Source organism: Mytilus californianus, unplaced genomic scaffold (genome assembly GCF_021869535.1).
Source record: "Mytilus californianus isolate M0D057914Y unplaced genomic scaffold, xbMytCali1.0.p SCAF_4, whole genome shotgun sequence".
Classification (NCBI taxonomy): Eukaryota; Metazoa; Mollusca; class Bivalvia; order Mytilida; family Mytilidae; genus Mytilus; species Mytilus californianus.
Window position 1 is genome coordinate 29,757,086 of NW_026262690.1, and position 72,089 is coordinate 29,829,174.

The 72,089-nt window shown below is 32.6% G+C and overlaps 4 protein-coding genes across 5 annotated transcripts; 3 read left to right on the forward strand and 1 right to left on the reverse strand.

Moving 5' to 3' along the window:
- The first annotated feature begins 451 nt into the window (after window positions 1–451).
- On the forward strand, window positions 452–13,319 carry LOC127698193 (breast cancer metastasis-suppressor 1-like protein-A). Its single transcript, XM_052201549.1, has 9 exons — window positions 452–683; window positions 1,575–1,665; window positions 2,130–2,257; window positions 3,659–3,738; window positions 7,277–7,373; window positions 8,381–8,473; window positions 9,598–9,662; window positions 11,415–11,466; window positions 11,891–13,319. Exons 1-8 carry the CDS (start codon window positions 557–559, stop codon window positions 11,457–11,459), a joined length of 726 nt encoding a protein of 241 aa, XP_052057509.1. The 5' UTR covers window positions 452–556; the 3' UTR covers window positions 11,460–11,466; window positions 11,891–13,319.
- A 14,550-nt stretch (window positions 13,320–27,869) lies between these two features.
- Window positions 27,870–37,913, reverse strand: LOC127698204 (cytochrome c oxidase assembly factor 6 homolog). Its single transcript, XM_052201560.1, has 3 exons — window positions 37,847–37,913; window positions 30,000–30,192; window positions 27,870–28,078 (listed from the first exon to the last, which is right to left on the reverse strand). The coding sequence occupies exons 2-3, from the start codon at window positions 30,174–30,176 to the stop codon at window positions 27,956–27,958; spliced, it is 300 nt and encodes a 99-aa protein (XP_052057520.1). The 5' UTR covers window positions 30,177–30,192; window positions 37,847–37,913; the 3' UTR covers window positions 27,870–27,955.
- Window positions 37,914–38,099: 186 nt separating this feature from the next.
- LOC127698191 (N-alpha-acetyltransferase 30-like) lies at window positions 38,100–49,670 on the forward strand. Its single transcript, XM_052201546.1, has 4 exons — window positions 38,100–38,761; window positions 42,279–42,402; window positions 43,062–43,117; window positions 46,186–49,670. Exons 1-4 carry the CDS (start codon window positions 38,246–38,248, stop codon window positions 46,321–46,323), a joined length of 834 nt encoding a protein of 277 aa, XP_052057506.1. The 5' UTR covers window positions 38,100–38,245; the 3' UTR covers window positions 46,324–49,670.
- A 9,352-nt stretch (window positions 49,671–59,022) lies between these two features.
- On the forward strand, window positions 59,023–64,567 carry LOC127698192 (keratin-associated protein 6-2-like). 2 transcript variants are annotated; one of them, XM_052201547.1, is made up of 4 exons: window positions 59,023–59,096; window positions 59,834–60,199; window positions 63,630–64,020; window positions 64,469–64,567. In XM_052201547.1, the coding sequence occupies exons 2-3, from the start codon at window positions 59,848–59,850 to the stop codon at window positions 64,007–64,009; spliced, it is 732 nt and encodes a 243-aa protein (XP_052057507.1). In that variant the 5' UTR covers window positions 59,023–59,096; window positions 59,834–59,847; the 3' UTR covers window positions 64,010–64,020; window positions 64,469–64,567. The 2 variants fall into 2 exon arrangements, with proteins under 2 accessions (XP_052057507.1, XP_052057508.1); XM_052201548.1 differs by having other exon boundaries at window positions 59,039–59,096; window positions 59,846–60,199.
- The last annotated feature ends 7,522 nt before the right edge of the window (window positions 64,568–72,089 follow it).

A 72,089-nucleotide genomic window follows, 5' to 3' on the forward strand; every position in this document is an offset into this window, starting at 1 on the left:
ACCGGCTTACAGTTTACAGTTTAGTGTTTAAATGAATGAATCTAAAATAATGTAATAAAATAATTTTTACAAAAATTACAAGACTACTTACTGTATGTAGTGCTACTAAATATAACAAAATTTGAAACTTAATAAAACAGCAAATAATTAATCAACTGTAATTAATTGACTTTTCTATAAATTTATTGTTTTAAAAGTATATAGGTCTCGGGTGAAGAGTTATCTCATTTGGGAATCTTACCACATCTTCTTTTTTATATTACATGATATGTGTCGTTTTCTGAGTGAATTAGAAGACGATAAAATCGTCTCATAAATTTTTTCCTAGTTGTCGCTCCTTGACGCTCCTTGTCGCTTCTTGTCGCTAAAGTTCTTCTTGTCGCTAATTAGTGAGACCGTGTATTGTTAAAATAAAGAACATCCGAACGTAGGTATTTTCCGAAACGCATGCGTATATGAAATGTTTTCTCCTCTCGAACTACAACTTCCGTTTACCGCATTTATATTATTTTAAAGTAAAGTCTGTCTTATTCTGTTATATCTAATATTTAAAAAAATGCCGACCATTGAAAGTGAGAAGAATGAAACAGAAGAAGAGGAGATGGATCATGAACCAGCTGATAGCGATAAAAGCTCAGACGAAGAATCAGAATCTGGCTCTGTTGACGACGACGAAATATCTGGTAAATAATAATTTTCAATTTTCCAATTAGTGTGGTAATTTTTTCTTAAATTATGATTGCTACTTAACTATTACATTATTTAAGTTAATTACAGGTTTATATGAAGCAATATCACGTCCCTTTTCTCCCATTGACGAGAAATCGAGTTTTTTTTTTTCATTTTTAAGGGCTTATAAGTTATACATCATTATGCTTGTAATCCATATATATTGCCACTGAAGTTATGTAGAATATAGTAATGTCTCATCGTACGCGTTTTGTAGCTTGACCATATGGATGGCTTATTATGTATGCCTGTAACTAAAATATGAGCTACCTTCAAGGATGCCATGCCATGTGCACATGCAGAACACTTCTAGACAAGATAAGACAAGACAAGACAATTTATTAACAACTTAGGCACACGTAAGGTGCTACAAGAGGATAACAATTATACATTAACAATTACATATATACTTATACATTTACAAGATGACAGACCACCCACGTCACTGGCACGTGTATGCAATGTGGTATCACATATACAGTAAAAACAACTTGCATGCAATTTGGTGTAGATTAAATTTTTTTTTAACTTTTATTCTATAGCAAAAGTATCAGTTCATTGATTTTGTAATAGATTTATTTTTCAAAATGACTCCAGATAAATGTATAGATAAAAGACCATGAAGCTAACTCAGTCAGGTGAACTTCTAAAAGGATGATATGTTTATCAGAAAAGCATCCATGAAAACAATTGAGTGCCACTTTCGGCAAAGATCAGGAAGTATAAATTTTTATGGCATTTTAGATAAAAGTAGGGAAGGGTGTGTACATGTAGAGTCCTGCTGAAAGCACTTGTAAAAATAAATGAATTTGGATATTGAGAATTTTCTTTTTTGTGTTCTGCAGAACTAGATGAGGAAGAATGTGACCAAAGAAGAACTCATTGTTTAGATGAAATGGCAGATCTGGAAAGACAGTTTTCTGATATAAAAGAGCAGTATGTTAGAATTTGTTACTGTAAAATTAGATTGATTGGTGTTTAACACCACTTTCAGCACTGTTGGCTATTTTGTGGCCGTCAGTTCGTATAGGTGAAGGTATCAGGAGTGTCGGAGAGAACCACTGGTATTATTGCTAACCCCTACTGTATGTCAAAAATTTATGAAAGACTTCAGTGGGGTTTCTACTGAATTACCTTGTGTATATTTACTATTAGATTATCTTGGATCCCAATGTACATATTGATGCATACAGAGGTGTTTAATTAACAACTGATTTCTACATGTAAATAAAATTCTGATTGAATGTAGTATTAAACAATCAATATTTAATTACTAGAGTTCTAGAAGCAAAACATTATTTTTAGGACAAATTGAAGTATTATGAAATAAGCAAAGACCACTGCCAATTAAAAATGTAATATTATTAAAATAATTGACAAATACATTTTTGTGCCATCAGACTATACAAGGAAAGAATGAGTCAGATAGAACAGAAACTGATTGAGATGAAGGCAGGAAAAGCAATAGAGTATTTAAATCCTTTGGCAGAATTACAGGAAAATATGAGGATAAACATAGAAGTAGCAGGTTTGTCTTGTCAGTTGTCTCCCCTTGTTTATGGTGTTACAAATTATACATATGCAGTAAAAAATTTAAAACTTTAATTGCCAGTTCTTACTGGCAAGGATTTAATTTTATTGCAGTTATATATCTAGTACAATAAAAAATGTCTAAACTTACAGTGAAGCTTGCTGTTTGAAAAGTTAAAACTATCAATGGAGTGGAACACAAATTGAAATGGAACTGCAGTGTGAATACAAATAATCAGCCATACAATTATAAGTGCAGGGATAGGGCTGACTCAATAGTCAATACAACCTCTTGAGTTTGAGTTCTGTTGCCAATTTTTGTCTGCCATTAGATGATAGTCCCTATAGTGAAACATAGCAATCATATAATCTGTCCTTTCTTTTGTACTTGTATTTTAAAGTACCCTGATGATAAAGTTGTTGACAACCTGAATTCTGGGCTTTTTTTAAACTATTTTTAGTTACAAAGAAATTTTATTGACTATGTAATAATATTTATTATCTTGGTATAATCAGGGGTGTACAGAATTTTACACTGGTGTTGAAAATTCATACAACCTGAGGCACAGCCAAAGACTATACATTTTGAACACCTGTGTAAAATTCCGTTCACCCCCTGATTGCACCAAGATAAGTTTATTTCTTATGAATCGTTCTTTTACTTATTTTATACTGGGGAATAAAATTGAAAAATTCTTATGAAGAACTTCCACTGCACATTTTTTCAACACCTATGTTGTTGTGCATTGTCAAATATTACCTTTTTTCGTTTTTATACGCCTGTCTTAGACAAGAAAACAGTATATGGTATACTGTTGTCCATTGTCAACACTTCGGACAATTACTCAAAACTCTTTCACTAATTTTTATGAAACTTTGGTGAATTGTTTATTTCTATTGATGTAAGCTCCCTTTCGATTTTTATATATTTTAGATTTTATGTTTGAGTTAGGAAATTTGATTCATTAAAAAGGGGGATTTTCCAGTTTTCAGACAATAACTCGAAAACTCTTTGAGCAGTTTTCATGAAACTATGATGAATTGTTTATATCTATTGACCTAAGCTCCCATTTGATTTTTATAAATTTTAGAATTTACGTTTCCAAGTTCATGAAGTTATGGGATTTTACTCATAAAAAGGGGGAATTTTCAAGTTTTCGGACAATAACTCGAAAATGCTTTGAGCAGTTTTCCTGAAACTTTGGTGACTGATTTTTATCTATTAGAATAACCTCCTTGTAGTGTTTTTCTAAATTTCTGATATGACATTGAGGAGTTATGGAACTTTTTTCATTGAAAAAGCAACGGGCGTATCATGCACTCATGGCACAGCTCTTTATTGGTCTATGTAGTTATAATCTTGATTCTGTTATAGTGCTGATGTATTGATTTATTTCAGGAATTTTGAGAGAGTACATGATACAAAATATTCAAAGAAAAGTTGAAAGTGAAGAAATTGGTTCAAAACAAAATATGGAGGTATTTTTTTAATCATATTTTATTCAATATTATTTAGAATAAATATTTTCACTGTGTGTAATATAATACATATGATGTAAAGATAAAACCAACATCTAAACCATCTTATTAAAGTCCAAGGACTGCAACAATTAACTTCTTTCTAAGTTATGTAATCTTGTACGTTTCCAGTTTTTCCATTCTGTGTAAGTTTGTGATTAGGTCAGTTTAAGAGGAACTGCCAGTGGTAGGTCAATGATATGTGGTATGGGGTTGTAATAGAATGGGTTCATTGACTTTTGAAATTTTTGCATAGTTTGCATGTAAAAGGTTGTGTTTGTGGTTAAGGTCCGTTCAAAGAGAACCACTTATGATAAATCAATGGTATTTTGTATTCTGTTGTACTAGAATTTACAGGACCTCGTTTCCACAGAGATTATTTGGCTTGCACCGTCAGTCATGGTTCATTTACATTAGTGTTTTGAATACAGTGTTTTCCCTAGGCTATTCAAGCATTGCGGTACCGCTACGCATAAATTTCGACCGCCATGCTTTCGTTGTTGCCGCAATGCATCCCGCTATGTGTGAAAATTATAACTGTGTAAAATATTTATTATCGATATTTTGAAAGTGAAGTGACAAGTGACAACTTCACACAGATATTTTAAACTCATCTGACTGATAATTGGATGCATCATGTCGCGCATGCCGGGATTTTACAACCTTCTTGATTAGTTGGTTATACATCGAGACTTCGGTTACATAATAAAAGTTGCCAGTTAGCTGGTAAATAAATAGTCAGATTAATCTCCAATGCATATCTTTCTGTGCTAAATAAAAAGTTTAACCTTTTCCAGTATAAATTTCACCTTTAAAACGAGTGTTCGACATCGTTATTTTACTGTGATCTTTAAAAAGTAGAAATTTAAAATTTGGTATAGTCTCTTGTATTTTAAAATAAAACTAACGAAAATTTCACCGAGAATGGACAAAACATTTTTTTTTAATAAAGTTTCGCAGTTATTTCCTCAGCTATATTCACATCCATGAATTATTTTTTGATTGGTCAGTCACAACAATCAGTTATTTTTAGATTAGTCACGGTTGATTGATTATATCAAAGAATACGCATCACCGCCACCGGGCCGAGAAAAAGACGTGTCTTATGAAATATTTAAAAAATTTGATGGAAAAACTTTCAAAACATATAGTTATTTATGGAAATATTGTTTTTAATAAACTGGTGTTGTTTGTTTTTATTTCAATGGGTCACAAGCTGAAGTTTCTTTCACTTCGGCAAGATAGGATTTTTACAATTAAGAGCGTTATATATAAGGGATGTATTTAAAAGAAAATGTTAATTGTCATGAAATAAAATGTCAGCTTAGCTTCCAAACAGGTAATTGCCAAATATGTCATCCGTATATTCGTATGTCAGGTATTCTTCATTGACGACTTCTGTAATTAGTGCAAATAAACTTTTTTTCATTGTTTCCTGTAAAATCTCTGTGAAGCAATGATGATATTCAAAGTTTTATTTAACAACTTGCTGTTGATGCTGAAACCATTCTATCAGCAAAATTTGAAGAACAATCATCATTTTAACAACCATGTCCAAGCAACCATCAAAGAAACGTCGCCTTACTGGCCAGTTGGTCAGAGAAGTCTACTCTTTCATCAAATTGTAGTCGGACAGATGAAAATCATCACCATGAGCAAAACCCTGAAGTTGAAATTCAACCTTCACCAGAATGGACTGAAAGTCAACATGTACATGTACCAACAGACACAAGAAACCCTACCAGTACCATTGTATCACTGAAAGAAAATACGAGAATCACAAAAGATTTAAAGAAACGAAAAACAGTATCTTTGTCTAAGTATGCAGCAATTGGTCTTGTTTTGCCAGTTTCAACAGCTGATTGTGAAAGGTGTTTTTCATGTTTAAACAAAACAGAATTAAAACACCTTTGAGAAACAGACTATGCCAAAAAGTGCTGAATTGCTTAATGCATATATCAATTGAAGGACCAAAGGAGGAAGATTTTGATTTTGAAAAATGTGTGGTGACCTTTGGAAAGTTGAAACAGAGGAAGATATCAACAAAATAATGTGTACATGACATTAATTTGTAAATTACTATTGCAGACTGGATTATTTTTATTATTGTTTATAAGGTCTTTCATTAATTCCTCTCATCTTTGATAAATACTTTAAAGTTCCATGACTTATATGAATTGCTGTACCTATAATAAAACAATAAGATTGGTATATGGCTTTAAACATATAAATTATGTAAGTGTAACTAATTCTGAAAAAGAAGCGTCACGCACTGCGTTGCAAATTCACCATGGGCCCACCATGCATGAAAAATTTTCTAGGGAAGACACTGGAATAATTTAAAGTATTGCCATTTTGATTTCAACATTTTCATTATACAATCAAAATAACATACATGCCAGGTGTGGTTCATATGTGTTTCTCGTTTCTCGTTTTTTATATAGATTAGACGGTTGGTTTTCCTGTTTGAATTGTTTTACACTAGTCATCTTGGGGCCCTTTATAGCTTGCTGTTCGGTGTGAGCCAAAGCTCTGTGTTGATGGCTGTACTTTGACCTATAATTGTTAACTTTTTATACATTGTGACTTGGATGGAGAGTTGTCTCATTGGCACTCATACCACATCTCCTTATTTATACAGATTTGTCTCTGTGTCAACAGTTTATTTATTTATATGTGGTAAAACTTCAGACAACTTACAATTTTACTTAAATGATTTTATTTCTTCAGTTTAAAAGAATAGCTTATTATTTGGTGAGGGAGATCATTGGTGTGATCCCTAACCAGTTAACCCAAAGACGTTGATATTTGCTGCTTCTCCACTAAGCATGCTGCATTAAGAAGTAAGAGCAAAGACTGGTCAGCTCAAGTCATATTAATGTGTAAGGGTAGGGTGGCAAGTCTTTCTGTGGACTGTTACCTTGTGAACTAGCATGTTGAAAATCTGGTTCTAGTACAATGCAGGGCTCATATTCATATTGTGTTAAAATGTTCTCATCCTTAATATGCATTTAATTTTGCCACTGGACATTAAATAGCCATTCATCATCATCTTATTATTCTTTATATGTATATCATCACATTGATGTTTTGCCACTGGACATTAAATAGCCATTCATCATCATCTTATTATTCTTTATATGTATATCATCACATTGATGTTTTGCCACTGGACATTAAATAGCCATTCATCATCATCTTATTATTCTTTATATGTATATCATCACAATGATGTTTTGCCACTGGACATTTAATAGCCATTCATCATCATCTTATTATTCTTTATATGTATATCATCACAATGATGTATACTGTTTTGAACTTTAAAAAAAAAAGAACTGTTCAGTTCATAAGTATGGGAATAATTTCATGAAGTAAACTTGACACTTAGAAATACTTCTAAACATGCTATAGAATTCTGTAATTTCTCTTGTTACACATTGTTTCTATTTGTTTATCCCTAAACTAATGTTATAATCCGGATTTGTTATATTTTTAGAGTGAAAAAGCACTGTTGTATGACTCTATTAAAGCTGATTTAGAAGATAAAATCAGAAGACTGGAGGAAGATCGACATAATATAGACATATCTTCAGGTTTGTTGTAATCTCCCATTGGAATGCATGTTTTTGTGAAATAAAGTCACTAATGGTAGACATCAGGTTATTGATTCTTAGGACAATCTTCATAAAAAAAAATCAATATCTAAGGTCTTAGAAAAATACCCTCATACATTATACTGTTATATGATTCAAAGACAAAAGTCTTGAGTTGAAAAATTGTTGTGTTGCATACATAAGCTATTACTGCTTGTATTATCAGCAGAATTTTATATAGATGTCTTTAAAGAAACCATAGCTCTTTATTAAATATCTTATGTTTTTTCTTTAAAATAAGTGTTACATGGTATTAAACACAAGTTTTGCATAAAAACCATTAGTATGAGATATTTACAAAAGGACTTAGTACATGTATTTACTTGACTTTTATCAAAATAATTTAACCTGATAGATGAAAAAATTCAGTCATTTTAGGATGGTTGTTTTGAAACTAAAATAATTTTTATACTCAAGTTGACATCCACTGAAGATTAACTATATTTACATAAAAGTGTAATACAGAAACACATTTTAGTAATTCCTTTATAATTTTATAAATTTACATTTAATAACTGTACGCCAAATCTGTTTTAACCAAAGTCATAATTGTGTTTTATGTCAACTTTTAAAAAAAATATAGAATTAGATGCATGTAAAACAAAAAATTATTTATAATAGACAACGAATTCTGAATATTTTGTGTCAGTTTTGTTTTTGTCATTTTTGCGACTTCTGTCGCAGAAAGCTCTTCATAGGGATAGTGATCCAGTGGTGGCAGCAGCGGCGTTAAGGTGTACATGTATTTCTGGTTTGGTTTATCTGACCTTGACCTCATTTTCTTGGATCATATTAAGTTTATGTGATACTTGTAGGAAAGCTTTATATTTAAGACTATCAACATAAAACCAATGGTCAGTAAAGCAGGCGAGTCATTTCAGCGTGTGCACTCTTGTTGCTAATGTACTTTAATACTGTTTAAATGGTCACTTATATTGTTTTTACAGATTTATGGCATGAATCTCATATTTCAAAGAAAAACAAAAAGAAAAATGATTCCTTTTCTACAGATCGAAGGAAAAAGCCAGTTACAATTACAGGTTTGCAACTTATACATAAAACATTTTTTATTCTAGTTACTTAAATGTCATTTTAAGTGTAAATATTACTGTGATTTATAATACAAATACAACCTGCTTAATCTGTGGGATATTTTGGATTTATACTTACAAAGTTGATAAAATTTATGCATTCTTTTTAGCTCACTCTTGGCATCTGGTGTCATCCTCCTTTGTCATTGTAAACTTTTTGAGAGAGAAAATCTTCCCTCTGAAATTACTTGGCCAAATATTATCAAACCACCTAAATGTTCCATAGGGTAGTTTAAAAACTATTTAGAGATTTGATCAATCACAAAACATGGCTTCTTGGGTAAAATGCAGTTTTTGGCTTATATTTTTAAAACTAAAGCAGTATTGGAAAAACTGACAGGGTAATAATTATCAAAAGGTCAAGGACAATCTCAGATTGAATATTCAGTAAAGTCAGACAGCTCATTTTGGAGTTATTCCCCTCTAAAATGCAAATTTTGAAATGTTTTCCCTATCTTGAAAACTATATATAACAGATAGAGAGAAATTCAATAAGTTAAAATGATCAGATCAAACAGATCTAGAAATAAGTCAACATTGTAGAAATAGTCCTTTTTCCTTACAGGAGTTATTGCCTTTATATGACGATTTCTCACTTATTTTTTGGAGAAACTTTTGTAGGTAGAGGAATCTTTAAAAGTGTTCAGCAAAGTAAGATCTACAAATACATAAAATACAATACTGTATTTCCCCATGAAATTCATTGATCATGTCTAAAATATTAAAACCACTTAAGCCATATTTTCACCAAAATTACATATTTCCAATTTTGAGATTCATATTTACAAAATGACTAAAGAAGGTAGCCTTTGTTTCATTTTAAGATCGTATCTTTCCTACAACATACCTCAAAATAAAAAAAAAATACAATACCATGCAAAACCATACACTAACCTGAAGCAGGTCAACAAAAAGGCACTATTAGGATATTACAAAGAAAATTAAGGATAGATTTTGCTGTAAAATGGATAAAATTCTCTGGTTTCATAAATTTTAGAAATCGTGCAATACATAAGTAATACTGCCTTTCATAGGATTATAAAAAATGTTACAGAAAAAACTTTATTTTTTAGGACCATATATTGTGTATCTGTTGAGAGATGTAGATATTATTGAAGATTGGACAGAAATTAAAAAGGTAAGCATTTTCAATTTTATTAGTCCCCTACTGATGAAGTCTGGTCCATCTGTCTGTCTGTCCGGCAAATCAGTTTGAAGAAATTGATATGATATTTGATGTATCGTATAATCATGACAAGTTACAGATCATGTTCAAATTTTGTTCCGGTCTGACGATTTTTGTGCAGAGTTATGGTCCTTGAACTTAGAAAATTCACTCAAATAATCAGTTTTCCTCATTTTTTTTGTCATGCTTGAAGATATTGATTTGATAATTGGTATATAGTTTTATTATGACAAGTTAGATCAAGTCCGATTTTGTTCCGGTCTAATGATTTTGTGCAGAGTTATGGTCCTTGAACTTAGAAAATTCACTCAAATAATCAGTTTTCCTCACTTTTTTTCGTCATGCTTGAAGATATGGATTTGATAATTGGTATATAGTTTTATCATGACAAGTTACAGATCAAGTTCAAATTTTGTTCCGGTCTGATGATTTTGTGCAGAGTTATGGTCCTTGGACTTAGAAAATTCACTCAAATAATCTATTTTCCACAATTTTTTTCGTCATGCTTGAAGATATTGACTTGATATTTGTTATATAGTTTACACTATGACAAATTATAGATCAAGTTAGCATTTTGTTCCAGTACAATGAATTTTTAACCGGTAGGGGACTTTGTATTGCCAGGCAATACTCACAGAAAGCTTGTTGAATTTGGTTATCAGGCAGGTTAACATTTCTGTTTATTATTATTATATCATATCTGTGTTATTAATAAATATTGTGGTCATTTACTTAGTGTGTAAAAAGAGGAATTGGAATCAGTGGATAAGGTTTTCAGTACCCATTAAGGCTATCAGGTATGAAGGTTTGCAATCATATAGTTGGTAGATGTTATGGTCATATAAGAAACACTACAAGTAACAAAATATATTAGTAAATGCACACAATATCATTATTTCCTATCAAATAAACATCCCAGGATTGAAGATGCATAACATGTAGGTTTTATTTTATTCATTTAAAAATATTATTTTCCATTATTACTAATAATTGTTCCGTCCATAAATATATTAAAAAGCTTTAGATCTTTGAAAAAAGGAAAAACTCTTTATATTCATATCCAAACTCTCAGAGGGAACACAGTAATGCATTCACCTTATTTGTCTGTCCATCCGTCTGTTTGTCCAACACATTTTCTGTCACAATTTTCTCAAGAACAACTGAATTGAATGACTTCTTATTTAGTCAGCAGCTTGACAGTGATGAGTTGTAAAGTGTGAGCACTTTTTGGTCTATAAGACACCTACTTCTTGTTTGCCAATTCTTGGAATTTTTCAATTTGTGGAATGAACTTATTTTTTTATGAAAATTTTCAATGTGTTGATTATTTTTTCATTTTCATTTCTCTAGTACTACTTATAAAATGATTTATAATTTGGTCTGCAGCTTGACAGTGAAGAGTTGTAATGTGAGAGCATTTTTTGAGATCTGTCAAGACACCTTCCTGTTTTTGGATACTTTAAATTTCTAGTGGGGTAGGCATAGCCCAACAATGTGTGTCTTCTTATTTAACAGTATAGCTGTCATGTTAATCTTGGAAGGCTTTTTGAAAATTAGATAAGCAACAATATGTTTTATGTTCTCATTAGATAGATATATTCAGTAAGTTATTTAATTAGTTTGTTCCCTATACACATACACTTTATTTGTTTTACAATATTCCTGTTGAGAATTAATCCATTTCATAATCATTGTAAATTTCAGGCATTAAAACATAGTCAGAAGAGGAAATTAGAGTGTGAATTCTGAATTCATTGTAAGTACATGTATGTCCTAGATCTTAAACCAATAGAATATATAAATGGAAAAGCTTATAGGGTATACATATAACTATTGAGAAGATACATTTTGAAATCCTTGTTTCACTTTTCAGTGTTGATATTCTCTCTTTTTAATAACTCAACATGTTGAGCAATGTGCATCCCATCTCTAGCTAAGGGTATTATTAAAGGTTGCATGAATACAGATCAAATGAGGTTAAATTATTGACTTGCAAGCCAATATCAGCTATATTTATTATTTTGACAAAATTTAACCAAATTTAACTGACTGCTAATAGTGAAATATTATTTCAATATCCCAGTTTTTGAAATGTTTCAAACAAACAAAAAAATCAAATTTTAAGTTTTTGTTTAAATTGTAGCTAATGCCCCTTAAGATATAATATTTGAATGTTGCAGAGGTAAAGAAGGAATTCCAAGCAGTCTGTGATAGTTCACCCCAGAACTTATGGAACCAGTAGTGACAGTACAGAGGCATTTATCTGGTACCTGGTTTATTGGTGAATCTGTTGGGCACCAGTGCTGTGATGTACAACATTTAACAGACAGAACGTTACATATCAAAGTTGTACTGAAATGTTAAATGAAATGATAGTACATTGTTTTTCTTGGACCAACAAAATGGCATTTTTGTTTATGTTTGAATGATAGATGGTGTACCAAAGTATGAATGAGTGTTTTACATTCCATTTAATTATTTCATCTATTTTAGGTATTCATTTTTCTAAAAAATACATTCAGAAACCCTGAGTAAATCAAAGAAAAGAGGATTTTTTTTTTATTAGAAAAAGGGTTTATAGTAGTAATTGTAACTGGATATCTAAACAAAAAATGATAGGTTTTTATAAACTGTGCCAAATTATAGTTTTTATCAATTATTATGAAAGAGTTTATGTCACCAAGCTTGTTTTCAAGCTACATATTGTGTATGTGATGCAAAACTCCAATAAATTGTAAGGATTATTTATGAAGAAACACAATGTTCTGAAAGAAAGACATATCCTCTAGGATTTAGAGATAGGAGATTTTATTGAATAGTTATGGGAAAGAGGAAAAAGAGGGTTAATATTCTAGTTTTCTAGCCTCATAACATTACAGTACAATTTATTAAATTGAATCATTGGAGTTACATCCCCAATTATATTAATAAAATGTTTTGATCAAACAAAAACTTTTTCTGGTTGGGTATTTAAGAATATTACCAAAAGGACATTTTCAAAAGATGTTTATTTCTATGATAACAGCTTTGTGTTGTAAGATATTTGTTACATTTTTCATGGGTTGTAGTAGAAATTAATATCTTTGATCTCTGACGAAACGTGTTATACAGGACACGCGTTCTTGTTTGAATTTATTCCAAATTAAGATTTTGTCACAGATTTTATGGTTTCAAACATGGAAATGTGAAATCGTGAGCGTGGCATATCTTATGGACGCATATTCTTCTTTCTTCCAAGTTTACTTTAATTTTGATTAAATACTGAAATTTTAAACATTTTATAACTTTTTAAAATAATTTTGTTATACGTTGTGAATGTTTAAAAACTTTTAAAATAAACATGCTTATTATTAATCATTGCATTGTCAATTAATTTCCCTCTCAGTGAGCAGCAGAATTAGGCTTGGTTCTATTTTGTGTGCTGGTACATAACCATTTTTGGTTAACAAGTTATTCAACATATTTTGAAAAAACAAATCTGAAATCATGCGTCTTGGTTGTATGTTGTTTCTAGGTCTTACATATTTTAATTTTGTCTGTGCAGTTAAGTTTTAGTGTAAAGCAAAGAATTATATTGTGATCATTGTCAAATAAAATATTGAAAAAGTCTTTTACGATTATTAGCATATACTTGATGGACTTTACAAAACTGTATCTTTTTTTCAGTAGAATATTTTTCTGCTTAAACTACCAAGTACCTTTTCACAATTATTGCCATCACTTGGTATCTATCATCTGTTAATCTTAACATAAAATCTTCTCCTTTGAAACAGCTAGACTAATTGCAACCAAACTTGGCCACAATAGATCTTAGACTAGAGTATCTTGTTTAAAAATTGTGTCTGATGAACCTAGCCTTCCAAACAACATAGTTGCCATGGCTAAATTCGGTCGATGCCTCTGCTGGTGGACTGTTAGTTCCTGAGGGTATCACCAGCCCAGTAGTACTGAAAATACGGATTTTTTGTTATTAAAATTTGCTGTTACAAAATGTTAGAAATTATTTTAAATTAAATGAATATATCTCCCTCATGCAAAGCTGATTCCTTGACCGGCTTTGGCTATACTTTTTTTTTTACATTACCTTTTTGGATTATAGCTCTTCATCTCTTTAATAAGCTTTGGATTTTCAAATATTTTGGCCTCGAGCATTACTGAAGAGATTTATTGTCAAAATGCACATCTGGTGCAGAAAAATTGGTACCTTTAATGTTATTAGAACAGAGAACGTAAATTCAAGTATTGTCAGTTATCATCAAAATGTTAAAAGAGAAAATATGAACTACTGTCTTTTTACCAAAACTGTCATACAACTGCCCTGAAATGAGAATTTAACCAATTTTTATGCCCCACCTACGATAGTAGTAGGGGCATTATGTTTTCTGGTTTGTGTGTCCGTTCGTCCGTCCGTCTTTCCCGCTTCAGGTTAAAGTTTTTGGTCAAGGTAGTTTTTATATGTATTATGGTATACCATTGTCTGTCCGTCTGTCCGTCCGTCGTCAACATGTCAGACAAAAACAAAACTCAAAACAAAAACGCTTAAACCAATTTGGATAAAACTGTGGTGATCTATTAACTTGAGCTCCCTTTCGTTTTTTATAAATTTTAGATTTTACGTTTCCGAGTTATGAGGTTTTATACATCAAAAAAAGGGGGATTTTCCAGTTTTTGGACAATAACTCAAAAAAGCTTTCAGCAGTTCTCATAAAACTTTGGTTAATTGTGTTTTATCTATTGACATAAGCTCCCTTTCGATTTTTATAAATTTTGGATTTTACATTTCCAAGTTAAGGGATTTTATTCATATAAAAGGGGTGATTTTCCAGTTTTCTGACAATACATTTAAAGTGTTTTGAGCACTTTTCATATAACTTTGGTGCTTGTTTTATATCTATTAAGATAACCTCTCTTTAGTTTTTCATAAATTACTAATATGACATTGAGAAGTTATTAAACTTTATTCTTAGAAAACATGACGGGCGTATCATTTGCTCATGGCGCAGCTGTTTATTGATGAAGTTGAAGTCCAATCAACTTGAAACTTAGTACACATGTTCCCTATGATATGATCTTTCTAATTTTTATGCCAAATTAGAGTTTTGACCCCAATTTCACGGTCCACTAAACAGAAAATGGTAGTGCAAGTGGGGCATACGTGTACTTTGGACACATTCTGTTTGGAAATAAAATAGGATCAGCAAGAAGAGATCCACAAAAATGATTTAATGTGTGAAATGGTCAGTTGACTCCTTATAGATTGTTCCCTTGAAAGACTTGTTTTTATACGACTGCAAAAAATTTTTGCGGTCGTATATTGGTATGACGTTGGCATCTTCGTCCGGCGTCGTCGTCCGAAGACACATTGGTTTTCGCACTCTAACTTTAGTTTAAGTGAATGGATCTCTTTGAAATTTTACCATAAGGTTCAATACCACAAAAGGAAGGTGGGGATTGATTTTGGGGGTTATGGTACCAACAGTTAAGGAATTAGGGGCAAAAAATAAGCATTTTCTAGTTTCCAGACAATAACTGTGGAACGGTGTATGGATCTCTCTGAAATTATACTACAAGTTTCCATACCACAAAGGGATGGTTAGGATTTGCTTTGGGGGGTTATGGCTCAAACCGTTTAGGAATTAGGGGCAAAAAAGGGGGAAAAACAAGGTTGTCCTTGTTAATGGACATATACTTTAGTACAAAACATAATTTAAAGCAGTGTAAGGGAGATAAATCAAATACATCATTGAAATTATCTCCCTTACACTGCTTTTAAATTATGTATAAAGTAATGGTTAATGAACAATTAAGATGATTTAAAACAGTGTAAGGGAGGTAATCCAAATACAACGTTTTTGGTTACTTCCCTTACACTGCTTTTAAATTATGTTTAAAGAAATGCTTATTTATAAAGAAAGACCAGTAAAAATATCTGCAAATGTTGCATCTTTTTTTTTTACAAAAAATCCATATGAAAGGTTTGACATTATATTTTAAATTCTATTATAAAAAAGATTAAGTTAGCACTATGGTAAATTTAAATGGGTAATTATGGTTGCAGAAACTCCATTAGAAATTTGATTGAGATTATGACCATATCTTGAGGGAAAGAATTTTTTGGGGGAAAAAGGGGGGGGGGTAAACAGAAATTGTGGGGAGTCAATTTTTTTTCATTTCAGATTTCAGAAATTAAAAAGAATTATTCTTCAAATATTTTTTTTTTTTCAAATTTCAAATATTGAAAAATTTCAAGAAGTAATCTTTAATTGCACAGTATGGCGTATTAGATTTGTAAAATCTTTTGACCACGTTTATTTATTTGTTATGCCGAATCTAACCGTATATTTAGATTTTTAATTTTGGGTCCAGTTTTCAAATTGGTCTACATTAAAGTCCAAAGGGTCCAAAATTAAACTTTGTTTGATTTTAACAAAAATTGAATATATGGGGTTCTTTGATATGCTGAATCTAAACATGTATTTAGATTTTTGATTTTTGGCCCAGTTTTCAAGTTGGTCAAAATTTGGGTCCAAAATTAAACTTTGTTTGATTTCAACAAAAATTGAATATATGGGGTTCTTTGATATGCTGAATCTAACCATGTATTTAGATTTTTTATTTGTGGACCCGCTATCAAATTGGTTCATATTGAGGTCAAAAGGGTCCAAAATTAAACTTCGTTTGATTTCATCAAAAATTGAATTAATGGGGTTCTTTGATATTCCAAATCTAACCGTGTATTTAGATTTTTAATTTTGGGTCCTGTTTTTTAAATTTGTCTACATTAAGGTCCAAAGGGTCAAAAATTAAACTTAGTTTGATTTTAACAAAAATTGAATTCTTGGGGTTCTTTGATATGCTGAATCTAAACATGTGTTTAGATTTTTGAGTATGGGCCCAGTTTTCAATTTGGTCCAAGTTGGGGTCCAAAATGAAACTTTGTTTGATTTCAACAAAAATTGAATAAATGGGGTTCTTTGATATGCTGAATCTAAACATGTATTTAGATTTTTGATTTTTTGCCCAGTTTTCAAGTTGGTCCAAATTTGGGTCCAAAATTAAACTTTGTTTGATTTCAACAAAAATTGAATATATGGGGTTCTTTGATATGCTGAATCTAACCATGTATTTAGATTTTTTATTTGTGGACCCGCTATCAAATTGGTTCATATTGAGGTCAAAAGGGTCCAAAATTAAACTTCGTTTGATTTCATCAAAAATTGAATTATTGGGGTTCTTTGATATTCCAAATCTAACCGTGTATTTAGATTTTTAATTTTGGGTCCTGTTTTTTAAATTTGTCTACATTAAGGTCCAAAGGGTCAAAAATTAAACTTAGTTTGATTTTAACAAAAATTGAATTCTTGGGGTTCTTTGATATGCTGAATCTAAACATGTGTTTAGATTTTTGAGTATGGGCCCAGTTTTCAAGTTGGTCCAAGCTGGGGTCCAAAATTAAACTTTGTTTGATTTCAACAAAAATTGAATATATGGGGTTCTTTGATATGCTGAATCTAACCATGTATTTAGATTTTTTATTTGTGGGCCCCCTATCAAATTGGTTCATATTGAGGTCAAAAAGGTAAAAAATTAAACTGTTTGATTTTAACAAAAATTGAATTCTTGGGGTTCTTTGATATGCTGAATCTAAACATGTGTTTAGATTTTTGATTATGGGCCCAGTTTTCAAGTTGGTCCAAGTTGGGGTCCAAAATTAAACTTTTTTTGATTTCAACAAAAATTGAATATATGGGGTTCTTTGATATGCTGAATCTAACCATGTATTTAGATTTTTTATTTGTGGGCCCCACTATCAAATTGGTTCATATTGAGGTCAAAAGGGTCCAAAATTAAACTTTGTTTTATTTCATCAAAAATTGAATTATTGGGGTTCTTTGATATTCCAAATCTAACCGTGTATTTAGATTTTTAATTTTGGGTCCTGTTTTTTAAATTTGTCTACATTAAGGTCCAAAGGGTCCAAAATTAAACTTAGTTTGATTTTAACAAAAATTGAATTCTTGGGGTTCTTTGATATGCTGAATCTAAACATGTGTTTAGATTTTTGATTACGGGCCCAGTTTTCAAGTTTGTCCAAGTTGGGGTCCAAAATGAAACTTTGTTTGATTTTAACAAAAATAGAATATATTGGGTTCTCTGATATGCTGAATCTAACCATGTATTTTGATTTTGGACATTGGACCATAATAGGTTAATTAAAAAAAATCAAGTTCTTAGACCACATTCTTTCTGTGTCAAAAACCTATGCTGTGTCAAATATTTAATCACAATCCAAATTCAGAGCTGTATCAAGCTTGAATGTTGTGTCCATACTTGCCCCAACTGTTCAGGGTTCGACCTCTGCGGTCGTATCAAGCTGCTCCCAGCGAAGCAATTTATTTATACGACTGCAAAAAAATTTTTGGGATCGTATAATGGTATGATGTCGTCGTCCGAAGACACATTGGTTTCCAGACAATATCTTTAGTTTAAGTGAATGGATCTCTATGAAAATTTTTAAGAAGGTTCAATACCACAAAAGAAAGGTTGTGATGATGTTCCCAACCATCTAGGAATTAGGGACCCAAAAGGGGCCAAAAACATGCATTTTTCTAGTTTCAGGATATTAACTTGTGTATAAGTATTTTGATTGCTCTAAAATTGTACCACAATGTTTAATACCACAAGTAGAAGGTTGGGATTCATTTAAGGGGTTATGGGGCCAACAGTTTAGGAATTAAGGGCCCAATACAACAGTTTTTGTAGTTTCCCGACAATAACTTGTGTGTAACGCAGGCCTGGGGCCATTACAATTACTTTGTGATTCTTCCATTACAATTACAATTACATTTTTTCTCACATGTAATGCATTACATTACAATTACTTTGTGATTCTTCCATTACAATTACAATTACATTTTTTCTCACATGTAATGCATTACATTACAATTACTTTGCCTGTGTAATGCATTACATTACACATTACTTTTTCAATATAAAAACTAATAAAATGCTCCGCTGGGGCGCAGCTTGATACGACCGCAGAGGTCGAACCCTGAACAGTTGGGGCAAGTATGGACACAACATTCAAGCTTGATACAGCACTGAATTTGGATTGTAATTAAATATTTGACACAACATAGGTTTCTGACACAGAATGAAAGTGGTCTAAGAACTTAAAAAATTTTAATTTACCTATTCAAACCATATCATGATTATTTGCTTTTATATATAAATCAGAAATAACCAATTTAAAATGGAAAATTCTAAAGAAAAAAAAGGAAACAAAAATCCCCCCCCCCAAATTTTTTGAACCCCCTTATGATTCATCACCCCCAAACTCAATCCCAGCCTTCCCTTTGTGATATGGTACCTTGCAGTACAATTTCAGAGAGATCCATACACTTGAACACAAGTTATTGTCTGGAAACTAGAAAAATGCTTGTTTTTTGGCCCCAAATTCCTAAACGTTTAGAGCAATTACCCCCAAACTCAAACCCAGATTTCCCTTTGTGATATGGAACCTTGCAGTACAATTTCATAAAGATCCATACACTTACACACAAGTTATTGTCCTGAAACTAGAAAAATGGTTGTTTTTTTGCCCCTTTATGGCCCCTAATTCATAAAATTTTGAGGAGAATTACCCCCAAAATCAATCCCAGTCTTCCCTTTGTGGTATGGTACCTTGCATTACAATTTCAGAGAGATCCATACACTTACACACAAGTTATTATCTGGAAACTAGAAAAATGCTTATTTTTGGCCCCTTTTTGGCCCCTTCTTCCTAAGCTTTTTGGTCAATTACCCCCAAACTCATTTCCAGCTTTCCCTTTGTGATATGGAACCTTGTAGTACAATTTCATAAAGATCCATACACTTACACACAAGTTATTGTCCTGAAACTAGAAAAATGCTTGTTTTTTTGCCCTTTTATGGCCCCTAATTAATAAAATTTTGAAGGAATTACTCCAAAAATCAATCCCAGCCTTCCCTTTGTGGTATGGTACCTTGCAGTACAATTTCAGAGAGATCCATATACTTACACAGAAGTTATTGTCCTGAAACTAGAAAAATGCTTATTTTTGGCCCCTTTTTGGCCCCTTCTTCCTAATCTTTTTGGTCAATTACCCCCAAACTCATTTCCAGCTTTCCCTTTGTGATATGGAACCTTGTAGTAGAATTTCAAAAAGATCCATACACTTACACACAAGTTATTGTCATGAAACTAGAAAAATGCTTGGTTTTTTTGCCCCTTTTTGGCCCCTAATTCCTAAAATTTGGAGGCAATTACCCCCAAAATCAATCCCAGCATGCCCTTTGTGATAAGGAACCTTGTGATACAATGTCAGAGAGATCCATACACTAACACACAAGTTATTGTCATGAAACTAGAAAATGCTTGTTTTTTGCCCCCTAATTCCTAAAATTTGGAGGCAATTACCCCCAAATCAATCCCAGCATTCCCTTTGTGATATGGAACCTTGTGGTACAATGTCAGAGAGATCCATACACTTACACACAAGTTATGTCTGGAAGTTACAAAAATGCTTATCTTTGGCCCCTTTTTGGCCCCTAATTCCTTAACTGTTGGTACCATAACCCCCAAAATGAATCCCCACCTTCGTTTTGTGGTATTGAACCTTATGGTAAAATTTCATTGAGATCCATTCACTTAAACTAAAGTTAGAGTGCGAAAACTAATGTGTCTTCGGACGACGACGACGACGACGCCAACGTCATACCAATATACGACCACAAAAATTTGTTTGCGGTCGTATAAAAACATTTCAAAGAAAGATTTTTATAAGAAATTGATAAATATTACCGGGGTATATGTACAGATATATACCGTGTTAGAGACATAGACTTCAAATACTGGTTAATTAAATAAATTATCATATAATTTTGTTTCTAACATTGATCACTTAATCATTAAGACATCATAAAGGGATTTCAAAGGGATATAATAATTTGTCATTAAAGGATTATCTTGTTAAATACTTAAGGGCTCTGTGAGGACAAACATAAGTTGAGAAGATTTGATTGCAATAAAAACATTTTGATATTAATTAGGTGAAATAACAACACAGACAGGACCCCTAAAACAACAGTTTGGTGTAAAAATGTTGATTGACATATTCAATCTTTCATTGAAATACATGTAAGGTGTGTATAGAATTATGAAAATTTTATCAGTGTCAGGTGGTAAATCAAATTGGTCTAATATATTATTTTCCATGTTGTCCTTGCAAAATCTCAAACTATCTATAATGATTTAATACAGTAATTAACTGTGACAATAGTTTTATTCAATACTTTCTTTTGTTTTTGTTAAATTTTTATTTTTATTCTCTTATATTCTTCAATTTCATGTATTTTACCAATTTGTAATGAAAAGTAATGTACAGTAATGGAGGCATTACACTGATTTCACTGAAACTATCTATAATGATTTAATACAGTAATTAACTGTGACAATAGTTTTATTCAATACTTTCTTTTGTTTTTGTTAAATTTTTATTTTTATTTTCTTATATTCTTCAATTTCATGTATTTTACCAATTTGTAATGAAAAGTAATGTACAGTAATGGAGGCATTACACTGATTTCACTGAAACTATCTATAATGATTTAATACAGTAATTAACTGTGACAATAGTTTTATTCAACACTTTCTTTTGTTTTTGTTAAATTTTTATTTTTATTTTCTTATATTCTTCAATTTCAATTTCATGTATTTTACCAATTTGTAATGAAAAGTAATGTACAGTAATGGAGGCATTACACTGATTTCTAACTAAAGTAATCATTACATTACATGTAATTGTAATGCAGAAAAAGTGCATTACAAATTACCTTGCATTACATCAAAAAAATGTAATATTACAATGCATTACAATTACAAATTACCATTACCCCAGGCCTGTGTGTAAGTGTATGGATCTCTCTGACATTGTACCACAAGATTCCATATCACAAAGGGAAGGCTGGGATTGAGTTTGGGGATAATTGCCCCAAACTTGTATGAATTAGGGGCCAAAAAAGGTCAAAAATCAAGCATTTTTCTAGTTTCCAGACAATAACTTGTGTTTAAGTGTATGGATCTCTCTGAAATTGTACTACAAGGTTCCATACTACAAAGGGAAGGATGTGATTGAGTCTTGGGGTAATTGCTCCAAGGGGGGTTTCCAAAAAAAAAAATTTTTTGGGGGGGGGATTTTTTTCCCAATTTTTTTAAGGAATTCATATTTCTTTTAAAGAAGAAATCTCCAATTGCGCAGTATTAGGCAATAGATTTGTAAGATCTTTGACCACATTTATTTTGTGTCAGAAACCTTTATTATGTCAAAAATTTGATCACAATCAAAATTCAAACAGTATCAAGCTTGAATATTGTATCCAAATTTGCCCCAACTGTTCAGGGTTGGACCACTGCGGTCATATCAGGCTGCGCTCAGCGAAGCATTTTATTGTGTTATGAGATATAATCTTGAAAATGATAAAAGATGGAAAGAAATTTGAAACTGAATAAATGATCAGCCTGATAAGATGTACAAGTATGTCAACTTTGATAAAATCATTATAGGATTAAATACCATATTTCTAGAGGTAATTGATGTGCTAATTATGGCCAATTAACTCACAAACTGAATAAAAGAAGGACATTTATATCAAGTTTGTGATTCAGTAGCCCAGTTTATCAACAATTAGAAAGAAAATAAGTGTTAAATCCTTATACATTTAATTCTTAACCAAAACTTTTTATTGTCTCCTGTACATTTCACAACTGGAGATATGGTAATGGTCTCTTTATGTCCTAAACACATCAATACTCAGAGACCCTTTGACAGAAAGCTTTCATACATGGTAGAATTATTTGTTTTCATTTTCACTATATAGTTCGGTTGATTTGATTTTACAGAATTTATGGGACGTTCACCAATTTTACTTAATATTTTAACAATGACACCTTGTGAATGCAACTCCGCTGACCCCATATCACAGAAAACTCTCATACTTGAAAGGATTGTTTGTCATGTGTAGTTGACCATATTTTACCACCATTTAATTCTACCATTTTTACTGCAGTTTTAGGACTTTTTTTTTTTTGGAGTATTGCGTCAATAACACCTTGTGAACACAACTCATCAGACGATTTGACAGAAAGCTCTCATACATAATACTATTGTTTTCCATCATGTGTAGCTGACCATATCATAGCACATTTTTAATTTGACCATATTTATAGGAGTGGGAATGACTTTTTTTTTTAGTATTGAAGAAAAAATCAACCTTGTGAAAACAACTCCTCGGAGCCCAGTTGAAAGAAATCACTCATATTTGAGAGGCCTGATGGGGAGGTCTCATCACGATTCACGAGTTGATTTTTTTGTCAATCACGATTCACAGAAAATAAATTTCCATGATCACGGATCACGAAAATATAAAAAAAAAAAAAAATCTGTAGTAAAACGGATCACGATAGCGAAAATGCGCCGATCACGAAGAACGAAAATAACCCATCAGGCCCCATAATATTTGGTACCACTGTGTGCCATCATGTGGAGTTGACCATTTTACATCATTTTGATTTGTCCATTTTTACATCAAAACTGTCAAATTTAGTTAAATGTCAGCTTCATTTGGTGTATATAATGATTGTAAGATGAACATGTCGGACCTTCACCTCTTTTAAAATTCAGTGGTCGGCATTCATTTTTATCTCTCCTGCGATGAAAGTCGCAGAATGCTAGAAATAGAATTTAAAATCTGGCAATAGCGTAAAAGATTTGTATAAAGCTTTATATTTCAGAAATATAGAATACCTGGATGCTTCATATCTTGTATGCAGATAACTTATGTTACAAAGTTTCCCTCTGTCATGTGTCCATCGTCCCCGATGTCATTTTCATGGTTAGACGTCTGCTTCAAAAAAAATTGTAATTGTTTTGTTGAAATACTCTTATTATGAGTAAAAGCATAACCACATGTATATTTGGTAGATGGTTTCCTTGCAAGGTCTACATGTCTGTCAGACAGGGTTCACATGACCTTGACCTCATTTTATGGATCAGTGATCAAGGTAAATTTATGTGGTCAAGTCAATATCTCAGATACTATAAGTAATAAGACCTCTATAGTTGGTGTATGGAATGAGCCATACATGTCTTACTGGCAGATTTCATCTGACCTTTATGTTTAGTTTTTGTGATTTAATCTGTTTTTCAGATACTATACGCAATAGGGCCACTATATTTTGGGTATGGAATGTTTGTGAGGTTTATATGTCTGGCAGGTTTCATATGACCTTGACCGACCATATTTTCATGGTTTATTGGTCAATATTTTTTCATGGTTTTGTCAGTTGATCAGATGTGACGAATAGGTCAAATATATTTGGTGTATGGAATTATATGGTGTACATGCCTGTTTGGCAGGGTTCATATGACTTTTACATCATTTTCATGGTTCATTGGTCAATGTTAATTTTTTCCTGGTTCTTTCAGTTTATCGGATATTAAAAGCAATAGGTCAATTATATTTGGTGTATGGAATGATTATAAGTTGTACAAGTCCAACTGGCTGGGTTCATATGACTTTGACCCCATTTTCATGGTTCATTGGTCAATGTTAAGTGTTTGTGGTTTGGTCAGTTTTCCAAGTACTATAAGCAGAAGAACTACTATATTTGGTGTATGGAATGATTGTAAAGTGCACATGTCTGTCTGACATGATTCATCTGACCTTGATCTCATTTTCATGGATCATTGATAATGTTATGTTTATGTGATGCTTGTAGTAAAACCTTCATATAATAGAAGTTCAACATAAATTTAATCACAAGTTAGGCAGGCGAGACATTTCAGTGTGTGTGCTCTTGTTAAATAAGTTTCCTAAGGAAAAACGGTGATTAAATGGAGAAGTACAGGGCTGCCATCAGTTTCTGTGCAATAATTTATGAACTGTTCAACCAATACTTGGAATTTTAATTTGTCGTTCCTAATGACAAAATGGAGGTCAAGTTTGATATTGACAATTTACACTTTATTTGTTCAGGAATTATGGTTCTTGATAGATAAGAAAATGTCACTTTATGTTCAACCAATGCTTTTCAAATTTTGAGTGACAGTCTTTGCTAGATGTGGATAAATATACATCTTTGTATTGAAGAAAACAGGTGCATGGTTATATCAACATATAACAGACTGTAACAGAATCTTTATAAAAGGGTTAGCTCATTGTTGAAGGCCATACAGTGCCTTATAGTTGTTTACATCCTCGTCCTTTGGTCTCTGGTGGATATTCATCTCATTGGCAATCATACCACATCTCCTTATTTTAATATAATTTGGCTGAAATTCATTGTAAAATACAGAAACAATACCAACATTCAGAAAACCATAGAGTACAAACCTGCAAAATGAGGGAGAAGTATAGATATTCTGTTTTGGTTCATTCATCCTGCTTCAAATCTTAGTTAAAGTTCATGTTCAAGCTACTCTGCTGTTCTTTTATCATGAAATGTCACCTATTAATACTGTAAATTCAGAAATAATTCCGGTGTTTTTATTAATGCAAAAACAGCGGCAGAATAAGGATCACAATAATAAAAATTTCAGTAGTTATTCATTACTAGCAAAATATGCTTAATAATTTGACTATCAAGGCTCTGTTTCCCTTTAGACTTCATACCAGGGTTTTGTCCTGGATCTGCTTGGAGTGAAAGCCCTTTGTCCAGACCTACCTACACCTACTTTGGGAAATGCTATGTATGCCATTTATAGCCATGCCAGCAGGGCCGTAAATTACGTGGAGGCATGTAGGCAGTTGCCTCCTATTGCAAGCCGACCATAAAAATAAAAATCGAAACAAAAATGATATATTATTTGAGCGTTCTTATCCTGACACTGTATGCCTGTTCTTAAACCGTGTAACATCCATCGTGCCCCATGACCTCTTAAACATGCATGTCAAACCCCATTCACAAATTTTATTCATTATGCTTTCAAAAAACTGTCTTGGCATTAGTCTTGACAATCCACAAAAAAAAAAAACTTGTCACATGGCATTTCGAATTTAGTATAACAAAACCTAATGCAGATTGAAAGCTGAACATGTCAAGATGAGTATTTTTCAATACTTCCAAATGCGAAGTAGAACATTTTTTTGTACCCTGTCGGTTGTACTGCCATAATCTTGTCCTTGTCAACAGTTGTCAGTCACTTAGTCACTCATAGATTTAAGAATTCTTGTTGCAATTCTAGGTAAAATCACGATCATCAATGCGTCACGTAAGCGTAACAATATAAGGACCCTGTTATGAAGATAAATGCCAAGTCGCCGTTGAATTTACGTTGATGCATGAGAAAGGAGAATGCATATTCAACCAGGACACAAAAACTAGATAGAGATCACAAACGAATACACAAAATTGGCTGTTGAAACAGTATGGACAGGTTAACAATATACATAATATATAGTTCAAACCAAAATACTATCGACAAGTAAGATGCATCAACTTATTAAGGCGAAGTACGCACCATTAGATGATATTTCGGATTTATACGAAATTTGGTATGCATTTAAATCTTGTTGAACTTCATCTGAATATTAAACAAATAGTACATGTATCATTAACATATAGATTCTACAGATACAATCTGTTTAGAACTTTATAAATAGAACCAGAGGTATTTATTGTAGTCTCAAATAGAGAACCTAGAAAATAAGAATTAAAAAGCCCCGAAAAAAATGCATTTCATTCGATTAAAATTGTGATTTCTCATAGTTTCGTTAACATAATTTGTTTTAAATTATATGTTATCGTTGTGAACATTTTTGGTTTAATGATATGAAAAAATGTTACCAGATCGTTTTTGTAATCTTTTAAAATCATTTTGAAAAAATATGATAAATGACAGCATGACGTTACGCTTTTGTCACTGTATATACCGAGACTGCACATGTTATTGAAATTTTACTGAACTTGAAAACAAATCCGTGGAATTTTGTGGCTGAAACTTCGAGAAATTCAAGATGCATACAATGTATTTAATCAATGTTTTTTTTACATTCATTCTATACCTTTATAGATCCTTTTCAAAATGTCTGATTTGATATAATCTCTGAAAATATACACATTTCACTTTTTAGATATTCATATGCAGTTCAATGAGTTCCAAATGCTTTCAAAATTTTATATAAAACAGTTTCTCCGACCTTAATCCCGGACGCCTCTATTACAGAACCTACCAAATGTATTTATTATAATTTTTATTAACTATGTATTTGCATTCAGGTATCACAGATCAAATTTAATCGTTCATTGTGTGTTAATTTACGTTTTTTGATTGAATTAAGCCTTCCAATTGATATTTTATGGTGTGTCTTTCTATGTTGTGATGTTATACTATTGTTTCAGAAAAGGGAGAAAGTTTGGTACCATTAAAACGTTTAATCCCGCTGCAAATGTTTGCACCTGTCCTAAGTCAGGAATCTGATTACAGTAGTTGTCGTCTGTTTATGTAGTTCATACGTGTTTCTCGTTTCTCGTTTTTATATAGATTAGACCGTCGGTTTTTCCGTTTGAATGGTTTTACACTAGTAATTTTTTGGGGCCCTTTATAGCTTGCTGTTCGGTGTGAGCCAATGCTCCGTATTGAAGGCCGTACCTTGACCTATAATGGTTTACTTTTATAAATTGTAACTTGGATGGAGAGTTGTCTCATTGGCACTCATACCACATCTTCCTATATCTATCTACGTACTTGGGTAAGATTGCTGTCCATAGAACTTGCATCTAAACACTGTGACCTTGTGAAGACTTATGACCAAGTTCGAACACTAGCTAAATCATTTCTCCAGATACGAGAAAATACAGCAAGTTAGTAAGAACGAAATTAAGACTTTGACACATGATGCTCAATGCTCAAAATATCTTCACCAAACTTTATATCAGAATGTGAATTTGGTATATGAAAAATATTATCAGTTATGTAGAGAGCAGTTTCAATTATGAGGTTTGACAGTTTTTTTTCTGAAATCAAGTCAAAATATCTCCAGGGGAAACTGCTCAACATCTTGGGTCTGTTCGTTCCCCAGGCCCCCGCACATTATAATGCCTCCTATTAAACAAGTTCAATTTTACGGCCCTGGCCAGTGTGTGAACAATTTATTTGATATTTTAGCTATCTGTATAATACATGAAATATTTACAATATCACATAAAATTACATCAGTCAACATCATGATGATTCTGGTTTATATCCTGAAATTTTGAACTCTTTTTCTTCTGGTAAAGGGTTTTCTCCAGATTCAACTTTTGCTCGAAATTTTAAATATTCTCTTCGTCTATCAAAATGTTTTACCTGAAAATATAAAAAAAAAATTTCAAAACATTGCTCTTGAAGTATGTTTTAATGAAAGGCTGTGATGCATCCAATATGATTTGAAAACAGACTGTTGATGAGGGGTTGTTGAACAAGTGTATTTTAATATCAAGTTTGGTCAGAGTATTATACTGACAATGTTGTGTTGAACAAAATATAGTGACCCGTGTTAGATCAACTTCATTATATTGAATCTTAACAATGACAGTACCAAACAAGTTGCTAAAATTTTGCAATGATAAATGAACATGACTATATTGGTAAATCTATTTATAATTTTGAAATCAATGGGACCCCTCTAAAATGCATTTTGAATCGGAACTTAATATGATTTAACAACCTGAATGTGTACAGAGGGTCCACGACTGAACTTTTTATTTTCAAAAGAAGAATCAAAAGTTTTTTTTCTTCCTTTTTTTTAATAAAATATTGGTATTCTGTTTAAACTGTCATATCTATAATTATTGTAATTTGAAATGTTAGTAATCAAACTGCAAGTTTTAAAGTTTTGAAAAATTCAGGAAAACTATTATTTATTTGAATTTCCTGAAATTATAAAAAGAAACTGAATAGTTCTGCATTTCAAAATAAGAATTTTAGAAAATTTGTTGAGAAAACAAATTCATATTAAAGTACCTGTTTGATTCTCAAAATTTTGTTTCAAAAATTAATTTTATCTCGATAAAGTTTCTTTTATTTTTTATGTTTCAATTATTCATTTGCATGTGTGCAATTTAAATTTTCAAACCTTCTTTTCAAACATGTCAAACAATAAAAATTTGTCGAAATGGTTAATTTTCAAATTGTCACTCCCATTTCTTTTATAAGATAAGAAATTCCCATTTTTAAAACCACGTGTAACCATGGCAAAAAAGGAAATGGTAACTTTCTACCTGTGATTGGGTGATTGTTCATTTTATCAACTTGAGTGATATGTATTTCAATGTTTTACTCTATTTCATATGGGCCTATTTTTTCACAGAAGGTTGAAAACTGACCTTTCCTGGCGACAAGAGTCAATATGAGATATTTTTACAAGTCCCCCTCCTAAAAATGGTTTCCCATTTTAGAGTTAGATGACTGGCATATTGTTATTTTACAAACTTTGCAAATACTATGCAATTATAGCCTTTTTATGAGGTTGATACAAGGATGTGTCGACCTGAAAGAAGTATATCTACTGAGGACAAAGTCCAAGGTCGATAAACTTCTTTTTGTAGATACATCCTCGTATCAACCTCATACCAAGGCTTTAATTGTTAAATTATAATTTCCAATGCATTGGAAATAGAGCAGAAATTCATTTGATTGGTTGTTACATTGCATAAGAAAGTATTGAGGTTTTTAGATTTCTATATTTAGATATATTGTTGTATTTTAAAAACAATTATGCGACATCACTTTCCAATCTGCAGTTTTCAGTCTACCTTTGAAAATAAAGTGAAACATGTGACTCTTTCAGACCAAATCAAATTATTTAGAATATACAAAATAATAAAATTAAATAATGTTTAATTTTAAAACTATTTTAAAAATAATAATTTAATACTGTAAACCAACTTATTTTCACAAGTGATTTATTTTTGCGACTTTCACAAGTAGAAAAATAATGCGTAAATTAATAGTTACAAATACTTGAAACTTTGATCTACCCTTTTATGAAAACATCATAAAAACTTGAAAATCATAAATATAAATCGGCTGGAATGGCCTAAATGTGAAATAAAGTGTCTGCAAAAATAAGATGGTTTACAGTATTTCCTTTGGCCAGTAAGTATTTCCAAGTGTAATTAAATCATGATTATTTGCATCTCAAGTTTCACAGCATTCAAACAAAAATGTATGCAATCTATTTTCCAACTATCAATACAAAAAAAATATGAATTAAATAACAGTGTACCCATGTTTTTGAACAAAATGATTCATATGGCTTTCTGAGTTCTGCACACTTTTCTGTGGCTTTTTCTTTCCCTAGTTTCTCTTCATGTCTGGATAAACAGTTCCAATAGTTATCTCTAGCTCCCCAGCATTTTTCTCTGTCTGCTTTTCCAGAAATAGGACCTACAGATTCTGACATTGTTCACATTTAGCTACTGAAAATGAAAAAAAAAATCATATCAATTAATTTTGTATATATAAATAAATAAATATGGAAGAAACTTCCTTTACTGAACAGTATAAATAAAAGGAGATGTGGGATATACATCAAAAAGACCAAGGTAGTGGCAAAACTCCCTGAAATGGGTTTTACCGGGCAATACTAGCTGGGTAATATGACTTTAAAGCTTATTTTTACATAAAATAGTAAATAAAAACTGTTGTTTCATAGTATTATTGCTAAATGCATATATTTTATACAGATAAACATTTAGTCATTTTCAGAGGATAAAAAAGTTCAATACATTCAAGATCTTCCTTTTCTTTAATAATTATATATAGGTAAACATTTTTTTATACCTTATTTATTTCTCAGCTTTGTTTGAATCAATCCAAAGATTGACAAAAATGCATTTAAACGTAGTGTATTAGTATATTGAATTGGAAAATTTATTTGCTATACAATCATATTGCTAAATATATACCCTAAGCATGCTAAGAGAACATATCACCCACACTCATACAGATAAAAAGCTTGTCATGCTTATTATTGCAAAATAAACAGATCTGTGTCATAGGTGTTATACCACCAAAGCATAGTACGTCACATCCGGTTGCATACGAAAAAGGGTTGAAAAAAAATATTCCCTTGAATTTGACAGTTGTAGGAAATTAATCCTACATTTCATTGCAGTAAAAAATTACTGAGTCATAAACATTATCTTGGGTGTTTCAAAGCACCCTTATTTTTCTGTTTGGTGTTTCTATAGAATATTTTGGAAATTTTGGAAATTTACCCCTTCCAAAAAAAATAATATTTGTAGAGAATTCCCCCCCCCCCCCACACTTTTCCAAACAAATTAATTTTGATGAAAATTTCTTTTTGTAAAATGTGGTACAAATTAAGAGACATCCATACACTTAAACACAAGTTATTGTCTGAAAACTAGAAAAATGCTTGTTTTAGACCCTTTTTGGCCCCTAATTCCTGAACGGTTTATGCAATTACCCCCAAAATGAATCCTAACCTTCTACTTATGGTATTGAACCTTGTGGTACAATTTCAGAGCAATCAAAGTACTTAGACACAAGTTATTGTCCTGAAACTAGAAAAATGCTTGTTTTGGCCCCTAATTCCTAAACGATGGAGACCATCACCCCAAAAACAATCCCGACCTTCCTTTTGTGGTATTGAACCTTTTGGTTTAATTTCATAGAGATCCATACACTTAAACTAAAGTTATTGTCCGGAAACCAAACGTCTTCGGAGGACGCTGACGACTACGTGATACCAATATGAGACCGCAAAAAATTTTTGCAGTCGTATAAAAAGGAGTGACAATTTGATTGGTTAACATCAAGTGATGGTTATTTTCTTATATGCAATGAAATGTGATGTGAAATTTTGTCTATAGTACTTGACATAAAACTTTACTCATGCCAAGTATTTCTTTATTTGAAACAAAGATAAATTCTGCACAATTTTTTGAAAAGTGCAAAATTTAACAAAGACTAATCATGCTTATAGGGGAAAATCAATGGTGGTGTTACACCTATAGTTTGAATAATTACTTATTAAAGGGGCATTAGCTGTCAAATTCATGTTCACTGATTTGACTCAAATTCTCATATTTGATTTATAACAATGTAAAACATTTATCCAAACTATTAAAAGTCGAAAATAAACAGTTAACAGGACATGGGCATGATAACTCATAGCTTCGTTTCGTGTGTATTTTAGTCTAGACGCCATCTAATTAACTATTGAGTTGACCTCCAAAGTCATCTGATGACCATATAAGCGATGAATAAATACAGATATAAATAGATTAAGCGAACTCATGCTATTGGATTTTTCTAGGTCTGTTTAATTTCATATTATAGATTAAAAATATATGTTTATCATCGTTTTTACATGTATAAGAATGATTTTTTGTGGATCAGATCAGTCAATCAAATGATTTACCTTTGTTTCACTTTCAATGTTGACATTCTTTTCCTTTAAATAACTTAACACATACAATTCACATGTTATCCATCTCTAGCTAAGGGGTTAAATTGAAGTTCACATGAATACGGATTCAATGAGGTCGAATTATTCACGAGCAACTGAATAATTCATCATCAATGTTTCTTAGCTTATTTTGACAAAATTGAACCATACTGGCGGCTAAAAGCGAATAATTATTTCACTATTTCACTTTCATTAATGATTGAACAAAAAAAAATCATATATTAGATTTTTTATATATCTCGTAGCAAGTGCCCCTTTAATTAGTGATGTCTGTAATTATAGAAAAATTGTTTCCACACTAAAAATAGTAATGAACAAAAATTGTTAATTAGTCATTTTCCTTACATAATAAATTGTTTACTTGGACTGACACTAAAATAAGTCCAAAACTGTTAATATAATAGCAATAATATTCATTAAGGAGTTATCCAATAGCAATGGTTTTAGTCATTATTGGCATTTTTGTCTCGAGCAGTTTTTACCTATCGTATTTTTAGTTTTTGAGATTTTAAATAGCCAAAAATTTTCATTTAAAGTCAATAACTGCATAAGGACTACAGCCATCTAACTATTTTGCCCTGTCAGATTTTCTCTAGCCTGATTTTCAAGAATTGAAGATATTAGACAATTGGTGTTCATGAGAGTGGAAATGCCTTTTACCGACAGGCGTCAAACGGTCATTTTCGGCTACAGTTAGCGTCAAATTGGTAAAAATTTTACCATGATTCGTCAAAATATCCTTGTCGTGATTCGTCAGAGGTCTCAAATAATTGCCGTTACCGTTATTTTTGGGAAAAAATTAACGTGATTCGTCAAAATCAGTCGATTTTTTTATCATCTTAAAGAAAGTGTACATTTTATCGTCATGCACCAAAAATTACCATTAACGTCATTTGGCAAGATTTTTTACCGTTATTCATCATGAAGGTACCCCCATTACGTCATTAAGCCTCGTTCATTGCAAGGCTTCAAATGATGCTTGTCGTGCTGAGCTTAGTCGAATTCCACTCAAAATTAAAATTGTATTTACAAGCATAAATTTTTTAGAGCATATACTTTCATCAGAAAATACACTTGTAAATCAAATTTTCTGTGCAACAAAAAATTAAGGTTTTCAAACCCCTGGATCAAAAAAACTACAAAATGCAGTTTACAATAAAATGCTCCGCTGGGGCGCAGCTTGATACGACCGCAGAGGTCGAACCCTGAACAGTTGGGGCAAGTATGGACACAACATTCAAGCTTGATACAGCACTGAATTTGGATTGTAATTAAATATTTGACACAGCATAGGTTTCTCACACAGAATGAAAGTGGTCTAAGAACTTAAAAATTTTTAATTTACCTATTCAAACCATATCATTATTATTTGCTTTTATATATAAATCAGAAATAACCAATTTAAAATGGAAAATTTTAAAGAAAAAAAAGGAAAAAAAAATCCCCCCCAATTTTTTGAACCCCCTTATGATTCATCACCCCCAAACTCAATCCCAGCTTTCCCTTTGTGGTATGGTACCTTGCAGTACAATTTTAGAAAGATCCATACACTTGAACACAAGTTATTGTCTGGAAACTAGAAAAATGCTTGTTTTTTGGCCCCTTTTTGGACCCAAATTCCTAAACGTTTAGGGCAATTACCCCCAAACTCAAACCCAGCTTTCCCTTTGTGATATGGAACCTTGCAGTACAATTTCATAAAGATCCATACACTAACACACAAGTTATTGTCCTGAACTAGAAAAATGCTTGTTTTTTTTGCCCTTTTATGGCCCCTAATTACTAAAATTTTGAGGGAATTACCCCCAAAATCAATCCCAGCCTTCCCTTTGTGGTATGGTACCTTGCAGTACAATTTCAGAGAGATCCATACATTTGAACACAAGTTATTGTCTGGAAACTAGAAAAATGTTTATTTTTGGCACCTTTTTGGCCCCTTATTCCTAAACTTTTTGGGTAATTACCCCCAAACTCAATTCCAACTTTCCCTTTGTGATATGGAACCTTGAAGTACAATGTCATAAAGATCCATACACTTACACACAAGTTATTATCATGAAACTAGAAAAAATGCTTGTTTTTTGCCCCTTTTTGGCCCCTTATTCCTAAAATTTGGAGGCAATTACCCCCAAAATCAATCCCAGCATTCCCTTTGTGATATGGAACCTGGTGATACAATGTCAGAGAGATCCATATACTTACACACAAGTTATTGTCATGAAACTAGAAAAATGCTTGTTTTTTGCCCCTTTTAAGCCCCTAATTCCTAAAATTGGAGGCAATTACCCCCAAAATCAATCCCAGCATTCCCTTTGTGATATGGAACCTTGTGGTACAATGTCAGAGAGATCCATACACTTACACACAAGTTATGTCTGGAAGTTACAAAAATGCTTATTTTTGGCCCCCAATTCCTTAACTGTTGGTACCATAACCTCCAAAATCAATCCCCACCTTCCTTTTGTGGTATTGAACCTTATGGTCAAATTTCATAGAGATCCATTCACTTAAACTAAGGTTAGAGTGCGAAAACTAATGTGTCTTCGGATTTTTTTTGCGGTCGTATAAAAATTAGGATATTCATTTCTTGTAGAAAAAAGTTGTTTAACAAAGCAGCACTTGGGACAAGTAAAACAAAGAATTTATGATCAGTGCTTGCAAAATCAAAATGCAAACATACAGGAATCTTCTAAACTCAGTTTCTTTCGTCAAGTCTACAAAATGGGTCAAAGACCATCATATGTCATGTATGTTGATTCACTAAACAATGTAAATGATAGAGCAGCAATATGCAAAATATGCATAAGTGCCCATTCTTTAATGATTGAAAGGGGAAGACATCTCAACATTCCTAGAGAGGAAAGATACTGTCCTGTCTGTAAAAATGGGGTAATTGAAGATGAACAACATTTCTAATTACAATGTAATAGATTTACCTCAAAACGAGAAATATTAGAAAATAAAATAAATGTTATATTCAAAATACAGCGTAACATTCCCACTGATGAAAAAATCTCTCTATTGGATAACAATAGCTCAGCATTATTACTTAGACTGTCGTCCTTTTTCATATCAGACAGAGTGTCTAAATATAAGGAATAGTGAACTAATATGATACATCAATATGTAACTTTTCATTCTATCATGATATGTTATCATGTAACTTTTCATTGTATCATGATATGTTATCATGTAACTTTTCATTCTACCATGTCAATTAATATAATTATATATATGCAATAGGTCTAAAACATTTATTGTTAATGAGTTTGTGCCAATAAAAATATTTGTATTTGTATTCATGCATTTTACCCTAATGTTCAATTTTTAGCTATGGCAGCCATGTTTGGTGACTTTTTGAGGGGAAAAATAACACAAACTTTATTCGAAACACTCTAAGGATAATTCACCCAGAGTTTAATTGAATTTGGTTCAATGGTTTCATGTCACAATTTGTAAAATGAAAACAAATTTTGATAACCTTATATTATGACATTTTTCTGTAGTCTTCAAAATATATGTAAAAACATTAAGTATTAAAAGAAATATATTTATGGATTCGTCCCCTTCACAGGTACAAATGTAACACCTGCCTCATATTACACCATAATTATCTCAATTTGTCCTCTATAATTTACTTGACATCAAAGCTGTTCCTTTAAATGTTCACGTCACAAGAGAAAAGTGATTGCTGTATGACGTCAATAGTTCAAACTCAAGAGTCAAAAATTAGCAATAAAGTCTATTGAACACCAATTTACACTCGACAGATGATGAAATACAAATACAAATACAAATATTTTATTGGCACAAACTCATTAACAATAAATGGTTAAGACCTATTGCATACATATAATTATATTAATTGACATTGTAGAATGAAAAGTTACATGATAACAGATTGAAAAGTTACATATTGGTGATTCATATTAGTTCACTATTTCTTATATTTAGACACTCTGATATGAAAGAGGAAGACAGTCTTAGTAATAATGCTGAGCTATTGTTAACCAATAGAGATATTTTATCATCAGTGGTAATGTTACGCTGTATTTTAAATATAACATTTATTTTATTTTCTAATATTTCTCGTTTTGAGGTAAATCTATTACATTGTAATAAGAAATGTTGTTCATCCTCAATTTCCCCATTTTTACAGACAGGACAGTATCTTTCCTCTCTAGGAATGTTGAGATGTCTTCCCCTTTCAATCATTAAAGAATGTGCACTTATGCGTATTTTGCATATTGCTGCTCTATCATTTACATTGTTTAGTGAATCAACATATGATGGTCTTTGACCCATTTTGTAGACTCGACGAAAGAAACTGAGTTTAGAAGATTCCTGTATGTTTGCATTTTGATTTTGCAAGCACTGATCATAAATTCTTTGTTTTACTTGTCCCAAGTGCTGCTTTGTTAAACAACTTTTTTCTACAAGATATGAATATCCTAATTTTTGTAAAGTGCATTTAGTTTTTTTGATCCAGGGGTTTGACAACCTTGTTGCACAGAAAATTTGATTTACAAGTGTATTTTCTGATGAAAGTATATGCTCTAAAAAATGTATGCTTGAAAATATAATTTTATTCTTGAGTGGAATACACCTTATCGCTATTTAGTCCAATCCGGAAAAAACAGTCATTTAGACAACTTCCTGTTTGGGTCAACAGGCCGCAAACAAAGGTCATCAGTAACGAGCTGAGGGAGGGAAAAATTTAGAAAGCGATCAATAGGAAACTTTGATAGATTATGATCCACTTTTTCGAACTCAAATTATAGTCAAAAAAATATTGTGTTTGAAGTATTTACGATGTTTTAAACAGGTCTCATTAAAAAGTATCATGCATGGTGCATTGTTTAAACAGGGTCCCAGATAGCGTCAACTGGATGAAAAAGTTGTGTAATTTTAGAACTTATCCGGAATGGAATAAATAGCGATTAGGTGTATTCGACCAAGCTCAGCACGACAAGCATCATTTGAAGCCTTGCAATGAACACCAAGTGCTTCTTTGATAAATTTAATGTGTAGTTTTTCAAAGGGTTCAGAGTCCCTTAAGGATGAGTAAACACCCCAAATTTCACAACAGTACATAAGTATAGGTGATATTAATGTATCAATCAGTTTTTCAAGTAGTCTACATGGATTATTCAGACCAACAGTTTTCTTTATTTTGAAATAGGCTTTTCTTGCCTTTTCCATAAGAGTATTAATGGCTAAATTGAAATTACCATTACATTTTATTACAATACCTAAATAAGAGTAATGACTAACAGTTTCAATACAAGAATGAAAATAAAGTTCTTCTAAAATGAAATGACCATCAAGGTCAATAGACTTGACCAAGTGACGATTGACAATGATTAAAACTGAACAGATATGGTATAAAATAAATCAGGTGAAAAAATGAACAAAAAAGTGTTTTTCCATACATTACCCACATTATTGTCATTAAAGACCATTAAACATATGAAATATTCTTGCAAGATACATCATGTATTTTTATTGAAATTAATTTTGATTTTTGTTTTCAATTGTTTCATGAGAGTTGTGCTTTGAACTTAAAATAACTTTATCTTCCAATGTGAAGCTGTCCATTTGGTTGTCTTAAAATAATGAAATAATAATAAATGTACCTAATGTCAAAAAAATTCTCGATTTATGAAACAATCGGAAATGACCAACAACATCCCACATGAACTGATAACGCGTAGAAATAGTGCCTTTTTCTGGTTTTCATTTCTTTTAGAAGATAATATCATTCTACTAATTATTTATTAATTTATTGAAATTTGTTACAGTTACAAGATTTTAGAAGAACTTTATTTTCAATTGAGCAAAAATGAGAGAAATGGTTCGGGAAAGTTAGCGTAACAACTTCACCGGAAGTATATAGTCCACAGCAACATGGAAGCACCTGTTCTGACAAAATAGCAAACAGGTGTCTTCTAAGCTAAAAACTGAGATGTAGCAAGACGAAATAACCCTATTTTATAGACTTATCAAAATGCATTGGTTCACACTATCTTTCTAAAATGTCTGAAGAAATATGCTCAGTGTTAACTGATTCAGGAAGCAGCTTTCCAATCAAACCTCAGATAGATAATTTACTGAAACTTGATAAAATTACTGTTGAAAGTGACTCCCTAAACGATCCTTACTGCATAAATCACGAGAGTAAAGATCCTAAGGTACCCAATGGTAAAATAAGACATAAACATGAAAATGGTCTTGTCAGACATGCAAAATCAGTTGCAGAATCACCACACCAATGTCCATGTTCTGGAATTCATGATGAGGTAGATGTTAGTAGCCATACTTTTCAGGACAATGAGTCTTCCATGTGCAAATCATTCAATCAGTTGGAACTTAAAAAATGTGAACTGGAGGAACCAGAGAATGATGTAGTAGATGGAATAAAATATATTGTTTACGAATCAGAACTTCAGATGCCAGACATAATGAGACTCATAACTAAAGACTTGTCTGAACCATATTCTATTTATACCTATAGATATTTTATACACAACTGGCCAAAGCTTTGTTTTTTGGTGAGTTGATGAACAAAGATGATAAATATATATAGAATGCTAATTCCCTAAAATAGAGGGACCCTTCCCTCTTCAGTCTGAATCCCATTGCATTAAACTGTGCTCCATTTTATACTGTTGTGTTTCCCCCAAAGTTCAGTAAATTACTGATCAGGTAAAAGGATTTCATACACCTTGTACTCTTTTTGATAATATACATAATATATGACTAATTAAGGTTCAATTTATGTACATGTATAACTGTAAATGTTGTGATAGATGGAGATAAACAATTAATTAAAAAACAATTGAGGGCATTACATTATGATTGTGGGCAAGATTTTACTGTTATGCATATTCATTTAACAGGTAACACAGGTTACATATGCATTCATGTAGAAAAAAATTAACTGAAAAACAAACCAAATGGAAATATTGTTCAATTTATTTCTTATCTTATGTGAGGTCATAAGTCCAGTTAAACCCATTTTTCATCAATTATATTAAACAAGTGATCTTTAGAAGTCCTCTTATGTCATATTGATTGATTGTTTGTTGCTTTATGTCCAGTGGCAAATATTTCTTGTTCAACAATGTTGCCAGGGTTCTTAACACAAAGAGCATGACACTATCACTACACAAGGTACAAAACTGTATCAGATTTAATGCCCCATTCTGAACAGAAGTGGCTGTGAATTTATACATTCCACACACCAAATGGACACCCACTTAGGCTAGGGTTTTAGAGTCACCCTTGTGATTTTGTTATGTTATGACATTAGGCCAGTATGTAAGTTAAGTACGAATGTCAAAGTACCATTTCCTAAAAAAGACAATTGGTGCACACAAAAATTAGTCATTTCAAAAGAAAATCAGGATGGGGAAAGTTTAAAGTGTCAGATTGTATTCATTTCCTAAAACTAAAAGTTGTTGACTGTTTTAACTGTTTTAATGCTTCTAGGATTTAGTGATTGTTTTATGATTAGATGTGCATAATTGAATGAGCTAATCCTTCAAAAACTCCCTTTCCTGGTTCAACGTCCTCACTGGTATGCAAGGTACATCTTATAACATTCTAACTGATATATTACTTATTACATGTATGATCTAAAGCAAATTATTTAATCATGATACTGTCCTAAAATTTACCTGTGCTTACCAGTAAAATAATTGATGGCAAAAGTAATGTAGTGATTTTTATGTGGAAATGTATTTAAAAAAAAAAATGAAGAGGGATTAAATTATTTACATTGTTTTGTAAATGAATCTAAAAACGAACCCACTACAGACCACATGAATCACTGACTTCTATTTACAAATATGACTTTACAACATGTTGTAACAATGAACAAAACAATATCTAGATAGCCTGACTTGGTACAGGTGAAAAAATGCAGTGGGGTTAAATCAGTTTTATGTCTGTACAAATCTCCCCCTTTGCCCATCTAGAATTAAATTAAACCAGAACATGCAATAAAAAACCTGCATAGTGCAGCTACCAACAGGATGACCTCTAACTTGAACAAGGAAATAAAAAACAGCATCAAATTAATGAATTTTATAATAGAACTAATTAGTTCATTTACATGATTGTAAGACTGATGACCATTTTTGTCTCGCCTTGACGGAGTCAAAAAGCGAGACATAGGTATGCTGTTTCCGGCGGCGGGGTTGACATCAACAATGTATCAGTTTGTGATTAGGTCTAGTTTATGGTGAACCACTAGTGGTAGGTCAATGATATTTGGTATGCAGTTGTATTAGCATTGGCACATTTCATTTCATTTCCATGGAGATTATTTGGCCCTGCCCCCTCAGTCATGGTTTTATTCATTTATTGACTTTGAAACTTTTGCTTAGTTTACAAGTATTAGTTTGTGATTAGGTCAGATCAGTTCAAGGGGAACCATTAGTGGTAGGTCAATGTTAATTGGTATGCAGTTGTTTAAGCATTAGCACATCTGATTTCCATGGAGAATACATGTATGTGCCCCACCCCCTCAGTCATGGTCTATTGACTTGGAATCTTTTGCTTAGTTTACATGTATAAGTTTGTGATTAGGTTTGTTTAAAAGGAACGACTTATAAAAAGTCAATGGTATTTGGTATGCAAATTTATTGGCATTTGCAAGTCTTGTTTCCATGGAGATTATATAGCCCCACCCCCTCATCATGGTTAATTGACTTTGAAACTTTTACATAGTTTACAAGTTAATGTTTGTGTTTAGGTTTGTTTAAAGGGAATGACTTATAATAAGTCAATGGTATTTGGTATGCAGTTGTATTAGCATTGGCACATCTCATTTCCATGGATATTGTTTAGCTATGTACTTTCAGTCATGGTTCATTGACTTTGAATACTTGCATAACTTACATGTTAAAGTATTGCTATTTTAATTTCAACATTTGCGTTATCAAAATTACAAAAAGGCAAGACATATCTCTGTGTTAACAGTTTATGAAGGAATGTTATATATATTTCACAACACAATTTGTTTTACATGTTAAAGAATTCAAAACTATTAAATATAAATTTCTAAAGATAAAATCTCGGAAAAGATGCTGAAACTACAAATGATTTAGCCAAAAACAGACTAGTGTTTATCTCGCTTTTAGTCTCCGGTGGCGTTGGCAGAGGTGTCAACAATTGTTAACTTTTCTGCTTAAGTCAGTTTGAACTACTATATTTTCTATCAAGTTGCATTACTATCCGTACATATCAGTTGGAAGACTATTTCGAGGCCCTTCCCCCTATGTCATTGTCCAGCAGCTTTTAATTAATAAGCAATTTTCAATGTTAAATTTTCTGCTCAAGTTAGTTTGATAGGAACTACTTGTGATAGATCAATAATATTTTCTATAAAATTGCATTACTATCAGTACATATCAATTCGACGACTATTTTGAGGCCCTGTCCTCTAGGTCATGGTCCATGGGACTTTGAATTGATACCCAATTTTGCTGTCCATCAGATTGTCTTTTTTTATTTATTTTCTGTCGATAGGCGAGACATATCTCTGTGTCAACAGTTAATTATATACATTAGGCTTTTGGTTTACTCGTTGGAATGGTTTTACATTTTGTGATGCCAGGGCCTTTTATAGCTTACTTATATTTAGTTTGGTATTGCCCATTGTTGATAATAATAATAATAATAATAAATTCTTTATTTAAAGAGGGTAAACTCAGTTAGTTACAATAAACTAATCTTCCCTGAGGCCCTCACATACAAATTACAATACAATCAAAAACAGATATTTACACATAGTTAATTTACAGTCAAGTTGTTGATGGCTGTAAGATGCCCCATACATGTAGTTGTTCATATTCTTGTCCCCGTCCTTAAGCTTGTTTGTTCTCTGGTGGATAGTTGTCTCAATTACAATCTTAAGTCTTAAACATACGACTTGTTTAAAACCAGGTAGACTTGATATGGTAAATAAAATTCAATACAAATTAGGGACATAATATATTATTCCCGAACAAAATGAACCATAAATGTATCTATCTTTATTACACTGTAGTAATTATATTTCAGGCAGTGGATGAAGGGAAATGTGTAGGTGCTATAGTTTGTAAATTAGATATGCATAAAAAGATGGTACGAAGAGGATATATTGCCATGTTAGCTGTAGATTCAGACTATAGAAGAAGAAAAATAGGTAATCAATTGTATAAACAAAAAGATAAAGGTAGTCTCAAGCATCTTCAATGTCTTTAATATTCAATGAATGCTACATACATTTATAAATTTCTATCTAATACTGTATAAGGAAAAAACATGTATACATAAGTAATAAAGCTCTATACTGCATATAAAACTGGTAAAGTCGTCCTAAAAAAATCTATCATCAGGTGTGCTTAGAAAGTATACCAGTAACTTGTGAAAGACTTTTCATTTCAATAGGTATGCTATTACGTTAGAATACCTGTAACAGTCTGAACAAATCAGTTCGTATTTTTTTATGTCTGGACTTCTGATTTTCAAAGAAATCCAGTTGTTATCACTTTGATTAGAGTTTAAGAAAGCAGTACTTTACCAGATGATCTGATGATTACCCTTTGTTAAGTTCATGTAACTTGATACACATACATTGTACATGGTTCCATTCTAATACATTGTAAACTATGTCAGAGCCTGTCAGTCTGTTCAGGTTTTTGAGAGGTGTTAGTCTTGTATTGTGACAATTATAGTTTCATCATGTGATGTATACAATCAGTTTAGAATTGAAACTCAAATAACTAAATTTAAATCAATATATTAAATCATGAACCAAGATAAAGTATTGCATATAATTGTTGATAATTTGATACTTTATAGGTTCTCATTTAGTTCGTAAAGCAATCAAAGCCATGATAGCTGATGACTGTGATGAAGTAAGTAGGAGGACTATTCCATCCTTTAAGAGTTCAACTTAAATCTCTCTTATCATGTTTATGCTAACACTGTTACTTATTTAAGAAGATTTATTGTTCCCTTGAGGGACATAGAAATACCACACATACTATTCTTGGCAGATTTTAATGAAATTATGAAATTGAAATCAAAGTTTTAAATGACCAATGTCTCTGACAAGTTTGAAAATCAGTCATGATCAATTATTTTTATAGGAGTAATGGCCCATGGAAATAAATTTGTGGAAAATTGAATTGTAAGTGCTCTCAAGCCTACATTTCTTCTGGGATTTTTATGAAAATTGTATCAGTAATGTCTCGGAACAGTTTTAAAATCAGTACATGCATATGGACAGTTGTATTGTAAGTTTTCTCATTGACATTTTTTGTTGGATTTTTATGAAATTTAAATCAAAGCTTTATATCAGCAATGTCTTGAGCTTCTAAGGTAGTCAATGCCAATCAATTATTTTTACATAAGGTATGTCCCTTTAAAATGTAAAGTCTATGGAAAAAGGCTTTGTAAGCACAGTCACATTTACATTTCTTGTCAAATTTGAAAACAAAAAATTATATAACATATTATATCAACAAGGCCATGGAGGAGTCTGATAAAAAATTGCTTATAAATTATTTTTTACAGAATTATCCCTTTGGAAATTCTATGGAAAATTGTCTTTTTAACGATATCATGCATTTCTTGTACTTTTTTGTGAAAAATTCAAACAAACCAACCAAAAAAATATAATTATTTCCCCACTCCTATAGTGTATAAACCTTGACAGTCCATCTGTTAGTTCAACAAATATTTCTGTCTCATTTTTTGTCTCAGGTACTACCCTATAGAATGACTTCATATTTGGTTAGAAGCTTGACAATGATGAGTTGTATTGTTTGAGCACTTTTGAATCTTTTGCACACCTTCTTCCTGTTTGCCGATATTTTGAAATTTTTGATATGTTGAAAGAACTTGAACATTTTGGTTGCACATTTCTTCAGTACTACTGAACAGAATGACTTTATATTTGGTTAACAGGTTGGCAGTGATGAATTGTTAAGTGCCTTTGTGGACTGTCATGCACCAACTTCCTGTTTTCTTAAACATTTCTCCTGTAGTCATTAAAAGTTTAACTAAAATTTTTGTTGTAATTATTGCTCTTTGTCAGACAAAATATGTGCATTGGCAGGGGACATTTGAACCCTTTGGGCTAGTTGGGCTTTTCTCATCACTTGGCGTCCGTTGTCCGTCATCGTCTTCCGTTAATTTTTACAAAAAAATCTTTTCCTCTGAAACAACTGCACCAAATTAACCAAACTTGGCCACGGTCATCATTGGGGTATCTAGATAAAAAATGTGTCTGATGACCCCACCTGCCAACCAAGATGGCCTACATGGCTAAAAATAGAACATAAGGATAAAATGCAAGTTTTGTCTATAATTTTGAAACCGAGAAAATCTGGCAGAGGCAGAAATTTTCAGAATGTTGAGCTCTACCAATTGTCCATTTACGTCAAAACTGTCAGGGGACTTGTAATAGGAGCTATTGCCCTTAAATGAAAAATTTTACCATTTTTTTTATATTTTGCCTATTATCTGGAAAAACTGAAATAGATGCAGAGAAATTTAAAGTGCAAAAATGATCAGCAAGACCAGATCTACAAATAAGTCTTCATGGTCAAAATCATCAGTCGATTCCTTATTAGAGTTATTGCTTTTTGAAGACTATTTTTGCCCTATATCTTAAATATTATAATCGATAGATAGTAACTTAGATAAGCAAAAAAAAGCAGCAAGACAAGATCTAAAATAAGACAATATGGAGGAAATCATCTGACGACTCCTTATTGGAGTTATTGCCCTTTAATGACTACTTTTACCATTTCTTTGTGTTTTGCCTGATATGATAAAAAATTACAATAGTTAAATAGAAACTTTAAATAGCAAAAATGATCAGCACAGCAAGATCTACAAACAATTAAATTTTTTCTGATATAGTTAGTAAACTGTCACTCTTTATAGGAGTGATTGCCCTTAAATAAGGATTTTTTTTAACCTCTTTTGTGTATTGAGCAAAAACTAAAGAAGATAGATAGAAAATAAACAGACAAAACAATCAACAATATAAACCAACAAAACAGAGATTTTTGTCATGAATTCTATTCTCGTCTACAATGTTGGAGAGTGTCCTTTGTTGAATATGCACATAGACCTAGGTGAGCAACACAGGAGCCTCTAGTTTAATTTTTAGTGTTTTATCATTTTATCAACAAAGACCAAACAAAAATCTTTCTTTCAAATCAAGACAGAGAAATACAAAACTTACTAAAATTTATCTCTAAAGCATGAAACCCAAAACCCAAATCAACATCCCTTTTTTTTTTACACAAAAATCACAAATAACTTTGAAAACATTATAGTACAGGAGAGAAAAAATAAAATAAACAAACCTATTCTTAAGTAAAGTTCATCATCGGATCCTTTTGAAAAGTAGTTCTTTTAGCTCTTTAACATGTATGCAGTGATGAGTGTCTGGCACACCATAAACATGCGTTAAACATTCTCAATACATCAAAAAACAGCTGAATGAAATCCCACTTAGCATGGGTGTTCAGCAGAACAGAAAATTTCAGGTAGCCATTCTTTGAAATTGTACCAATGTATTCCCTAGAGAATTTATGCTTGGTGGGGTTCTATTTATTATTTGAGACCCCTGTCCCTTCAAACTTGAACTCCATATAAGTCTATATAACCCCCATTTTCCAAAATTGATGACCATCTTGTTTTTCAAATTTCAGTCTATTCCCCATCCTTCAATGATTTGGTCAGTACTGACACATCTTATGTATACTTGGTTTAAATGTTACTTACCATTGTATTATATTCCTGAAGAATTACTTAATACAAATGTCTACTTTGGTTATGGTTCATTAGTTTTCACCTTTAATTCATATTAAAATGATTCCTCAATATCTCTCAAATGAGCCACTGGAGGTAAAGCCAGCAATAATCAATCAGTCTTTCCTATTTTAATGTTATTTTATCATTTCAGGTTGTTTTGGAGACAGAGATTACAAATAAAGCTGCCCTGAATTTATATGAAAATTTAGGTTTTGTACGAGATAAACGTCTATTCCGTTATTATTTGAATGGTGTTGACGCATTACGTTTGAAGTTATGGTTACGGTGAATTTTACTATCCTTTTTAGAGTGTTGTTGTTGAGTATATGAAGAATTAAATTATTTTTGTTTGTACATATAGATAATTTTAAAGATGTGATAAGGACAAAGTGTCATCTGCAGATGATTAAAAAATATAGATATTGGTTTTAGAGTGTAACTGTGTTCTGAGTGGAAAAGAATTTTAGACATCGAAGATGGCAATTAATAAGCAAAAAATACTGTGTATTTTGAATAGAATATCTATGCCTACATGTATTTTAATGCACTAGGATTTGGAAAGAATGGCTCTTTTAATTTCTACAAGATATTAATTTTTGGGGAATTATATAGCTGAAATGCAGGCAATAAAATTTGATCTCTCAGAAACAGAATCACATCGACATTTTAACTATTAAAGTAGAAAATCAGACATCAATATTCCACTTGTACAGCTCAACAACTCTCATAATATGTTATACTAAGAAAAGGATGAAATCCCTTGGTTTGCTTTAAAGTCAACAAACTGTCATAGTATGTTTGCATTCATATTTTTAAAATGTCATATCATATGTTCTAAAAAAACACCCTTCCTGTATTTAAGTGATTGATATTCTGTTTTTTAATTTTTATCCTTTTAAACTATTTATCTATGTAACAGTAAATTGAAATTAATGTGAAAAAAACATGTCTGATCCTAACAAGGGGGACCCATTAATGTCAAAACCATATACTCAATTAATTAATGTTCTTATACAGTGTACATAGAAATATGTTTCAAGCTTTAATGAAATACAAAAATTGTTAGGCATTTCTCGATACTGCTAAATATATCAAGGTATAAACACAGGAACACAAACTCCAAATCTTATCAACTTACCAAGGAAAACTGTATTATCAACTTCTATGCTGTTAAAAGAAAATGTACATTTTTGCAGAAACAATAATAGCATGAACCCTTGTGAAAGAGAAGACAGCATGCACTTTAATAGTTTAGAGCTTTAGAAGAACCTATTTATGACAGCCATTATTATTTTTTGCATTGTTCTTACCAATGCTTACAGCTATAAGCAAAAGGTGCCAAGAATTTGCACTTCTATTTAAAATGCAATTTTTTCATTGTTAGGGCTTAAGAGATAAAAAACACTTTCATGCAATTTGGACGCACTTGTTTCTGTATGTTCTCTTGATGAGAGCATTTAGGATAAGAAAAATGATTTAGTGTATCTCTAATTGTAGGGGCAAACATTTTTTAATGGTACAAAGAATTGAATACTTTTTAGTAGATTACTGTGTAACACACAATACTTCAGAAATGATTCACCATTTTAGCAGACTTCCACATCTGACAATCAAAGATATGTCCATAAGGAGTCTTTATCATACATTGTGAATGGCTTCTGGAACAGTCATTTCAGGTTTCTACTCTAACATTTGTCCAAAATCACTTTTAAGATACCCTTCAACTTGTTTAAAATTTTTATGTCAACATTTGGGGTTTGAGCACCATGCTGTACTCAGTGTAGCTCTTTAATCTTGCTTTGTGTTAGAGTTTCTGAGATGAAATTTTAGTAGGATTCTAAATGAGAAAATTCCGCAATAAAATGACATGTTTCCAGTTTACCTCTCCTCCCGATCTGTCAGATGATTCTCAGCAAAACCCATTGCTTGCTGATGATAAATTTAGTGTACTCTGTACTTGATTTTTGCTTTAAGGGTTCCTTGAGTAATATTTATATAGGAGTTGATTTGGTGAACTTCAATATATAGTCAAGTGGTCATGAAGATAGTTTTGACACAATGGGAGAGCCTGAATCTGCTTCTCATCCCATTAAATGGATTCCAATCTAACTAGATTTTGTAGATTTCTGTCCTGAATTTGGACGCTAATTGTTAATATCAGCAGAAAGTTATACAATGGTGTAAAGTTATACATTTGAAAGCTACCAAATGAGTTGAAGTCAAACTTTTATCCCTTCTTGTAAAATGTAGTTATGCATGCTTTTAATGAGTCAGACTTGCATTTTCTTAACTATGTACTTCAATTGTGGATCTTACATTTGGCTTGTGTATTTTGAAACATTTAAGAAAGATTGAAATTTTGTATGTATTCAGGGTAAGATACTAATATGGATTTATATTTTGCTTTTTTTATGAAACAAAGGTAAATATGCTAAGTAGCTTTAGACCAAAAGAGATTGATTGAGAGTATAGAGAAAACACTTAAGTGGCATCTCAAAATCTGGAATAGTGCATTGTTTTCAGTTGCAAGTGTGTTGATAGCATAAAAGTTCAGGATCTAACTCTATTGATACTGTACAAACCTACAGGTAGATCAAAAGGTAAACATTTTCTTTGTCAGATTTATAATTGGAATAAAAGTTTCAAATGATCCCTCTGTTTGAATAGGTGAGGAATGAAGATTGTAGAAATTCCTGTCTTTTTAAATAATTTTAGAATTATTGAAAATACATTTTGTATATTGAATGGTAAGTTTTAGAGAACCTGTTTTGTATTTAAATTCTTTACTACACGTTCTTTGCAAATGATAAGTATAATGTATGTGTAACTTGAGTGTGCAAAGTGGTAGAAAAAAAATGTGTAATGAAATCCATTGAGATTAAAATTGTATTAAATAATTATGACAGGGTTTTAAGAGATAAACAAGACAATTCGCATTCTATACACTAAGTTTAGTACCTTCTATTTACATTTACAACACCCTATCTAATGTTATAGAGTTGAATAATACATCTCGCATATCTTTGTTACATCATTCAGGCATTTTGTGAAAATGACATGTAATGTAACGTTCCTGAAACATTTTAGGTCATATTTTGGAAGCATTGTTTAATTTACCAGATTTCCTGAAACATTTGAGGTCATATTTTGGAAGCATTGTTTAATTTACCAGATTTAATATACATGCTTGACATTTGTTCAGTTTCGCATCAGATATGATAGTGCAGCATATTTTACAGTATTTTGTTATAAAATCATGTTTTGTATATATTTCTTGGAGAGTTTAATCTAGGCAAAACACTTTGCATATTAACAAATGTAATTCAGTCAATCCCTAGGGTCCATGTACAATATGCATATATAAACTAGATTCCTGATAAAAACATATTCAGAAAAACACTTGGTATTTGAACATCTGTAATAATTTTGTTGGGAAATGTGTCATTTTGAAATTTATGATGTATTTTAATATAATGGTACACAATAGAAATTCAATGATTTAAACTTAATAGAAATTTCTCAGGATACAGATCACAGCAGTGGTAGTGTTTTGGTTTCTATAAAAATTCTAAGGTAATAACCATTGTGATGAAATCCCTGTTATTTAAAATTGTAAATAAAGAGAGATATGATATATGAAGTTTCTTACTTTTTGGTTCAACTGACACAAAGGGTCAAGTGAGCTATTGGCATAACTTTTACCAAAATCTTCTCCTTTGAAACTACTGGGCCAATGAACCAAACATGGCCACAATTTGTATAAGGGTATACAGTTTGAAAAAATGTGTCCGATGATCATGCATTGTTACTTTCCATTCTCAATTTTGTTACTATCAGGGCAGACATTGGCCAAAAAGAACATAAGGGTAAAATGCAAGTTTTTCTATTATCTTAAAATACCCTATAGAAAGAGAAATCTGACAGCCATAAATGTTCAGAATGTTGAGAACTACCTATTGTCTATTTACACCAAAACTGTCCGACAACTCCTTATATGAGTTATTGCCCTAAATGACAATTTCTACCATTTTTTTGGCATTTGGCTTATCATGAAATCTATTTTTATGCCCCTGCCATTGCGGATGGGGCATTAAGTTTTACCCTTGTCCGTCTGTATGTCCCAAAATTGGTTTCCCTTCTCTAACTTTAGTTAGCCTCAACGAAATGTTATGAAACTTATACACAATGCTTATTACCACAAAACACAGATCAAGTTTGAATTTTGGTGACGTGACTTTTACTGTTCTAGAGTTATGCCCCTTTACAAATAAAAAAATCGCTGAATTTTTCATTTCTGTTCTCTTTCTTAAGTTTGCCTCAACCAAATGATATGAAACTTATACACAATGCTTATCACCTCAAAATACTGATCAAGTACAAATTTGGGTAGCGTCACTTCTACGGTTCTTGAGTTATGTCCCTTTATAATGTTATATTAAAGGGGGGCATCATCCGTGTCCCATGGACAAATTCCCCCATTTATTTATTTTTGTCGAGCCTGCGACTTTTGTCGCAGAAAGCTCGACATAGGGATAGTGATCCGGCGGCGGCGGCGGCTACGGCGGCGGCGGCGTTAGCTAACTTCTTAAAAGCTTTATATTTTAGAAGGTGGAAGGTCTGGATGCTTCATACTTTGTATATGGATGCCTCATGTTACGAAGTTTCTGTCAGTCACATGTCCAATGTCCTTGACCTCATTTTCATGGTTCAGTGACTACTTGAAAAAAAAGTTAAGATTTTTTGTAATGTTAGATTCTCTCTTATTATAAGTAATAGGATAACTATATTTGGTATGTGCGTACCTTGCAAGGTCCTCATGCCCGTCAGACAGTTTTCACTTGACCTCGACCTCATTTCATGGATCAGTGAACAAGGTTAAGTTTTGGTGGTCAAGTCCATATCTCAGATACTATAAGCAATAGGGCTAGTATATTCGGTGTATGGAAGGACTGTAAGGTGTACATGTCCAACTGGCAGGTGTCATCTGACCTTGACCTCATTTTCATGGTTCAGTGGTTATAGTTAAGTTTTTGTGTTTTAGTCTGTTTTTCTTATACTGTATGCCATAGGTCTACTATATTTGGTGTATGGAATGATTGTAAGGTGTACATGTCTAGCGGGCAGGTGTCATCTGACCTTGACCTCATTTTCATGGTTCAGTGGTCAAAGTTAAGTTTTTGAGTTTTGGTCTTTTTTTCAAATACTATATGCAATAGTTCAACTATATTTGGTATGTGCGTACTTTGCAAGGTCCTCATGCCCGTCAGACAGTTTTCACTTGACCTCGACCTCATTTCATGGATCAATGAACAAGGTTAAGTTTTGGTGGTCAAGTCCATATCTCAGATACTATAAGCAATAGGTCTAGTATATTCGGTGTATGGAAGGACTGTAAGGTGTACATGTCCAACTGGCAGGTGTCATCTGACCTTGACCTCATTTTCATGGTTCAGTGGTTATAGTTAAGTTTTTGTGTTTTGGTCTGTTTTTCTTATACTGTATGCCAAAGGTCTACTATTTTTGGTGTATGGAATGATTGTAAGGTGTACATGTCTAGCGGGTAGGTGTCATCTGACCTTGACCTCATTTTCATGGTTCAGTGGTCAAAGTTAAGTTTTTTGAGTTTTGGTCTTTTTTTCTTATACTATATGCAATAGTTCAACTATATTTGGTGCATGGAAATATTTTATGATCTATTTGTCAGTCACGCAGGTTTTGTTTGACCTTGACCTCATTTTCAAGGTTCATTGCTCAGTGTTAAGGTTTTGTGTTTTGGTCTGTTTTTCTTAAACTATAAGCAATAGGTCAACTATATTTGTTGTATGGAAGAATTGTTAGCTGTACATGCCTGCCCAGCATGGTTCATCTGACCTTGACCTCATTTTCATGGTTCATTGGTCAATGTTTAGTTTACTTGGTTAATGTTAAGTTTATGTGACAGTTGTAATAAAGCTTTATATTTAGGACTATCAACATAATATCAATGATTAGTAAAGAAGGCGAGACATTTCAGCGTGTGCACTCTTGTTTAAAGAAATTATATACAGCAAAAATGATCAGTTGGACATGATCTACAAATTAGTTAACATGGTCCAAATCGTCTATCAACTCCTTATAGGAGAAAATGCCCCTAAATGAATTTTTTTCCCTCACAATTTTTGCATTTTGGTAAAAAATATAGAAGATAAAAAAAAAAAATTATTAACAGGTCAGGATTTACAAATTTGCAAAGGTATTAGAAATTGTTTGTTGACTCCTTATAGATGGCTCTTTAAGGACGTCTGTCGTCGTCATCTGTCTGTTAACTTTAGATACTATAGCAAAAATGATCAGCAAGACAAGATCTGTGAATTAGTCATCATGGTCAAAATCATCAGACAACTCCTTATTGGAGTTATTGCATTTTGATACAGATGTGTATCATTTTTTTGCATTTATGCCTAATATCTGAAAAACTATCATAGATGGATAGAAACTTAGATATGCAAAAATGATCAGCAAGACAAGATCTTCAAATAAGTCCACTGGCTGTAATTATAAGTTTGCTCCTTATTGGAATTTTTTGTTTTTTAATGGCGATTTTTATCCATTATTATACATTGTAAAATTTTTGCAGTCATATAATGTTATGATGTTGTCAGCATCGTCGTCATCGTTGTCGTTCAAAGACATTTGGTTCCCAGACAATAACTTGAGTATAAGTGTATGGATCACTATGAAAATGTACCACAAGGTTCCATATTTCAAAAGGAAAGTTGGAATTGATTAATGGGGGGTAATGGCCCAAACCATATAGGGAAAAAGTGGCCCAAAGACTAGGATTTTCTGGTTCCTGTCAATAATTTGAGTAGAAGTCTATGGATCTTTATGAATTTGTACCACAAGGTTTCATACCATAAAAGGAAGGTTCACATTGAGGTCCAAAGGGTCCAATCAAAATTAAACTTTGCTTGATATCAACAAAAAATGAATTCTTGGGGTTCTTTGATATGCTGAATCTTAACATGTATTTAGATTTTGGATTTGGGGTCCAGTATTCAAGTTGATCCAAATTGAAGTCTAAAATTAAACTTTGTTTGATTTTAACCAAAAATTAATGTATGGGATTATTTGATATGCTGAATCTAACTTGACCATTAATAAATAAATAAATTAAGTTCTTGGTGTACTTGGATATGCTTAATCTAACCATGTATTTAGATCTTGGAAATTGGACCATAAGAGGTAAAAGTCCAATTTCAAAATTTTCAGTTCCTTGACCATATTCATTCTGTGCCAGAAACCTTTGCTGTGTCAAATTTTTAATCACAATCCCAATTCAGAGCTATATCAAGATTGAATGTAGTGTCCATACTTTCCAAAACTTATTCAGTGTTCGACCTCTGCAGTCGTATCAAGCTGCGCCCAGAAGAACATTTTATTAGTTTTCTGCTGATTATAGTGAAAACCATCGATGGATAGCTACTTTATATAGCAAAAATGATTAAAAAGACAAGAGATTATTGTCATGAATTCTGTTCTTGTCCACAATGTTGGAGAGTGTCACATGTGAAAGATGCACATAACACTAGGTGAGTGAGACAGGCTCTTAAGAGCCTGTAGTTTAAATATTTGGCAAAAACTAAAGTAGTTAAAAAAAAGTAGGCAGCAAAAATGCTGAACAAGACCAGATCTACAAATAAGTCAAGATTGCTGAATTTGTTACTAACGGTTGACTTCATTTAGGAGTTATTGCCCTCAAATGACGATTTTACATGTTTTATGTGTTGGGCAAAACTAAAGAAGATGAAGAGAAAAACAGCAAATATGATCAACAAGACAAGAACTGCTCATACATGTCAGCAAAGACGAAATTGTAACCCCACTTCTAATGAAATGTTTGCTCTTGAGTGACAATTTTTACCAATGTTTGTTTTTTGGGCAAACACTCGGAGTAGCCTATAAACTGAAAACAAAAAAGTGATCAGCAATACAAGATCAACCAAAACGAGGTCTTAGTCATGAATTATAGTCATGAGTAGCGGAGAGTGACCACTGTTGAAAATGAACATACAATGCAGATTCAATCTGGCGACTCAAACTCTTTAAAGGCTCTATCAAAATAAGATGTGGCATTATTGTTAATAAGAACTTTCCACCAGAGACCGAAATGACGTAGAAGTTAGCAACTACAGGCCATGACGGCCTTCAATGAGCAAAACCAATAATGCATAGCAAGCTATGAAAAGCCCCGACATAAGAAATGTAAAACAATTCAAACAAGAAAACTGATGGCCTCATTAATGTGGAAAAAAACAAACACGAAAAAACACAATATACAGCAACCAAATACATTCATTGAATTACAGGTTCCCCACTTGGAACAGACACGCTTATAAGGTATGGAGCAGCACAAAATAATAAAATGTCTTAACTCATTTGATCGATAAAAAGCACAAAAACATTAAATACACAAAGTACAGGTATGTACGTACTCGCAGCTACTGTAAGCAAGTTCAAAGCCAAAAACAACTTTAAAAAGTCGTGTATTTAAGCCTAATATATGCCACAATATAGGTATCTACAGAATTGTAGGACCGTGAAGTTCATAGCTGAATAGTAATAGTAGTTGTGTTTTGATTTATTGAAAACAAAATCAATATTTATACCGACAAAAACAACCTATTCAAATATCCAATTACAGTGTTGAAGTGTTAACCTTTAAGACTAAGCTTATTTGACGGATCGATAAGTTCTCATGGATCGTATCTAAATTTATGGGCTCGATAAACAACATAACCGTAAAAATCAGGATGTGATATTCCGTTTGCAATACATTTTCTACAGGCACAGCCAAACTTTTAAACTGAATCTCTGTATCTATGAAAAAAAATAGGAACGGTATTAAATGATTTATGGTAACGAAATCCTTGAATCAATTATTTACCAGTCATATCTAGGATCATTTCATTGTACCCGATTCTATAAATCTTCTACTCTAGTCCTAAGAGAACTGAATTTATCAAGAATTTCAGATATTTTGTTTTATTTATCCGGATTATGTAAATCATTTTTAGCGAGAGCTACGGTTGGAACCATATATATTTAACTACACAAATAATACACCACTTCTTTCTATATATGTAGTAGTTTCACTTTTCCCAGTTTTTGCTATTCTCGTCATTTGGAAACTTATGGAAGCAACACAACTAGCAATATTTAGCCAAACTTGACATAATGGTGTGAAAGGTTCCAATGCAACGTTCTCATTTCCGTTCCGATTAGGACGAAAAATCATGGCCACCAGGTAATCTTTGATTCTGATTGACCAATATTTAAAAATCTCTGAAATTACAAAGCAACATGTTTCGGAACTGTGCAAGATTGGTGATTGGGATACCCTCTATCAAAAATCATAACGTGATGTTCATTTGGTGGCAAACATGGTGGAATTTATAAACCAAATTTCAGAGTTGTATGTCAAAATAGGTCTTATAAGAGTATCAAATAATTTACATGACAAATTAGTGGGAACAAAATTAAAATAGTCTGCACGGCTAAATGCATTGCTTTGTGTTTGTTATTATTGTAGTGCATGTATGATCTAAGGAAAATAAACAGCCGGACTAAGTGATGTGGGTATATCCCCCTTATGTCCGAAATATTGTTATTTTTTTTAGTACTTTTTTTCTATTATTTGACTGCCGTTCCCCCTTTTTATGACAAATAACTCTGAACATCAACTCGAACTTTAATTTGAACTTGAACTCCATGGATGGTTTAAAACATCCGAAGCACAGACTCCACATGATGATTTGATTCCAGCTTATTACACACAACATAACTAATAATTCCGACTTATTTCCAACAAAATAACTTTACAAGGGGTGTACCATATGCGCTTCCATAGTATGGTATATTTCCTATGCAAAGACCCTATGAATGAATCAATATTAAATCCAAAAATTGTCATCTTTAATGACCTGACAACAGTATCGTAACTATATCCCTTCTGAATAAGTCTGTTTAAAGGTTTGCTTAGCTTTTGAGGTGAATGACGACATTTTGTGCTTTGTATAGAATATTGCTATAAAAGTTGGAATGTGAAATACCTGGACGTATAAGATGTCTGCATGTTGATTTATATTTACGAATGGTTTCATTGTACCGATGATAAAATTGAGTAAATGTTTTGACAAGTTGTGATATCGAAAATCCTGGTGTAATACTTTTTCAGTAGTAGAGAGATTTCTTTCGTTAAAATCAAGTAAGTTGTTACATACACGAGCGAAATCGAACAAGTTGAGATACATAAACACCATGAGAAACTCATTATCTATAAATGAATAATTAACAATAGGAAATGAAAAATCATCTCTTTTATCGTAAATTTTAGTATTAAGCTTCCCGTTAAAGATATAGATATATACATTCGTAAGGGTTCCGCGGAACCCAGTGTCTCGCCTACTTTTGCTGTTGTCTATGTTTTCGGTGTGATAGGAGAATGCACATGCATAATAGAACAGTTAATTAAATAAAACGTTTGAAATGTATGAAAAAAGTTATGCTTGTAAAAAATGAATACAGTATGCAATCAAATCTATAGATTTATAACAGTTGAAACATAAATTTATTGAATGAACAAATGATAAAGAAGATAATTTTATATTTTCCTCTAGATACTGTCTTTTGATTGTATGAAGCTTCTGTCCAAGTTTGGTAAATATCCAGGATGGTTTATGAATCTAATAAATGTTTTAAAAACTTTAACTGCAGACTGTATGTAATGTTAACTGGAAGAAAAACAAAGTCCATTTATAAGTAATATACGAAAAAACAGGAAATAAATCTTTACAAAATTTCCTTCTAGATATTAGCTTTTGATCATAAACAAGCTTCTGTCCAAGTTTGGTACAAATCCAGGATAGTTTAAGAAAGTTATTAACATTTCTAAAACTTTAACCACAGAGTGAATGTAATGTTAACTGACAGAAAACTAAGTCCATTTATAAGTAAAATACGGATAAAAAGGATTTTTTTTTACAAAATTTACTTCTGGATACTATCTTATGATTATGATTATGATTATAAACAAGCTTCTGTCCAAAATTGGTAGAAATCCAGGATATTGTGCAAACTAATATGCTTTTTCATTATTATCTAGATACAATTGTATATTGTGTATAATATATCATTATAATACTGTATGTACTTATAAATATGTTATTATTATTTTGAGGACTCTCAGGAAGATTAGTTTTAACTAATGGGATTATCCTCTTGAAATAAAGATTATTTATTTATTTATTTATTTATTTATTTATTTATTTATTTATTTATTTATTTATTTATATTTAAAGAAAGTTATTAAAGAAAGTTATTAAAATTTTAAAAACTTTAACTACAGAGTGAATGTAATGTTAACTGGCAGAAAAACTAAGTCCATTTATAAGTAAAATACGGATAAACAGGATTTTTTTTACAAAATTTACTTCTGGAAACTATCTTATGATCATAAACAAGCTTATATTTGTGGACGCCGACGACGACGACGACAACGGAATGTAGGATCGCTATGTCTCGCTTTTGCGACAAAAGTCGCAGGCTCGACAAAAATCCAGGAAAGGGCAGTGTTCATTGTTAGTATTAGCATTATTTAAAGTCAATTCAACCGGATAAATCTCTTTAGTGTACATACTGAAGTCGTCATTATTGAGAGCCAATATATCATCCAAATATCTGAAAGTGTTATTAAATTTTTGTATCAGAAGTTGTTTCGGTGGGTCTTTGCTGATTTAGTCATAAATTGTAACTCGTAACAATACAGAAACAGGTCCGCAATAATTTGTGCAGAGTTAGTCCCCATTGGAATTCCGATAACTTAACGATATACGGAATCTCCATTGCGAACAAAAATGTTATCTGGTAAAAATTCAATTTAATTAGGTATGTGATTTTTCTTAATGAGATGATGAGGCAAAGTGATTCAATCTCCTTGGAGCCTTGGGTTACCATCCCAGAGTAACGGCCTTCTCTAGCGGATTTTTTGCCCGGCCATCAACATACTTCTCGTGTGAATTCAGCTGGTTTATTGTTTCTTTCCAACAAACAAATAAAAAAACATATTTGGCTCTTTCAAGATCAGGATCTTAACGATGTTAGGATTTGTAATTCTAGAGTTACTGGAATTTAATCCCAATGATTTTTATACAAATCCTTGATAATCCTTGCAAAATCGCCAATGTGGAGGTTGTTGGATGGGGGCTATACAATAATAGAGTAGAATAGAATAGAACCTCTCTCTATGAGTTATGTAATGTCTGAGTAGAACAGAACAGACAATAAAAGAGAATAGAATCTCTCTTTCATGAGTCCATTGTTTTTGCAATGGCTGAATACCAGGAACTGCATAGATATAATATTCTCTGCTAAAAAAGAATGGAATAGTATAGGGTTAGATAGGAACAATGGACAAATATTGTTCACGAAACATTGATTGGACAGCATTATCAAAGTCCTGTCAATGTAGTGGTTGTCTTTGTGACATGCAAGCCGTTTACCTTTTGTGCTGTTAGATATATTATGAAAGCTGATGTGTTTCTTTAGACGATGAAAGTTCCAGTCATTTGATTTGGAGGAAGTAAACCAAGCCAAGTAATTAACAAATTATAACCAGTTATAGCTGGTACTTAGATTGCAAAGTAGATAAAGAAAAGTACGTTATTACAATTTACTATGTAGTAAATAAGTTTTGATTAAGTTATCAATGTCAGGAATCGTAGAAAATGTTTTTACCAGTAAATCCGGTGTTAATAACGTAAACACATGTATCATGTTATTATGAAACGTTCTTAAAGGAGGAAGAATCTTGAAGTGATTTGTCAACTACCCTGACACCCGTGACCTGTTTTAACCCCTACTTAGGCAATACACATATGATGAATATTACCAAACATTCCGACAAGTAACCCGGTTAGAGCATCTATTTACGGAAATATCACGTGATTCTGTCGGACGTATATAAACTAATTCTACTAGCACTGAACAGCAGCGCTTTTTTAGGATCACACAGGTCAAATTAAGGTATTGTCTTATTTAGTCTTTTTCACAAGTCTTTGTTTAATATTGCACATTTTATTATTTTACTAGTTCGAAAAAAAAAATTGAGGCACATCAGGAACAAAATAGATTAGTTTTGATATTAGTTAAAATTATCCTGAATATGCATGAAAATTTGCCACAGGACGTTAAACAAACAACAATAACCAATCATCATCCATCTTATTGATAAATCAGCTAAATAGTCAAAATAAGCCCGCAACTCTTTTAAAGCAAAACAAACTGGAATTGATATATTGAAAAAAAAATTATATTACATTTTGTCAAAAAATCGTCGTTTATGAAGAGTATATGTGGTCGGACCTATAAATAATTCTAATTTGAGGAAACTATGTATGAACACTGTTTGGATTTCAGTTTTAAGTAAACCACCTTTCAAAGAGGTAGAGCCAATTCCCCAAGAATTATTTCCCACCAGGGCTATTTCCAAAAAAGTCTTCCAGTCTTCAATAAAATTGACAACATAACAGCTTCATGTTTGTACCTAGAATAACATTATGGCACATCTTTTAACATTTTTACAATTTCAAATGCCTAAAGGTGAATCAAAACTGCATTTTTTGTTAATTTGGGCTAATTTTGGGTAATTATCGCAAAAATGAATGACATTCTTAAAAAGTCTGAAGAAACTCAATATATATGTCTGAATAAATCAAAGCCGTTACAATGTTTTTAGAATAACATTATTACATTGTTTGAAGTTAAATAATTAGGTATGGCGACCATGAAGTTAGTAATTGCCCTTGCTGTTGTCGTTGCCTTTGTTGAGGCTGGCGGGTATGGTCATGGTAAAGGATATGGCGGAGGACACGGAAGAGGTTATGGAGGATATGGTGGGGGTTATAGGATGGGATATGGAGGAGGTGGATACGGAAAAGGATATGGAGGAGGATTCGGTGGTGGATACGGAAAAGGATATGGAGGAGGATACGGTGGTGGTTACGGAAAAGGATATGGAGGAGGATACGGTGGTGGATACGGAAAAGGATATGGAGGAGGATACGGTGGTGGATACGGAGGTGGATACGGTGGTGGATACGGAGGTGGATACGGTGGCGGATACGGAGGTATGTCAGACTATTTTAATATTGGTAATATTAACATTTAGAGTATCAGGAAATTTCCTTCTTATAACATATCTGATATTTATTTTTACTTTCTCAAAAATTGTTTAACAGAAAGTTTTGTGTAAAAAAATAACTTGAATTAACTTATTCAGGAACATATTTTCAACATATTTCATTTGTTTAAGCCTGACTTGACTTTGGACTGTCTTAATTTTTGTTTAAATAAAAATGGAAAATAGATTATGAGAAATAATATAAGATCTAAAATTAGAGGATATTGTATAATTGCTAACGGGGAAAATATCCACCAAAGTCGAAATTTACGTTGATTTTAGCAAACTATACATCACCACTAAAGTGTGGGAAATCCTTTGAAATAGCATATACAGATTCGTGAAAGTACAATATAGCCATATATCTATCACTTGTTGTTTTTAGATAAAAACCTATAGATGTACTTCTTACTTTTTGTTGCGTTCATTCAAAAACAGCCCACGGACGAGGATGACTAAGGAATAGAAACATGGTTACCTACTACTACGCATGCTAAACCTTAATTCCCTGTAGCAAGTTTTATAGGTTTCTAAATGGGATATGTTCACAGTTGCATTGTACATTTTCTACCAGACACCCTCTTTTTACAATGAATTTCCCTCGGCTTTCCACCCTTTTTGACAAAAAAAGCTAAACCTGCATAAATGATTATTAGTGCTTGTACTGAATATGGAAACTGAATATATTTGGCAGCTGACGCTTGAAGCGTACAAAAAAATCTAACACTCATCCAATCCAACGCTTGGGAGAAATTTTAACTATAAAGGCTCTGGTCCTTGTATTTCCATGTAATTTCATAATAGAAAAACAAAGGATATGGGGTATCCATCCATGACACAAAATCAGTACATACCGCGTGACAGCAAAAACACACTAAAAGCTAAGGAACAGCGCTTTTATTGCTGTTCTTCATCTCAACGTCATAGGATTGTTATACCAAAACTTAAGAAAATCTCATACGGATTGTTTATAGATAAAGAGAAGATAAATTTGGAGCTCGTTTGATTTTGGTTAATAACCGTTATGTCAAGTGCGTGTACGACGTTTGCTGCATACATAAATCCACACTATCCTTTTTTTCATTGCTGCCTGTTTATTGTTTTTTTTCCGAACTTATGTTTTTTTCCATCTTTTATTGGTGTTTTTGTTATTCCTCTGATCTATATTAGAAAGGATGGGCTACATTTGTAGGTATTCATCCAAAAGACGACTGTTCCTGTTCCCGAGTCAGCGACGTATATAGCCATGGTGGTTAATGGCTTTAGTCATATTTCATGGTTTTAATTTTAAGGGAATCTGTGGTTAATGGCTTTAGTCATATTTCATGGTTTAAATCGGAAGGGAATCTGTGGTTATAGGCTTTAGTCATATTTCATGGTTTTTAATCTGAAGGGAATCTGTGGTTAATGGCTTTAGTCATATTTCATGGTTTTAATCTGAAGGGAATCTGTGGTTAATGACTTTAGTCATATTTCATGGTTTTAATCTTAAGGGAATCTGTGGTTAATGGATTTAGTCATATTTCAAAAGTTTAATCTTCAAGGAATCTGTGGTTAATGGCTTTAATCATATTTCATGGTTTTAATCTTAAGGGAATCTGTGGTTAATGGATTTAGTCATATTTCATAAGTTTAATCTTCAGGGAATCTGTGGTTAATGGCTTTAGTTATATCTTATGGTTTTAAACTTTTGGGAATTTGTTGTTAGCGGCTGATCTTCGGTAGATACGGCCAATGTCCCCTTATTTGTTCTATTCACTGGGGTAATCCTTAAAGTTAATTGAACCCAGTGGAATTTGAAATCTAAGAGACTTGTACACTTAATATTTCTAAACTATTTTACCTATTACGTGATATCAAAATGTGAACTAGGTCCCTAGACAAATACCACAAAGCCCCTTTTGTTATTATATATCTTTTCATCATACGGTAACATTTTTATATGAATTTTGAAAATTATACAATAACTCTTTCCGGAAAATGTAAGGAAAATCTTTCGGTGTATACATTTTAATGTCCATCCATCTAAATAATGATTTAAAAAGCATAAAAAATCTAGAGGTATTGCGAGCAAAGCTCACAAAATGATTCCTTCGCTCCTTGAAAAGTCCCTGATTTGCTAAGGAAACCCCCTTAAACAATTTGGATGAAAAAAAAAAAAAAATAGGAGGTGCACAATTTGTAATTTATGGTGAAGATTTGAGAAATTTTGATTGAATTCTGAAAAGGGGTTTAAGGAAGAAGAGAAGCGGAAACAAATGTATACACAGTTCATGCAATGCCAAATTAACCCAAAAAGCATTCGAGCGAAGAATAAAATAGAATGTGCAAAAATAAGTCACTTGAGTAACATTCTGTGAAAGTTTCAGAAAATTTTGTCTAGCGATTCAGGAGCAGTTGTGAAAGCAAAAATGTGTGCTGAAAGGAAAAATGGTGGGACGCTCCATCGCTTTAAAAAATACAATTTAACAGAAAAACTGGTTTATATTGTCTCGATGATATGTTAACCACATGATATGAATAGTACGTGCACCTATTTATAGACAAATAAACAAATTAACAATTAAAACATAACTATTTTTAATAATTTTCATAACATGTCAGTTGTTCTCGTATATTTAAATAGGTATTTTGCTATTAAGATGTCAGATTTCGTCCATTCGAATTGCCGGAGTCCCCAGCTTCGTTTCAAAAGTGTAAACCACAAGTGCATATCCTTCAAAATTAGTGTTTCTCCCGAACTTCTAAACATCTATATATATACATACTAAGTAAACGGAAGATTGGTGTGTCTTTGAGATATAACCAAACAATAGAAAAGTAAATTGAGCATAATATTTGTTCACATGACAACATTACCATTTGAATTAAATTTTACACAAAACTCCTAAGATTCAGTTCTAGTTTCTTAAAAAAAAATGATAAAAATTATATGATAACGCTGTTCTTATTATATTTTACGTAATTTCTTTTTACAAAAACGTTTTCAGGCGAACTTATGAATATCCATGCGAAACACTGAAAGTTGTATTTAGAAAGGAGATGATTTTTATGACCAGAAAATCAATTTGATACTGTAAAGAATGTTTTTCAGGTAACTTCGATGTTCCTTCAGAAACTGGGTTATTATCACGGGAAATAACCAATGAAGATGACATTCGAATATAATAGAGGCAATATCATAAAGAATAAATCTGTATTTCAAAATTTCAGAACACATTATCACATCTATGTTTACATTGTCCGCCCAAAAATCAGTAATAGGTTCTCTTTTTGGAAAAAAGTATATGTCACTTATAAAAATATAGAGCATATATCGAAAAATTGTTAGATACATATCGATCCAAGTTTATCCAAATAATATTATTATATTCAAGGCGGATACAGTGGTGGATATAGCGGCGGTTATGGAACTTATGGTAGCGTTATGCCGTATAGCTCAGGCTCCTACATTGGCGGTGCATCTACATACCCATCATATGGCGGATCTAGCAACTATCTATACGGAAATTCTGGATCATATTTAGCTGGTGGTAGCTATCCTAGCTACAGTGGTATTGGAGGTCTTGGTGGTGGCTATCCTAGCTACAGTGGTATTGGCGGTCTTGGTGCTCTTGGTGGTGTTGGAGGTGTTGCTGGTGTTGGTGGCGGATATCTTTCCAGTGCAGCCTATGCACCTCAAACATCAATTATATCTGGTTCTGCACCTGTGTACAATTCTGGATCATACTATCCAGGATCCGGATTTGTAGGATAAGCAAATAACGTGTATGTATACTTTCAAACTAGACATTTTTTTTTCGTTTTGCTATTTTAAGCAACAAGTCCCGGATCATGAGAGACCGTAATGATGTTTACAATATTTTTTCATCTGAGAACAATAGCTGTAGGGCATTTAAGCAAATTTCAACTTTTTAGTTCAATTAGTTTCCATGATGCAAAGTGCAAACGACGCATATTCATATCGGAGGTATATTCATAATTTTTATGTCATCTTATTACTTGGAAAGAAATATTTATTTCATCACGATACCTTACTACTAATTCTATACAAGTGCATATTCCAAAAGAGACGTCGACTGAAAGACAGCAACATACTCTGTAAAGTCAGATACAGTTTGGGTTTGCAATTATCTGGTGTTAAAAAAGACGACTGAAAACCCACTTGTTAAATAAAGTATGAATATAATATTTATAACCTTTTCTATTTCAACAGATGTTTCATTAGTCTACAGTAGAGGTTGTCCAAGTACAGATTCTGGTAGCAGCTGTTAAATTTCAAGATATTTTTTCCAAATAAATTATTTGAAATTAGCTTGATTATGTGTTGTTTTAGGTACAAGAATTATAACATCTGAATGTAGACTTTTCAATATTAGCGTAAAAAGGTAAACTTTTAATGCTGGTATCTTGTAGGTCCGAGTAAGCTTTATATCTTTATGCTGGTATCTTTTACGACCGAGTTCACGGATGGTAAGATTGTCCTGCGAGAGATTGTTATGTGCTGATGATTTGGTCCTGACCGGTGCTGGTGATTGTAAAAAAATATGTAAAAAAGACGAAAAAGACGATTTTTGACGTTTTCTCGAAGAAAAAACGAAAAAAAAAAAGATTGTTAATGTTTTGATTTTGCTTCTTATGGGTTCAAATGCAAGCAATTTAAAAAAAAATGGCCTTCTACGCTGTTTCAGTATGCGTAACACAAAAGTGCTCATTTTAAAAACATCTAGGACGGAAAAAGAATAACAAAAGTGCTCTAGGAGTCCGCATTCTGTATACAATTCTGCAAGAATATTTTTTGATGAAAAACCGTAGCAGTTTGATATCACTTGGCGTCTCTTTTTCTCGCCGTCGAAATAAACTTTAACTAAAATCTTTGTCTGAAACTACAGGGCCAAATATTATCAATCGAATTATTCTAAGGGAAAATAGGTAAAAGAAATATTAAAAGGATTAAAAACAAATTGTTCAGAGAATAATTATAGGTCTTTCACTCACATGTTGATTTAAATGAAATTTTACACAAATATGCCAAAATTTTTAAATGACAAAAATGCCATATATAGATCAGTAACTGCGAGTACTCTCAAATCGTACTTTCTTGTTTATTTGACCTGTTGATACTAAATAAATTGTAATGCTTTTTTTTTTGTTATTTAATGTTATTCAGGGTTATATCTGGTCTATACACCAGCTTTGATAAGTGTTTGGTATTACTATAAATTTTCACTTCGTACTATGGACATCAAAATTATTTATTTCGTAAAAATATTTCCTTTCTCTATTTGAACTGTACACGTATACCTAACAACAAAATTATTTTCATTTAACTGTGTTTAAATTAATTGCAAATGGCTGATATTTTTGTTCGAGCATATTGTTTTTCTTAAATTGTTTAACATTTCATAGCGGTATAACATGTTACTTTTATTATTCTTCCCTTAGTTTATTTATTTTGTATTTACATTGTATCATAGATCAAATTTATTTGTTCAGTGTATGTTCACTGGTGTTAATATGTCCTTTGACTGAGTTAAGCTATTTCACTTGATATTTTATAGTGTGTCTTTCTATGTTGTGATGTTACACTATTGTTTCAGAAAAGGGTGAAGGTTTGGTACCATTACAACGTGTAAACCCGCTGCATTTGTTTGCACCTGTCCTAAGTCAGGAATCTGATGTTCAGTAGTTGTCGTTTGTTGATGTGGTTCACAAGTGTTTCTCGTTTCTCGTTTTTTATATAAATTAGACCGTTGGTTTTCCCGTTTGAATAGTTTACACTAGTAATTTTTGGGGCCCTTAATAGCTTGCTGTTCGGTGTGAGCCAAGACTCCGTGTTGAAGACCGTATTTTTACCTATAATGGTTTACTTTTACATATTTTGATTTGGATGGAGAGTTGTCTCATTGGCACTCATACCACATCTTCTTATATCTATGATAAGATGTGGTATGAGTGCCAATGAGACAACTCTCCATCCAAGTCACAATTTGTAAAAGTAAACCATTATAGGTCAAAGTACGGCCTGCAACACGGAGCCTTGGCTCACACCGAACAGGAATCTATAAAGGGCCCCAAAAATGACTAGTGTAAAACCATTTAAACAGGAAAACCAACGGTCTAAACTATATAAAAAACGAGAAACACTTATGAACCACATCAACAAACGACAACCACTGAACATCAGATTCCTGACTTAGGACAGGTGTAAACAAATGCAGCGGGTTTAAACGTTTTAATAGGCGCCAACCTTCACCCTACCTGAAACAACAGTGTAACATCACAACATAGAAAGACACACCATTAAATATCTATTGAAATGGCTTAACATCTTCATTAAAAAATCGGTGTCAGAAAATAACTTATCTTGCACAGATTCCATAAATATCTAGTCTTTGAAATAAGGGAAATGATCAGCTACTTCCGGTTTCAAAAAGTCACTTCAAGTGGTAACTAATATAAAAATAAGAAGATGTGGTATGATTGCCAATGAGACAACTCTCCATCAGAGACCAAATGACATAGAAGTTAACAACTATAGGCCACCGTACGGCCTTCAATAATGTGCGAAACCCATACCGCATAGTCAGCTATAAAAGGCCCCGAAATAATCTACATACACCAATGATAATTATGGCCAAGTTTGGTTCAAACTGGCCAAGTAGTATTAGAAGAGAAGATTTTTTAAAAAGTTAACGATGACAGACGACGACGACTGACGACGAACGCCTAGTGATAAGAAAAGCTCACTTAAGCCCTTTGGTCAAGGTGAGCTACCAAAAAAGATGTGGTATACTCATACAAAGACCAAAATAAATGAATGTAAGTTTTCTATTCTATAATAACCAGAAACTTGGGATGCTTTTCTATTATTAATGATAACACGGTATAGCCCTTTTCAACTGATTTTTGTAGTTTTTCTTATACTGATGGTGGTTGCTTTCGATCATATTTGTTTTTTGTTTATTGTATTCTATATAAATGAAGCCGTTGTTTAATCTCTCATCTGAAATATTTCATCCACCAAATGTATGCTAGTTGTCTTGTCTGTCAATTACATAAATTTTCTGCAATATTGATTCTGAGTATTTGTCACCTATTACTAAAAAAGATAAGAGCACAGAACCAGGACACAGGTGCACAGAACCAGGACATATTTTCTTACCACCAGCATAATATCAGGACAATGTCGTTTTGCGAATTTTAACTACTTTTGCATTAAAAAATCTTTATAATATACCACGCGAGGGAACATAATGGTTGTTTTGTTGCCGCTCTGATACAATGTAAACAAATCCACCAGCACCGATTGTGACTAAATCACCAGCACAAAAAATTATCTCGCAGGACAACCCTTACCCGCCATGGAGTTAGCTTTACTTTTGAATGTTTGTTTCTTCGGCCTTGTTTCTTGTTGAGCTCAATAAGCGTTATTCTTGTATGTTGAGATATATCGAGTTAAATAGCTTTACTGGTATTTTTGTATGCTGGTATCTTGGTTGGATGGGTTAGCTTTATCTTATTTGGATCGTTGATTATAGTTGGAATGAGTTGGATGTCTTTTTTTTTGTAGGGCAGAGTTTTATTCTTGTATGCTGGTAACCTGAAGGGCTGAGTGTTAGCTTTCTTTGTGTATGATGGTATCATGAAGGACGGAGTGTTAGCTTTCTTTGTGTATGATTGTATCCTGAAGGGCAGAGTGTTAGCTTTCTTTGTGTATGCTTGTATCCTGAAGGGCGGAGTGTTAGCTTTCTTTCTGTATGCTTGTATCCTGAAGGGCGGAGTGTTAGCTTTCTCTGTGTGTGATGGTATCCTGAAGGGCGAAGTGTTAGTTTTCTTGTAGATGATGGTATCCCAAAGGTCGGAGTGTTAGCTTTCTTGTGTATGCTGGTATCCTGAAGGGCGGAGTGTTAGTTTCTTTTTGTATGATGGTATCATGTATGCCGAATTAGATTTATCTGTGAATGTTGATATATTGGAGGGGCAGGGTAGCTTTATTTTGGTATGTTATTCTTAATAAACTTATATTTATTGGTTCTTAGTTGGGTTAAGATGATTTGGGCGTCTTACTTGGTACTTTTTCGGGTAACTTTGCCTTAGTCGGTATTTACAAGAATTTTCCACAGACGATCAAAATTTTTAAAGAATGATAGAAATGTATGGACGAAGGTGACAATAAATGTACTATCTGCTCCCCAAATCAAAAATCGTAGAAACGTTCCTTTCTGTCTTTATATAAATAAACTCCTCATAGATACAAGGATTAAAATTTTGTACGCCAGACGCGCGTTTCGTCTATAAAAGACTCATCATTGACGCTCAAATCAACAAAGTTAAAAAGGCCAAATACAGTAGGAAGTTGAAGAGAATTGAGGACCCAAAATTCCGAAAGGTTTTGCCCAATAAAGCTATGGTAATCTATTCCTGGAATCGAAAATCCTTAGTATTTCGAAAAAAAAAAATCACATCGAATTAGAGTTGACAAAATCTTTGATGTAGTGATGGATATTAAAAAAAAAGTATCATAGTTGATTAACTATATACAAAACAAGCCCCTTATGCCAAACTACCTATATAATTAGTCTTCGTGTCTGTCAAAACAGGTGTTGGTTGATGTCTGTCATATTTTTTTTCGTAAATTGTTTTGTTTCGTTATATATTAGTTCCTTAGTTTTCTCAATTGAATTGTTTCATATTTTTCATGTCGGGACCTTTCAAAGCCGACTTAACGGTTTGAGTTTTTCTCATTGTTGAAGGCCGTACGGTGGCCTATAATTGCTTACATCCATTTTGAACTTCATTTGAACTTTAGTGGATAGTTGTCTCATTAGCAATCATACCACATCTCCTTATTTTTATGTTGCAAGAACTATGGTGAGGATGTTGCATAGTGGAAGGGGTATTTGGATATAGTTTTAATATTTGTAATGTATACCCGAGATTCTTTTAGAGTCAAACATTAAACATTGGTCTTGAATTAGATAGGAGCCAAGGGTCATTTGATACTATTATAATCAAAAGCATAATTATGCAAATACTGGTTGAAATTTGTTAAACGCACTGAATAATTTTTTGACAGAAAGTCATATTTGCAGTGACGTTAGTATTTAAATGATAGCTTAAGCATTATCCAACATTATTTTCAGTAAAATCGTCATAGTACTGTTGATGCAAACGGTTTTGTAAGTAATCTGTTTTATCATATATTTATAGATGTTGATGCTGCTGTTTTAGATATGTTATATAGATGCTACTATAAAGCCTATATCACATAACAGTACCTTGTATCGCATATATAGTATCACACAACCTTTACCGCAATTCCTTTACTACATCCCCGTTTGAAATACCTCTTGAGTTTTCATGTTTAAATATAAATATGATTAAGGACAATAAGTGAACAATACATGGTAAAATTTGTTAACCATTGATCAATATCCGCCCTCAAACCTTATGCCCTCTAATTGATATTCGTCTATCCTTTCCGACTATCATTTATACACATCTTGTTATAGAAGGCAAACAAATCGAACTAAAGGTATGGATTGATGTTTAAATTGCATAGAATACAGGTGCTGATGAGATTTTGTATGGTCTTTTTATTGAGATCTTACAAGTATAAACATTGTTGTGGTTGAGGACTAGTGTGTGTCGATCTTCTCCGTAAAAAGTTATGTATGGGGATTGTATTGAGATCTTACAAGTACAAACATTGTAGTGGTTGAGGACTAGTGTATGTCGATCTTCTCCGTAAGAAGTTGTTATGTATGGGGGTTGTATTGGGATCTTACAAGTGCAAACATTGTTGTGAATGAGGACTAGTGTGTGTCGATCTTCTCCGTAAAAAGTTGTTATGTATGGGGGTTGTATTGAGATCTTACAAGTACAAACATTGTAGTGAGGGTTGTCGTTGTTATGTATGGGGGTTGTCGTTGTTATGCATGGGGTTGTCGTTGTTATGTGTGGGGGTTGTCGTTGTTATGTGTGGGGGTTGTCGTTGTTATGCATGGGGGTTGTCGTTGTTATGCATGGGGGTTGTCGTTGTTATGTATGGGGGTTATCGTTGTTATGTATGGAGGTTATCGTTGTTATGTATGGGGGTTGTCAATGTTATGTATGGGGGTTGTCGTTGTTATGTATGGGGGTTGTCGTTGTTATGTATGGGGGTTGTCATTGTTATGTATGGGGGTTGTCGTTGTTATGTATGGGGGTTGTCGTTGTTATGTATGGGGGTTGTATAGTTGTTATGTATGGGGGTTGTCGTTGTTATGTATGGGGGTTGTCGTTGTAATGTATGGGAGTTGTCGTTGTTATGTATGGGAGTTGACGTTGTTATGTATGGGGGTTATCGTTGTTATGTATGGGGGTTGTCGTTGTTATGTAAGGGGGTTGTCGTTGTTACGTATGGGGGTTGTCGTTGTTATGCATGGGGGTTGTCGTTGTGATGCATGGGGGTTGTCGTTGTTATGCATGGGGGTTGTCGTTGTTATGCATGGGGGTTGTCGTTGTTATGCATGGGGGTTGTCGTCGTTGTTATGTATGGGAGTTGTCGTTGTTATGTATGGGGGTTGTCGTTGTTATGTATGGGGTTGTCGTTGTTATGTATGGGAGTTGTCGTTGTTATGTAACGGGGTTGTCGTTGTTATGTATGGGGGTTATCGTTGTTATGTATGGGGGTTGTCGTTGTTATGTATGGTTGTTATGTATGGGGGTTGTCGTTGTTATGTATGGGGGTTGTCGTTGTTATGTGTGGGGGTTGTCGTTGTTATGTGTGGAAGTTGTCGTTGTTATGTATGGGGGTTGTCGTTGTTATGTAAGGGGGTTGTCGTTGTTACGTATGGGGGTTGTCGTTGTTATGCATGGGGGTTGTCGTTGTGATGCATGGGGGTTGTCGTTGTTATGCATGGGGGTTGTCGTTGTTATGCATGGGGGTTGTCGTTGTTATGCATGGGGGTTGTCGTTGTTATGCATGGGGGTTGTCGTTGTTATGCATGGGGGTTGTCGTTGTTATGCATGGGGGTTGTCGTCGTTGTTATGTATAGGAGTTGTCGTTGTTATGTATGGGGGTTGTCGTTGTTATGTATGGGGTTGTCGTTGTTATGTATGGGAGTTGTCGTTGTTATGTAACGGGGTTGTCGTTGTTATGTATGGGGGTTATCGTTGTTATGTATGGGGGTTGTCGTTGTTATGTATGGTTGTTATGTATGGGGGTTGTCGTTGTTATGTATGGGGGTTGTCGTTGTTATGTGTGGGGGTTGTCGTTGTTATGTGTGGAAGTTGTCGTTGTTATGTGTGGGGGTTGTCGTTGTTATGTGTGCAGGTTGTCGTTGTTATGCATGGGGGATGTCGTTGTTATGCATGGGGGTTGTCGTTGTTTTGTTTGGATTGTCGTTGTTATGTATGGGGGTTATCGTTGTTATGTATGGGGTTGTCAATGTTATGTATGGGGGTTGTCGTTGTTATGTATGGGGGTTGTCGTTGTTATGTATGGGGGTTGTCATTGTTATGTATGGGGTTGTCGTTGTTATGTATGGGGGTTGTCGTTGTTATGTATGGGGGTTGTCGTTGTTATGTATGGGGGTTGTATAGTTGTTATGTATGGGGGTTGTCGTTGTTATGTATGGGGGTTGTCGTTGTTATGTATGGGGGTTGTCGTTGTTATGTATGGGGGTTGTCGTTGTTATGTATGGGAGTTGACATTGTTATGTATGGGGGTTATCGTTGTTATGTATGGGGGTTGTCGTTGTTATGTAAGGGGGTTGTCGTTGTTATGTATGGGGGTTGTCGTTGTTATGCATGGGGGTTGTCGTTGTTATGCATGGGGGTTGTCGTTGTTA

Bases quoted from the DNA above. Each gene is read 5' to 3' on its own strand.
- LOC127698191 (XM_052201546.1), top strand. From the start codon at position 38,246: ATGTCTGAAGAAATATGCTCAGTGTTAACTGATTCAGGAAGCAGCTTT. The intron at 38,762-42,278 runs GTGAGTTGATGA...ATTATATTTCAG, and splicing joins GGCCAAAGCTTTGTTTTTTG to GCAGTGGATGAAGGGAAATG. The intron at 43,118-46,185 runs GTAAGTAGGAGG...TTATCATTTCAG, and splicing joins TAGCTGATGACTGTGATGAA to GTTGTTTTGGAGACAGAGAT.
- LOC127698204 (XM_052201560.1), bottom strand. From the start codon at position 30,176: ATGTCAGAATCTGTAGGTCCTATTTCTGGAAAAGCAGACAGAGAAAAA. The intron at 28,079-29,999 runs GTACACTGTTAT...TTATATTTTCAG, and splicing joins CATTTTGTTCAAAAACATGG to GTAAAACATTTTGATAGACG.
- LOC127698192 (XM_052201547.1), top strand. From the start codon at position 59,848: ATGGCGACCATGAAGTTAGTAATTGCCCTTGCTGTTGTCGTTGCCTTT. The intron at 60,200-63,629 runs GTATGTCAGACT...ATTATATTCAAG, and splicing joins ATACGGTGGCGGATACGGAG to GCGGATACAGTGGTGGATAT.
- LOC127698193 (XM_052201549.1), top strand. From the start codon at position 557: ATGCCGACCATTGAAAGTGAGAAGAATGAAACAGAAGAAGAGGAGATG. The intron at 3,739-7,276 runs GTATTTTTTTAA...TTATATTTTTAG, and splicing joins GTTCAAAACAAAATATGGAG to AGTGAAAAAGCACTGTTGTA. The intron at 7,374-8,380 runs GTTTGTTGTAAT...TTGTTTTTACAG, and splicing joins TAATATAGACATATCTTCAG to ATTTATGGCATGAATCTCAT.